The 72,089-nt window shown below is 37.1% G+C and overlaps 3 protein-coding genes across 6 annotated transcripts; 2 read left to right on the plus strand and 1 right to left on the minus strand.

The window, feature by feature from the left end:
- Positions 1-19,174: 19,174 nt before the first annotated feature.
- On the plus strand, positions 19,175-34,045 carry LOC128862738 (uncharacterized). Its single transcript, XM_054101434.1, has 3 exons — positions 19,175-19,477; positions 19,558-19,763; positions 32,000-34,045. Exons 1-3 carry the CDS (start codon positions 19,392-19,394, stop codon positions 33,745-33,747), a joined length of 2,040 nt encoding a protein of 679 aa, XP_053957409.1. The 5' UTR covers positions 19,175-19,391; the 3' UTR covers positions 33,748-34,045.
- LOC128862737 (uncharacterized) lies at positions 24,218-45,421 on the minus strand. 3 transcript variants are annotated; one of them, XM_054101433.1, is made up of 3 exons: positions 44,954-45,421; positions 26,590-26,649; positions 24,218-26,520 (listed from the first exon to the last, which is right to left on the minus strand). In XM_054101433.1, exons 2-3 carry the CDS (start codon positions 26,628-26,630, stop codon positions 26,016-26,018), a joined length of 546 nt encoding a protein of 181 aa, XP_053957408.1. In that variant the 5' UTR covers positions 26,631-26,649; positions 44,954-45,421; the 3' UTR covers positions 24,218-26,015. The 3 variants fall into 3 exon arrangements, with proteins under 3 accessions (XP_053957408.1, XP_053957407.1, XP_053957406.1); XM_054101432.1 differs by lacking the exon at positions 44,954-45,421 and adding an exon at positions 39,190-39,653; XM_054101431.1 differs by lacking the exon at positions 44,954-45,421 and adding an exon at positions 33,799-33,891.
- Positions 40,038-41,719, plus strand: LOC128862736 (early boundary activity protein 3). Of its 2 annotated transcripts, XM_054101430.1 has the most exons (4): positions 40,225-40,315; positions 40,410-40,745; positions 40,814-41,128; positions 41,325-41,719. In XM_054101430.1, exons 2-4 carry the CDS (start codon positions 40,443-40,445, stop codon positions 41,532-41,534), a joined length of 828 nt encoding a protein of 275 aa, XP_053957405.1. In that variant the 5' UTR covers positions 40,225-40,315; positions 40,410-40,442; the 3' UTR covers positions 41,535-41,719. The 2 variants fall into 2 exon arrangements, with proteins under 2 accessions (XP_053957404.1, XP_053957405.1); XM_054101429.1 differs by having other exon boundaries at positions 40,038-40,745.
- Positions 45,422-72,089: the final 26,668 nt, after the last annotated feature.

Raw genomic sequence — 72,089 nt, forward strand, 5'->3', positions numbered from 1 at the left:
TTCTGGCTGATCTTCACTCCAAAATCGACAATTCTTATTTACGTACCCATTGAACCAAAAATGAGCTTCGCCGCTGAACACAATTTTTCGATAAAAAAGTGGGTCTCCGGCCAACTTTCTAAGAGCCCATTCACCAAAAATTCTGCGTTGCGGTAGGTCGTTCGGCTTCAATTCTTGCACCAGCTGTATTTTGAAAGGCTTCACACCTAAAACCTTTCGCGAAATTTTCCACGTTGTGGAGTAACAGAGGCCCAATTGCTGCGAACGGCGACGAATCGATAATTGATGGTCATCACTAACACTGGCCGATACAGTTGCGATATTTTCTTCAGTTCGCACTCTACGTAAGCGTGTTGGTGTCCAATAATGTAAATTTGGTTCTAAATTTAGTCACAATAGCTCGAATAGCCGCTTCAGTGCGTCGATTAAACTGACCATAAAATGGTAGAAGCGCGCGCTAAATTTTCTTAACAGAACACGCATTTTAATAATAAAATGCAATGACTTGCAAGCGTTGTTCGTTTGTAAGACAATTCATGGTTAAATTATAGACCGAACTGAAGATGTTTGACAGTAAACAAAACATGTGCGTCAGCTGTTTCAACCAACTGTTTAAAAAAATAATGGATACAAAATCACCCGTTATAATCAGCTCGATCTTTCAAACTTTTCTGTGTTTTAGTCAATTTATGCCGTTTGGTACGAAGGCTATGTATATACACACACATACATTCTCTTACACTTTCACATATGGTATGGCGTTATTGAATGCTCAAGGAAATTCAAATAATTTTCACGCTATTTCAGTTAACATTTGGCATTTTCATGCGCCAACCTACGTACTCACTGAGTCATATTCATTATTGGCTAGCTCTATATGGCCACTCAAATGCTGCTGAGTTCAAAGTTCTTACGCACTTCTGATACACCTGCGTCATCAACGTCAGCAACAACTGGAAATAGCATCTCAAAATCGTTGTCATATCAAAGCCGGCCAAGGGCGTATCCTGGGTTAAGTATAGAGGTCAGTTTGAAATGTACCCCGAAGAAACGACTTCTTCTAGCCAAACTAAAATTTATGCGGACAAGAGAGTAATTCCTGTGGTAAATTTTTTCTTTTATTTGAACTCACAAAATATTTTATTTGGATCTGTTATTTCATTCTTTGTTTACTGGTTATTAGATGTAGGCGTGTCGGTGCACTTCTACACTTGAAAGCTACGATAAAATTCATTCATTGCGTATGTGGGTAATATTGTTTTTGAGTATTCAAGTTTGACTCAGCGCGAAATTTCTGATATCAAATGAATCTCAGATGAATGAACGTTGCATTTTTTAAATGAAAAATTACGTATGGAAAACTTGTTTTTAGAGTTAGGACTGCATTCGTTGGCAATTTAACAAAAATATGGTAAATACAAATTACAGAGTTTATGGAAAATCATTACAGAGATAATGTAAAATTATTTTAGAATTTTAGAAATTGGAGGATCTTAGAAAGTGAAGAAATAAACAAAAAATTATTTAATTTAAAAATTCACATTTTGTTACCTTTGCTCTCTTACTTTTCAACCCTAAAACAGCTTGCGTAAAAAATCAAATATATGGAATTCAACTACGTTAGTGAATTTTGCTCTCCTTCTAATCAAAATCATATCCACGCCCTTGTAGCAGACGTGTCATAGTTGCCTGCTCAGACGAACAGATTTAATACTCTATTTCAGAGTGTATCGCCACGCATACCTTCGGAGCAACGCCCGCCCGGCGGGGAATTGAATTTCATTTAATCAACACAATTCTTTTGAGACATGGCTCATAGCGGTGGACTTTCAGTGCCAGTTGTGGTCGTAAATAAAGTTCGCTGATTGCCAATTGTCAGGCGATGGACAAGGATGATGAGGAAGAAGTAAGTGGCAGAAAGTGGCAAACGGAAGAAAAAGAATGAGGATCTCACTTTTTATGCTTAAAACCAGATTAAAAGTTGATTGAAAACATTTGTACGAGTAAACCCAGAATGAACGTTTAATGTGGATGCATAGCAGAGAGACGAAAGTAAAAAGTCAAGAAATTGCATTACACAGCGATTCCGGCAAATGCGATTGGACTGCAGATGCACTAATTGGAAGTACATAATTATTAATTTTAATGATGCGATGTAATCAGTTGGTTTCATTTACGGCAATGCGGGCAAAGCAAAGGAACTGTAGTCGATTAATATTTATTCAACTTAAGCGCCATTAAATATTGAAACAAAAAAAGCTGTAACAGAAGAATGTAAGAAGTGTATGTATTGATTTGAGAAATCAGTTTTTAAATGCTATATTTTCTTCTTTAAGTAGCTCACAAATGTCTGGTATCTCTGGAATGTAGCATTAACACCGCCAGCCTTGATATCCAACGGATAATCTCTTTCACCAACAGTTGCCATTCGGGCTAAGTATGAAATGGAAATGTAAAGTTTTCTCGATTATCAAAAACCGCGCTGCATCGAATGGACGATGGCAATATACAATTACGGCGACATAGACATAATGCACTAAATAAATTCAGGGAAACGAGCAGCAAACATTTTCAAATTTTTTGCATTTGCAAATATTTGCATCTCATTGAAAAATGTGCGTATGAAAGTTAAAAACCAATTTTTAGCTTTAGGTTTCTAGTTTTGATGAATTTTTACGAAAAACTGAAGCAACCTGTATCACACAATCCTAAGAACTAGCGCAAAAAAAAAAAACAATTTAACTTTTTTTGGTTTCTCTTTGTGTAAGTGAACTCTCTTCGACAAATACACTGATGCGTTACTTGTATATCCAACTTTTAATTTGTTTTTTGTAGACTTTAATGCGACCACTTTTGGCTGAGATAACGAACTTGTAATCGGAAAGGATCATTTTGTCTTCGATCTTATCAACCAGTGATCGCACAGAATGTTGAAGAGTGCTTCCACAAACTGAAAAGTATGCCCTCTAAGAAGTAACCGTCGTTTTTCCGAACCTCTGAAGGCATAGCTGTATATCTTTATCGCGGCAGCCTTTTGCTCCTTTGGTCTCACGGTAGCAAAGCTAAGCCGGTAATTCAGCCGAAAGCCCAGCTTCTTAACGTCCTCAATGAAATTCTCACCTATACCCTGTTGAGCTTGAGTCCAGTGTACCCGGTACCGCTGCTCAAAAACGCTATGGTCTTTAAGCAGCAATTGCAAAGTCTGCAGACTTTTCCGCTATTCCTGGGATCTATATCGTTACTTTGTGGGTGCCCGGTATATCAGTCCTCTTCTTGGTGTCTAGCTGCAGACTTTTTTGCTTGTAAGCCATTTCTTTGCGAGTCACCTCGTTCATAATAGCTTCCTGGAGTACAGTGAAGTTTTCCGATGCTAGCATCTCGTCGGGATAGTTTCCACACAGCACTCCCAAACGATTGCTTTTAAGGGCATCCGAGTAGCGGGGATGCTACCCACAATTATCTTGCAGAGCCGCCAGTGCGGGGCTACTATGTCGTTCCTTAGGCCATGCTGTAGAAGGCGGTGGATTTGCCCATTGAACCATGGAGCTGGGTGCATGCGGTTATCTGCCTGCTTCTCCTTTTTGTGGCGGGTGTGGGTTTAGCTGTGGGCTTCCCGCTCTTCTTCTGGCTGACCCTTCTTCCAGCCGGCTCTTTATTGCTGGCGGGAGGTGAATCTGTGTAATCGATGACTAGCCTAAAAAGTTTCAGACGCTGTGCTCTTCGGCGACGTATGGCTCTTGCCTGGTTGTGACGTCGATAACGATTTCGATCTGTAGCGCGAACCGCTCGATTGGTGACTAGTCCGACCGCTGATAGCAGTGGTTACTCTTCGAGGGTTACCTCATTCTTCTTTTTTCGTCATCCATGTCTGTGAAAACTAGATGATTTCCACTGTATGTTTTTAGTGATCCGAATCTCATTCACTAAATTATCTCTTGAAATATGCTAATTTATTCTCGAATTTTTTTTTTGTAACTTTTTCCAAATCAAGAGGACACCTCAAACTTCAATTGAGCTGAATGCCCAGTAGCTAAAATGAGTTGTTTTTGAGTAATGAATTTTTGAGTAAAAAACCTGTTTCGCACTTTTTGTTTTTTGCAAAATAAAAAACTTTTTTGCAATTGTTTCTACATGAAGTCGCTCGTGCAATGACAAGGATTTTGAACCCAAAATCATTAAAATCGGTTAATTTTTGACTAAGTTATGAACAATTAAAAAAAAAATTTCTAATATAGATGATTTCCATTTCAATTCAACCGGGCTATTCGGGTCATGTTCTTCGATTTCGTTGTAACTCGAATATGTTACTCTCTGGTCAAAATAATGAAACACGTATTTTTGTGTTCGCCCGAAAAAATTTTTTTTCAAGATTTATCGGCAATTTTGTTTTTCGGCACAAAATGGATTTTTTTTAATTATATAAGAACAATTTTTTTTAAATGCTCATAACGGAGTCAAAAATCAACCGATTTTAATTATTCTGGGTTCAAAATGATCGTCACGAGCGACTTCATGTAGAAATAATTGCAAAAAAGTAGTGGAACATTTTTTATTTTGAAAAAAGGAACATCAGCCGTAAACGTTTTAGGTGGTCTTCCCTTAGCTAACATTTTAGCTATCCATTTACTTGGTATCTGTATCTCTCTGTACTTTTGTAAAGGCTTGTAGACTTACTTCCTGTAGTAACCATTTATTGTTGTTCACTTAGCCGAAATGGTGTCCACACTCACCGACGTAAACGTAGGTTCCGTGTCAGCTGACACAATCAATCTAACGAGAGCCCCATGTAAATCAAAAATCACCACCGTTCCTTTACGACGGTGTTGTTTTTGTTTTTCTGTTTTGTGCTTTTTTTTATGAGGAGGACTTTAACCCGAACTAAACCTCCCACCGTCAAAGTACCGATCCCGCCGATACTACCGGTATTTCGTCGTCATTGAGCATTGCACTCAACATCAGTTACTGTCCTGATGCAAAACGTCAGAAGCTGCATCTGCCTATTACTACCCACTGTTAAGTCATTTATGAAGAGAGCCGCCCCTGTCAGATCTATATGCCCTCCTCCTACCATGTCCCTGTTCGTTACCATATAAAAGTTAGTTTCTAATAGCGGTATCGTCAGTTTACCTTCATTTCCATCTCTGGATAAGTGTGCTGATTTACGTTCTTACGAGTATTTGGCGTTCGCTCATCCGCCTTGCCTGCTCGCTATGTCAGAGTTGCTGCATTATTTTTTTTTTTTTTTTTTTTTTTTTTTTTTTTTTTTTTTTTTACCCTTACGAGGGTGTCATCTATCGTGTACGTGTGTAATGGTTGCAATTCTTTTTTTGCATACATACTTTTATACACATCCGCGTTATCAGTTACAATTTTTCATTGTATAACAAACCAAAGCCAAAAACCAACAAATGCAAATAGTTTATTTATATATAATTAACATTATTCAACATTGTTTTTAAGTTATTTTAATAAAAACTAAGATATTTTCAAGTTTACTTTGTAACGAATTTCAAAATGCACTGTCTGGCAACACCGTGAGAGAGCAATCAGCTGACACGTTTTTACGGAACATTCAAAAATTTCGACGAGCACATGATTTGCTCAATTTTGTGTATCTCTCGGGAAACAGACAGGGACTGCGATATCGTCGGTAAGTGTTTGCTAGGTATGACTTGGATAGAAAACGTGTGAAGCATCGTTTGAAATGAATAGACATAAGCCACATTGGCAGTTCATATTATATTTCTATTAGTTTTTCCTACTACGTGCTACCGCTATCGCAGCTAGTCTAATTTGTGGTAATATTTACCTGGTAATAATTTACGTAATTATTAGGTTTATGTATTATTGACAGTTGGCTGAATCTGTTTAATAGTTACTTCACGCCTTTTAATATAATTATGTACTTTCTTGATTACATTTCATTCGTATGTATTCACTCAAAACATTGCAATCTCAGCTTTTTGTAAGTAGGATATTTTCATTTGGTAAGGTTTTGAGAAATATTATTATGTTTGCCAATTATTCTTTCGCATTATCAATGGAAGTAAAATTGTTCCCTCAGACAAACGGGGAATAAGTAAATTCATGCGATAGCGTAAATGAATTCATACACTTGTTTGCCAACGAGACCACTGCTGCATATTAATAAATGTTCAACACACACACACATAAAGCTTTCATAGTTTGCATAATTACGTGTATTTAGCTTAGACATGCTTTCGTTGTCAGACACAGGCGCAAGATTCAGTTCCTGTGCAATGTTGGTATTGTCACTGTTAAGTGGAAAGTATGTAGTACGACATTATAAGAAATTAAGCCATAGATATGCGTCCCGCCGTAAACAAGTTTGAATAGCAAAAACGCATTGATTACTAAAAGAAATATGTGTTATTGATGTTGAACGCGAGGCTCCATTGTAGCTTTTATTAGTACTAATACACGAACCATGGGTATGTCAGAAGCGTATCTGTGGTCTAGATGCTATGTCGTGGAGACAAATAAGGCGTTTTTCAATAGGTGCGCTTCAACTTTTTTCCGATAGGGAGGGCGAACGACGCAATATTTTTTATTTTTCACTTGTCATTTGTAAACTTCATTAGTATACATTTCATCATGGAACGCTACACACTTGAGCAACGATTGCAAATTGTGCAAGTTCTTTATGAAAATAATCGTTCTGTTGCTGCTACTTTAAGAGCATTACGGCCATTTTACGGTCCATTTAACAAGCCATCCCGTTCGACAATCGACCGTCTAGTGAAAAAATTTGTATCTACGTTTTTGCTACATAATGTTCCGGTGCCAGTGAGAGCAAGAAGTGCACGAAGTGTTGAAAATATTGCTGCCGCCAGGGCTTCAGTTCTCAACAATTGGGCCTTTCTGTGTCGTCATTGTGGCGAATTTTGCGAAAAGATCTTGGCCTACATCCGTACAAGATCAAGCTGACACAAGAACTGAAGCCGTTTGACCATTTGAAGCGACGTCGATTCGTAAATTGGGCTGAAGATCAACTCGAAAATGATCCAGATTTTTTCCAAAAAATCATCTTCAGTGATGAAGCTCACTTTTGGCTCAATGGCTTTGTCAACAAGCAAAATATGCGTTAATGGGCAGAAAGCAATCCACGCGTGATTCATGAGGCACCGTTGCATCCCGAAAAAATCACTGTTTGGTGCGGTTTACATGCCGCGGCGTAATTGGCCCATATTTTTTCGTTGACGAGAACGATCGCCACGTTACTGAGAATGGAAATCGATGCCGCGACATGATAAACGATTATTTTTGGCCGCAATTGAATGGTATGGACTTAGACGACATGTGGTTTCAACAGGACGGGGCCACAAGCCACACAGCACACGCTACAATTGATTTGTTGAAGAGTAAGTTCGATGAGCGCATTATTTCCAGAAATGGACCGGTCGAATGGCTGCCGCGCTCGTGTGATTTGACGCCTCTAGACTATTTTCTTTGGGGTTATGTGAAGTCATTGGTCTACAGTAACAAGCCGGCGACGATTTGTGAGCTCAGAGCCAATATTGAACGCGAAATTGCTGGAATATCGGCCGATTTATGCAAAAGAGTGGACTTCGTAAAACGTGCACGCGGTGGTCATGCAAAAGAAATCGAATTTCAGTCAAGCCGTTTGTGTTTTATTCAAAAAAAAAAGTTGAAGCGCTCTTACTGAAAAACGCTATGAAGGGAATGTGCGATCGCGAGCATGTATTATCATAACGAGGTTGATCGAATACACGATGTTTTGTTGTTGCAAAAATAAAGTACTTGAAGAGTGGCAACAGTGTCGAAGCTATGTGAGTTTCGGCCTACCTACCCTACGACTCTTTACAGCCACCTCATTCGAGGGAGCTAAGAGAAGTGGTCAAGTACGCAGAATGCAATAATCTGGGGCTAATAGTGGGCTGTGATGCAAATTCACAGAACATTGTGTGGGGAAGCAGCAAACGCAAGAACAGAGGTGTCAAGCTACTGGATTTTATCCTGTCATCTGATTTGGTCATTCAAAACACTGCTAACAAACCAACTTTTGTAACCAAAAGGAGACAAGAGGTGATTGATTTAACACTTACCAATAGGTCAGTAGGAAATCAAATCAACCAATGGCGAGTTTTGGAAGAGGACTCTCTTTCTGATCATCGTCTTATCGAATTCCGACTGGGAATTGATACAATATCAATACTTTCCGGTAGGAAAGAACTCAAATCAATAAAAGTGATTGAAAATGCTATTAATAGATTAGAAGGTACTCTAATCAATTGCTTTGAGGAACTGTGCCCAAGGAGACAGGGGAAAGCGGTTCCTTGGTGGAACCCTGAACTGTCGAAGCTTCGTGTACGGTCTAGAAAACTTCTTAATAAGGCCTTAAAGACCCAAACAGAAGAGGACTGGTCTAATCATCGACTTACACAGAGAGAATATAAGAAAAAAGTATGAAAAGCCAAACTTGAATCCTATAGAAATTTTTGCAGTAACATCGAAGAATTGAAGGAAACAGCGAGACTTTGTAAGATCCTTCATTTAGACTGCTCAGTAAGGCTGGATTCCATTCGAAAACCTGATGGTTCATACAGCATTTCCAAATTGGAAACGTTTAATGCTCTACTCGAAACCCATTTTCCGGGTAGTAGAACTCTTTCTGGAGTAGAGAGTGGCATAAACAAGAGCGGTACCAACGGTGGAACATCTGGGTACAGCTGGCATATTGCTGGTAAGATAGTGATAAAAGAATCGATAAGGTCTTCCTTGTCTTCCTTTGAGAACTTTAGGTCCCCTGGACCAGCAATTCTTAAGAAAGGAGGAGAGAGGCTGATTGAGGTCCTGAAAAGGATCTTCACAGTCTGTCTTGCATTTGGTATTATATCATCCCGATGGCGATGCGTAAGAATAGTATTTATTCCGAAACCAGGAAAAGATGACTATTCCCTAGCAAAAAGTTTTTGCCTAATCAGCTTGACATCGTTCGTGTTGAAAAGTCTAGAAGGAGTGGTGGAGCAACATATTCGAGTGGGGGTATCGCCGAGAAGTCCACTTAGTAGAAATCAACACGCTTACCAGAGTGGTAAATCATGAGAATCAGCCTTACACGATCTTGTTAGCAAGATTGAAGCCGGGCTAGAAGCTGACGAATACACAATGGGCGTGTTCGTGGACATTGAGGGGGCTTTTGATAATGCCACTTTCGGCTCGATATGTTCTTCTACCAAACGACACGGAGTTAATCAAACCATGGTAAAATGGATATATTTCATGCTCTCTGAGAGGCTGTTAACCGCTGGTGAGAACACTGACGAACTAATCACCGTCAGGGCCAAGCAAGGATGTCCCCAAGGGGGTGTTCTTTCTCCGCTGCTGTGGTGCTTGGTCGGAGACTCTCTACTAACGGAGATGCAGGAACTCGGTTTTCATGTCCAAGCATATTCAGGCGATGTATGTGCGCTAATATGGGATAAATCCCTAAGGAGGCCTTGATTGAGCTTGAAAGAGCAGAGGATTCTGGACAAAATCGATGACTCGTCCATGAGACAAGGTCTTTCCATTAATCCGAACAAAACAACCATAGTCTTGTTTACGAGAAAACGGAAATTGAATGGACTCAGTCTTCCAACACTGAAAGGTGTGACACTTGGTCTTTCCGATGAAGTTAAATATCTAGGAGTAATCTTGGATAAGAAGCTGACTTGGGAGACACACGTTTCACTGAAGGTGAATCGCGCATTAAGGATTTTTCAGCAGTGCCGCAGAGCCTTTGGTAAAACCTGGGGTCTGAAACCTGCTGTGGTCCTACGGATATACACAGCTCTTATCAGACCAATCATTCTTTACGCCTCCGGGAATAATACAGGCTTCAAAGAAATGTGCGTTTATGCATCAGGGGTGCCATGAGTACAACCTCTGGTGATATCCCAAATGCTATGTTTGATTTGCTCCCCCTGAATCTTAAGATACAACAGGACCAATAAAAGCAATGTGTATACTCCTAAATATGGTTTCTGGCACGAACACGAAATTTCGGTACACAGAGAAATCTTTAAGACTGTTTTTGGCACCTAAAGATGACCTGATACCCACAGTTTCATTTGGAAGGAAATTTGATGTCAGATTTCCATTGCGTGAACAATGGAGCAGTCCAGAATGCATTCAGGGAGGTTAAACGGATATTTTCTTTTCCAATGGGTCCAAGAAAGAAAAAGGGTCTGGAACCGGATGGTACTTAAACGATAGTAATAAGTATCACTATGCTATGGGGGGAATGGCAACTGTTTTCCAAACAGAAGTTTTTGCCATCCTAAAAGTAGCCGAATGGATAATCGAGAGGAGATGGAGCGGGAAACAGATTGGAGTCTTCAGTGACAGTCAGGCTGCATTGAAGGCCTTGGAGAACGCGAAGCAAACCTCAAAGATTGTTCAAGAATATAAGAAGAAGCTTAATTCTGTCACAAGACAAAACAGGCTTGTACTTATACGGGTTCCGGGACACTCCGGTGTTGAAGGAAGCGAAATTGCCGACGAGTTGGCCAACCGTGGAATCATGAATTGGGTCAGCTATCTACATAAAGAGCGATGGAACGCTGTAGAACTGCAAAGTGTTTTGTGACAAATCCGAACAGGAAACTGTCAAACTTTCTACTAAAAGACGTTCGGTTGATGGTTGGTATTATTACAAGACACAACCCATGGGGTCAGCATATGACCTCGAATGGAATCATTGAGGGCCCAATTTGCCTGTCATGTTTGGAGGAGGCGGATAGCACTGATCACTTTCTCTGTGAGTTCCTGCCTTTGCTAGAGCACGGCAATTATTCTTAGTTGTTTTTGTGTCCAAATGCATAAGAGGTGTGGAAATTAAGTTTTGAGAATTCATCAGACAAATGAACGCAATACCGGTTTTACGAGTTTACTGGTTACAGGTTACAAGGAAAAGCGGGAGGATCTTTTTGAATGGATTTTATACTCGTATATACAATATGAAGTCCAAAATAAAAAAGACTGAGCTAGAATAGAAACGACAAGAGCTTTGTTTTGATAGCATGATGTCGGTAAAAGCCTTTTGGATGGTCTCTACGGACGCAAAATGTTTTCCTTTCATAGCCAAATGCAATTTTCCGAATAGGTAGAATTCACAGGGAGTCATATCAGGGGAATACTGTGAGTGATTGATGGCTAAAATGCGATTTGTAGTTAAAAATCAGTCACAAGAGTGAATCGATGAGCTGGTGCATTATCATGCATTAAGCGCCAGCTTCCTCCTTTGCGTTATTCAGGGCGAATTCGACGAATGTGATGCACAAAACTCTTCAAAACGCCAAGAAAGAAAATTGCATTAATGCTTTGGCCCGTTGGCACGAACTCCTTGTGGATAATTTCTTTGGAATCGTAAAAACAAGTGAGCATTGACTTAATTTTTGACTTCTCCAAACGCGATTTTTCGATTTCCGCAGTAACCCATTTGGCCACGGGGCCGCGAATGAATTTTGATTAAAAATATTTGCTTGATACTCCAGACTGTTTCTCTAATAAGTTATTTTGTTTTGTAAAAACAAACAAGTGGCAACCTCTTTCTGAGACCAGTGTTTTACACAAACCATCTAGGACCCATATGAATTCCAAATTACATACTATGTAGTAAACCCGGGCACGCTTCGCCGCGGCTTAATATATTTTGAGATAAAATATCATATTTCGCTTCGTGCAGCTACTACTTATATACCTTCTACTCAAATATGAACGAGACGTTATCAATAAAACGGTCCGCGGATGACATATGGCAAAAATAGTTTTTTTTGTTTTTTGTTAGGACTGTTATAAACTTACATGGCAAATTTCAGCATGATATGTCACATAGTTTGTTTTCTGTGCTACTGTAAACAAGTCAAGCTCGAGTGTGTTCTTTGAATTTAACGCTGAAAATTCAAGTTGAACAAAGAATTTGTTTGAAATTTTGTTATTCCAACAAAATTTCGGCTTCAGACGCCTTAAAAATGTTGCAGACGGCCTATGGGGACTCTGCTCTATCGCGTGCGCGTGTTTTCCAGTGGTACAAATCGTTCAAAGAGGGCCATACATCAACCCAAAAAACCACGCCAAAGTCGCTCAAAAATTAAGGTTATGCTGACTATTTTTTTCGATTACGAAGGTGTGGTGCACTCGGAGTTCCTTCCGCAAGGCCAATCGGTTAACGCTGAATATTATTTAGACGTTTTAAAGTGTTTGCGCGAAAACATTCGTCTTAAAAGGAAGGAATTGTGGGACAACAAGTCATGGTTCTTGCATCACGATAATGCACCAGCTCACACATCACGTCTTGTTCGCGATTATTTGAACAAAAATAATGTTAATATCGTTCCGCAAGCACCGTATTCGCCTGATATGGCTCCATGTGACCTTTTTCTGTTTCCCAAGCTCAAGTTGCCGCTCCGTGGAAAACATTTTGAGACAATTGAAGTCATAAAAGAGAACTCGAAGAACACACTCGAGCTTGACTTGTTTACAGAAAACAAACTATGTTACATATCATGCTGAAATTTGCCATGTAAGCTTATAACAGTCCTATCAAAAACCAAAAAATTTATTTTTGCCATATCTCATCCGCGGACCATTTTATTGATAACGTCTCGTTCATATTTGAGCAGAAGTTAAGTATGTACATAAGTATGTTGCAAACTCTGCAGTTTTATGCCGCACCAAATAAATATAAATTTTCATGGCAGTAATATACTCGAAGATTTGCCATTGTTTGACGAGGACTAACCGCTATTAAAAAACATAATATATTTCTACCATGGGATCAATCGAATGATATTCATATCCAACTCACTTCCCTACGACATCCGCCAAGGTATTATACCAAGTACAAATCCACCTTCTTTTTTAATTCCACCACTGTTCACATGTAAGCGTGTAAGCACCCAAAGATAAGGACGATTCAAAGTGAAATTTGATTTAATTAGCTAATATTTGTTTTTCGATTCCTTGTGTTTCCTCATTCAGCTTCAATCGCACGTATCAAGCCATATTAATACGGCAAACGATGAAATGAACTTCTTTGTTAACCACAAGACACTTTGTGGCCATTGTGGTGTGGTTTCTATATGAAAGCACTACACAGCTTTGTACTCGTACTTACAGATATGTATGTATGCAAGTTTTTGAATATACTTATTTTTATTTCGTATACATACACGTATATACAGTGTGCTAAATTACCATTGGGCTTCTTGACAAATTTTGACAATTTATTTGTAAGAAACAATTGTCTGATTTATTGATGCTTTCCATTTCAATTCAACCGGACTATTCGGGACATGTTCTTCGATTTCGATGTAAATCGAACGAACCGATTTTAATAATTATGTGTTCAAAATGATCGTAACTACTTACACGAGCGACTTAATGTAGAAACAATTGCAAAAAGTAGTTGAAATTTTTTTATTTTTCAAAAAACAAAAAGTGCGAAACAGGTTTTTTACTCAAAAATTCATTCCTCAAACACAACTCAAAAATACACTTTTTGAAAAATTTTCGAATTTTTTTTTTTACAAAATAAGAAATGTTCAACTACTGTTTTGCTATTGTTTCTACATGAAGTCGCTCGTGCAAGTAATTACGATCTTTTTGAATCCAGAATCATTAAAATCGGTTAATTTTTGACTAAGTTATGAGCATTTAAACAAAAAATGTTCTTATATAATTAAAAAAAATCGATTTTGAGGCGAAATTGCCGATAAATCTTGAAAAAAAATTTTTTCGGCCGAACCAAAAAATACGTGTCTCATTATTTTGACCAGAGAGCAACATATTTGAGTTAAATCGAAATCGAAGAACATGTCCCGAATAGCCCGGTTGAATTGAAATGGAAAGCTTCTATTATTATTTTTTTATTCTCCTACAAAACCCATATAAATCCTATTATCAAACTTTATGTAAATTAAAAAAAAAATCAACAAAGTTTCCTTAAAATTCGAAGCCTTATAATAATAATTTTTAATCATATTCTTAGGGTGCGACCAGATAGAGCGCTGAAAGCCGAGCCGAGATTGTCAGTGCGATAAAGATTGTCAGTGCGATAAAACTGATTACATACAAGTCAATACAAATAAGCTTGTGTATAACACAGTGAGCGCCGACATGAGCAGAGAGCAAAGCCGATGAGTGCGAGAAAACAGTTTCAAAGCGTTTTGCTCGCTTTTTTGGATTGTTGATGTTTTCCAAACTCTTTTGTGTTAATAATTGCATTAATCACACTAGGAGAAGCAAAATACTCGTCATCAGATGAATCCATTACCGTGTACAGCAATTTTATAAACACAAATGAACAACAAAATTAAATGACATAAGAGCAAAACACATGGAATAAACAGAATTTCAGCGCTGATTCTCGCATTCACTGTGTTATATACAAATTTTCTTCTCGCATGAAAATAAGCGTCAATAAGCTCGGCTCGGCTCCGCTCGGCATCAGCGTTCACTCTGGTCGCACCCTTAGTTGGAGTTTTATAGCCTTCGATTTCTTTCAATTCGAAAACTTCAATTTCGTTATAAGATTCACATTAGTTTTAGAATTTTTGTTTTTAGTTGGGGTTCTTGTGGATTTTCCCCATATAAAGAATCACTTGGAAGGAAACACTCAATGCCGGAGCTGTTGAAACTTTCACCTTATGATATTAGAAATGAATGAGCTATAAAACTGTGTACTCCAAATTTTCTTACGAACTCTGATTCAAAATTTTGTAGTTTGGATGGAAATTTGTTCAATTACTTTAAATTTACACAAAGTTTGAAAATTGGATTTATGTGGTTTTTGTAGTGGAATGAATTATATTTTGATAAAAAAATTATTGAAATTAAATAAGCAGCTAATAAATTTTCGTAACTGGTCCATAATATTTAAAGCTTGCACCGTCCTGTTGAAACCAAATGTCGTCCATGTCATCCTCTTCAATTTTTGGAAACAACTCATTGAGCATGTCGCGGTAACGCTCACCATTTACTGTAACCGCGGCTCCTCGCTCATTTGCCGGACCAAAAACAGCACCAAACAGTGACTCGTTGTGGATGCATTTGCTTTTCTACATTAACGTGTGGATTGAGCCCCAAATCCGACAATTTTGCTTACTGGTGTAGCCACCGATGTGAAAATCAGAAAAGAAGAAGAAGACTCACCACTTTGGAAATAGGTTTTCAATATTTCCCAATTTTGTTCAAGCGTATAGCGTCCCGTTTCGTAAATGTCAAACCTCTAAGAAAATTATGAACACATTTGACATGCCATTTGTGTTACCAGTCTCCAAAAAATAGGTGGTTCACAAAGCAAACGCTATATGGCCCATCCTGTAATTGCTAGAAGGGAATCGAAAAGTGTGAATTCTGCAGCGGTATTGAATCTCTGAAAAGGGTCCCAACTGTAAAGCCGGGGTCACTTAGGAAATCTGATGGCTCCTTCACGGAGCGGCAAAGTGAGACAATCAACTTGCTGATAGTAGAATCTCACTTTACAAGTAATCAGATAAGCGTTAGCCGGCAAAAGTCCTTATTGATAGAGGCGCTTATCAGAGCTGTTACACCTCCTCGGCATGACTCGTACGATCTATGGTGAATCGATTGCCATCAAATATAGCCAGCGGCTTCAAGTCGCCCACACCAGATGGCATATATTCTGTCATGCTGAAAAAAGGCGCAGTGTCCGTGACAGCAGCCTTGAAGAAAATCTTCTCTACATGCCTGGCACTGGCCTATATACTACGCTCTTGAAGAATGGTGAGGGTCACCTTCATCCCAAAGGTTGTTAGAGATGACTACACCAGTCCCAAAAGCTTTAGACCCATCAGTATGACTTCTTTCATGCTGAAAAGTCTGGAAGGACTGGTGGAATTGTGCATACGCCAGAAGTCGCTGAAGAATCACTCTCTGTATCCATTTCAGCATGTCTTTCAAAGTGGAAAATCCTGCGAGTCGGCATTGCCAAACCTTGTTGCTAGGGTAGAGCTGGCCATTGACAGGAGGGACTACGCTACGGGTATCTTCTTAGACATAGACGCACTGTGTCCATCTGTTGCGTCAGAGCTTTTCCGATTACTTCAAGCCCGGCATTAGATGCTCTGATTAGTCTACCACCACTTGATGTTTGCATCCAAGGAGAGGCCTGAGGGCCATCTGCAGGCTGAAACACAATGGGAATTGGTACGACCGCTGTCCGCAATTGAACAATAGAGTAGGCATGGACTTCGATCCAACGATCCTCGCCATGCCCCTTAACTCCATGCCATCCACAGTTGACTTGACTGGAGATACAGTGTGATGCTGCCAGACGCTCAACTGTGGTCAACCTCAGAAAATGAGCCCGGCAATCACTGTTTTCGCATTTTTACAGATAGTTCCATAACCGAGCACGGCTCCGGCTCCGCAGCTGCAGCTGCGCTGATGGCCTTCGACAGCCCCCCAACCATTTCAAGGGTAGTCGAGTCTTGTAAATCCAGGCTGAACTATGTCGGTAGACATAATAGCCTGATGCTAACATGCGTACCGGGACACGTGGGTATCGCGGGTAACGAGATCTCTGACCCTTTAGCCAGAATGGGATCTGAGGCCAACTTGCTTGGCCTGGAGCCCGTTCTACCACTCTGTTCTGCAGCCATCAAAGCCACGGTTTGCAAACGGGTTATTCTAACCCACAAGCAAACTTGGCAGGCTAAGAGAGGTTGCAGGTGGACAAAACTGATGTTACCTGTCATGCCCGACCGACTGTCGTAGTTCCTCCTGTCACTAAGCAGAGTCACAGTGCACTCTACCCAGCAAGTGGAGAGATGAGACGGCGGACAACTTTCTGTGCGTCTGCCCCGCCTTCGCTCGAATCAGGCTTGAGGTCTTTGCCACTGATGTGTTAAGAAGCGACCACCTTGGCTCCTTTGCACTACAAGATCTACTCAGAGTTCTTCGGAGTCCGAGTGCAGTACAATGGACTTAATGGCGCTGAGTGCTGTACTTGATAGTCTGTCCAAAAAAAAAAAAAAACTTAACAAAACTGTACTCCATAAATAAAATTTTAACGAAAATCTTACGATTCCTTATATTTTTAAGGGACAAAATTATTCACAATAAGTATGAATTTTAAATTTTAACTGATTTAATTTATCTAACAAATTCTAACAAATCAACATTTGCTTTCGCGTTGTTAATACATCATGGGTGGGAAGAAAAATAATTTTGTATATGCATAATGAGGGCAAATCATGTGCAGAAATGGATCAGACGGTGAATCGAAGGCTTTCTACTATTTTTTGTATCGTAATAAACCGTTATAAAGGGGAAACAAATCTTAAGAGCCGAACTCATACTGAAAGATCTTGCAAATTGACCCACATAAGAAAAACAAGAATCCAAAAATCACATCAGCGCAAGTGGTAGCAAAAGTTCTTGAAGAGATTAATAAAAAAGTTCATCAGAAAAAAAAAAACAGTTCGCAGGGCCTGTTTACGTGCCGGGTATAGCTCGCGAATGGCTCAAAGGAAACCTGTTTGGATAATTTTGTCCGTGTGTGTATGTACAGGCAAACTTATATATTTAGAAATAATTTATTCATCTCACAAGAAATAATTCATTTGCGCATGCAAAATGCCGACGACAAATAAGCATGAAAGAAAAATGTACAGGCTCTGTTGTTCTTTTATTTTGCCTAACACCAAATCAAGGCCTTTTACATTTCAATGCGAACTCTATATGTCATTTTGTTGACTACGTTCAGCTATGCTAACTCTCGTACTTTAACTTTTCCCCAGTCGTGTTGGAATAATGCAAGTTTCTTAGCCGCGTTTTATTGGCATTTGACATTTAAACTTCTCATTCGTTCCTTAGGTTTTTCTATGTATCAACGTTCTCTGGTATTGCTGCCATATATTCGTACGTCGTTTTCCGATTTCCTGTAACTGTCCATTACTAGCAGCAAATTGCGCAATTTAATTAACTATTGTTTCTGTTGCCTTTTCTTCGTATCGTTAATAATATTTGAAGAAACCAAAAAAATTAAAATATTCTACCAAATCAATTTTTATGAAGCAAACCTTTTCAATTTTGCAGCAAATCTGCCATAAGTGAACGGGTAGATTAATTTTTGGAAGTTATTGCTAATCACTGCATATGTGGACGTGCTTTTAGCCAACCCGATATGATTTATATTTTTCTGACTTTTCAAAACAGTTGGCAATTACCCGTTATTTTTAGCTGATATATTTTCAATGCAAAACAAAACAGTTAAATTTTAACTCTTAATATTCCGGTCAAATTAAAATTTCTGATTGTACGCCTCGTCCTTTTTTATTTTTGATTGGCAAAATATAAACCAAATTTTAGCTTTTATTTTTGTTCCGTCAATCTTTAACTTTTTTTTGACTAAAAATATATTAGTGAAATATAAGCATTATTTACAGAGTCTTTTCAAAAAAGGAATATTGTTCGCCTTCGGTGCAATACATTTGCTTTGTTGTTTTGTTTTAAGCTTAGAAACACCCCGCTTTATTGTTGCTTAATTGGCACCTAAACCTCTTTTAGGTGTTTGGCCAGCTCTTCCCTCTATTTGTGGTGTGCGTCTTGCTGTTTTCCACAATTGGAAGGACCTTCAGTTTTAGCCCGCTTAATATTTTTGTTACTTAATAATAAAATAAGAATACATTGCAGTTGTAATCATGAAACACAAAGGTACAAAGACATTTTTGAGATTGAACTCTTTTCACTTGAGGCAACGACAATATGAATACGCAACTGAAACGAAGTTGAAACTAAAACATAAATTCAGTAACTCGAGTTACGCTATCTCGCTTGAATGCGGTAATTAAGTGCGTTTTTTCACAAAAGATCCATTGCTTGGAATTTGCTTGATGTAGGCTGGAAAGGATGGCTTTCATACATTTCTCACTGTTAGTCCAATTCAATCATACTCAAGAGTTGAAGAGTTGATTTGTTCATACACCATCAATCGTTCACGAAGCTCTATAAATTGCAAACTAAATATCCAGCCCCTCTGGCAACATTTGCGACAACAACACTCAAATATTAAAAACAAACAGAAAAACAAAATTTTCGATTTTCAGATATTTGTGTACATAATAAATTTTTCAATCAGTCAAATAGTTGAAAAGAAAGTGTATAAAATTTGTAATTAATTGTTGATTTGTTATAAAAAAAATTTGACAAAAATAGACATCTGCAGAGTTTTTACGAAATAATAAAAAAAGTGTTTTGAAAGGATAATTTAAAAGTATATTTTTTACCAAATTCTTATGGTACCAAACTCGCAATGTTATTTGGGAAGCTGATCTACAGCAATAATAAATTAAGAGAGCAACAACAAAGAAAGCTTTGTAAGTCAAAAGCACAAATATATTATGACCACAGTATACAATGGACAACAACAATTGGAGTTGATGCGTGCCATAGCCTTGAAGGCCCTCATGAGCTCCGGCGGTGATAAGTAAAACCTGACGTTTATTATTTATAAGAAGAAATAAAACAAAATTACTATTCGTTGTTATTCTCTTCCACCTCTTGTAGTTGTTTTTGCTCCGTGCAGAAACCTACTAAATTTATTGTTACCCTAAAGCCGGTGGCCAAGGTACCTAATACGGATCCTTTTATAAGGTTGCAACAAAAACCAAGCAGCTGTACATGCAACAATGAAAACCCTCGAAAGAAACCTACCACAGACCAAATTCAAATGCGCAACAATAATGAAGCTATAAAAGGCAAAACGCTACTGAGTAAGTACATAAATTTATTGTTATTACTTAGTTAGCTTGTTACAAACTCATCCTGAAAGGGAAGGTGCCTGGTGGGCTTAGAAAAATTATCCGAAATTCGAAGAATAAAATAAGTAACGACGCAATGAATTTTGTCAGGACCGAACTTTAAATACCCGCGCACGTTTTAGCTAAATTTAATTGGAGTGAACTGTTAGTTTTTGGAATCTAACGAACTCATAGACATTGAGAGTTGTAGCGGACGTGGTTTTTATCAGATAACAATAATACTTATGTCGGATATAAATCAGTTGGCGGGGAGCAATACGTGTACCAAGTTTTCGCGAGTCGTTAATGAGATGTACGCATTAACGCAAAATTATTCTTGTTTTGTGCTCTAATTTAAATATATAACCTTTTCCTCGAGTTTTTCCTCCGAGCACACGAATGGGCATGTCTAAATCGACTCCTCTCTTGATTCTTATTACTTAGGTGGCGCTACAACTGTATGGCAGTTTTGGCCGAATCGAAAATAGCGCGCCAGCTATTTCTGTCCTCCGCTCGCTGGTGCCAGTTAGAAATCCCGAGCGTTGACAAGTCCTGCAGCACTTGATTCTTCTAATGAAGATTTGGTCTTTCCCTTCCTCGCCTTCCTGTTTGGGGTATCGTTTCGTAAATTCGCCTTGTAAGAGCGTGTTCGTTTATACGAGTAACATGTCCTAGGAGCGTAGCCGCTACATTTTACACACTTAACTATGTTCATGTCCAGCTCGCTGTTCTACCATACACGATACTCCTCCCCAACGGAGAGAGGACCAAAGATCTGACAGAGAATTTTTCTCTCGGAATTTTCAAAAACTTTCTCATCTACTGTTGACATCGTCCATGCGCTATATAGCAGGACGGGAATGATGAGCGACGATAAAAGTGTCAATTTGGTCTTTCGAAAGAGAGCTCCACTTCTCAATTGCCTGCTGAGCTCAAAGTAAGACCTTCCTTTTTAACTTGAGCATTTTTTTATTTCATATATGTATGCATATGACTATATCTATTTTGATTCCTTTATTTTTATTATTATTATAAATGGCTATTTATGTACTGCGACCGGAAAAGATGTATTATATTGTGCATTCATGTAGCCCACTCAAACAGTTCAAGGCTATTAATAAATATATTAACAAATATGTTCATATTAAAGGGGTCTCAGCCAATTCTATTTCTGATGCTGTCAATCTTTTTGCTAAATTTTTTTCTTCGAATTTTATTTCGGGAAATACTGATTTTGACTTTGCTCATAATCTTTATCCTGTTTATTTTAGATACTTCCATCAACTTTGGAAAACTAAATTTGAAAATTGACTAGCGAGAATGTCATTGTTGGCATAAATCAGTCATCCACTAATACCAATGTTGATGGCCTATCGGTTATTCTAATTAAAAGTTGTCCTGCTTTGATTACACTTTTACCGCACATTTTCAACAGGTCACTTTCTGATGGAGTCTTCAGCGACGACTGGAACTCAACTTTAATTACTCCTATCCTTAAAAGCGGCAATAAAAATATAATAATATTGAAAATTATGGGCTGATTTCCAAGCTATCTACAGTTTCGAAAGTATTTAACTATATAGTCAAAGACAAAATATTATCTGCTGTTGAACATTTGTTATGTCCGAATCAATATGGATTTGTTCCGGGCAGATCTATGTTAACGAGTTTAGCTGACCTTACGGATGATTGTTTGGGTACATTTGAATCTATACCGATTTTTCTAACGCTTTTGCCAGGTTAACTCGCCCAATATTAAAGCTAAGCCTGGGGGCTTCGCCCTTCCCTCGCAATTTCTTAAGTGGTCAATTTTCTATTTTAATAATAGGCACTGTGTGGTTCGACTTGATAAGGTATCGCCTTATTATTTTGTTGCGTTCATAAGAATACGCGGTATTTGTTTGGAAACCATTTCATGCAGTCCATATTAATAGATTGGAGTCTGTTCAGAGATCTTTTGTGCCCTTTGCTTTCCGCTCGATGAAATTCATTAATCCCATTCCATCCTATCGTTCTCGTTGCTTATTAATAACTCTAATGTTCTTAGAGTCCAGGCGTATTCTGTCTTTGATATTTGTCCGACCTCAATAGATTGTCCGCATCTGCTCAATAAAATCAGTTTTAATGTTTCTTCTCGTATTTGCCGTTGTAATGAGTAGCTTTTTGTTGGTATGCTAAAACTGTTTATGGAATGAATACTCCTTTTAGAAGGACTTTAGCTCAATTTAAAGCTTATTCTTCTTCCTTAGACTTTGATTTCTCTACTCTAAGTTTACCTTTAAGAAGTTACTTATAAGGCTTTTCTCGTTAGGTCTTTGTTTGTATCTATCTTTCTACCATAATTATCTGCCAGCGTTGTGGTTGTTGTTTTAACAGTAATGGTAGCCCTGTCAGTGTAGGGCATATCACCGGTCGTCTTCGTCTAGCTCATCTAGGGATAGGCCCAGGAAACATGCTGTTTCGACAGGTTGGGTCCAGAGGAAGAGGGGTGTTAGATGAGTCGGTTTTAGGGGGCATGTGAAGAGGTGATTATGTAGGAGTTTAACCTGCTACAGTAGCCAGAACGTAGTTGTGCCAGTGTTACACGAGTCTCACGGGGAAGCTGGAGCTCTTCGTCTGCAATAGGTGGTGGTTGGACTCCGATTACGGCATTCACAGGACGGGAGTTCATGAAGGTGGTGACGGTCTCCCGGTGGATGTCGTTTATTGACCGTCTAAATACTGTCCGGTCCAGTAGGTTGCGGTCAGTTTTGTCCTGGATTTGGTCAGCGTAGTCTAAAAGGTGTCTCCTGTTGTGCCTGGGAGGCGGCTCAGGCTCAAGCAGGTGTCTGCATGGGTGAAACCTGCGGTAACATCCAAGCAGGAACTGCTTGCTGAGAGCTTGTTATGCTCCACTACTGGGAGTGTCTGCCAGCGTCTTATTTGTTGTTTAAATAAGAAGTAAAAAAAGCTGTTATAGGCTTAATTTCTACCAGGAGGCTTGGATTTATAGCCCCGTTAGTGTAAAGTCATTACGTTTTATGTAATTTTCGCATGCCCGTTTCGGCGCTTCAGTACTCGCTTGGGCGTCATTGTTTTTTCTCTCTCGTAGAAAGGTTGTAGAAGCTGTTATTTACCCCACAGAAAGATTCAGGACCTATTAAGAAAGTGTTTGTACCTTTCTTCGCTAAAGTTATCGCCATTTCATTCCCTTCGTGCCTCTCATGTCCCGGTACCCACATCAGAGTATCGAGAATTTTAAAAGATTCCCACATCAACCTTAAGGGGTTATATACCTTGTGGTCCGGTGAAATTAGCGAAAGTTGGGTTTTTTTTAAAGATATGTAGCAATAATTTTATTGTATAAAAGTTTTTATTATTGGATATTACAATGTTTAAAGAAAAAAAAAAGGCTTTGTTTGTGTAAAAATATTTAAAAATGGCGGAGTTATGGCGTTTTCCCCCAAGACCCTTTTTTTGGAAGAGGCTTGCGGTGGACGCGATTCAAGTCCACCAAGTCAACTGAAATCAAAAAATCGAAAAGATTTCATTAGTACAGGGTTATATCTTCTTAGTGAACGATCAATATATTAAATATTTTGATTTTTGTGAAAATAGGAACATGTTTTTAAAAAACTCCACTTCTACAGTCCTAAAATTGGCATTAAAAAATTCATATCTGCAAAATAAAAATTTATACATAAAAAGTTGATCGTTCACTAAGAGGCGACATCAATTACGAACAATTTAAAAAAAAAATTATAAAAATCGGTTGAATACTTTTTTTGCAATCGCGTCCACCGCAAAAGCATTTTTGGAAAAACACGTTTTTGAGATAATCGCGTTTAAAGTTTCAAGCGCCGCATGAGGCCGTACGCTCAGGACGTGACGACGCACAATTTAAAACGCTGTAACTTTCGATCTATTGCTCAGATCTCTATGAAATTTTTGGAAAATGTTCTCAAGGGATTGTACTTTACGATAAAGAAATAAAATTTATTTTGATTTTTTTTGAAAAACACAAGGTATATAACCCCTTAATTGGAATGAGAAGCTATCTAGCGATTTTAGAGCTGCTTAACTGTCAGATAGAATGTTGATATTGGCACCACGCGTGCCTCTACGAAGACATTTTCTAGTACAAAGATCCAAGGCGTGGACCTCCTCCTGAAAAATTCTGAGTGATCACTGAAATTCTTGAAAAACTCTAGTTTCAGTCCAGTGTCGAATGAGTCCAGTGACCGTTTCTAAAGCCACGGTGGGGCAAGTTCGCATTGTTTCCGTTACACTCAGACAGGTATGCCTGTTAAGTGTCATCTGAGTCTTAATTTGATCTACTTTTGGACAACATACCATACTTCATACTTTTACGTACGTTCAACCATTATGTGAACAAAATTCGCATACCAGTGTACAAGTACGGGCGAATATAAATATATAAATACGTCTTATACTATATAAAAATAAGTACATAATTTATTTAGTGTTTTAGTGTTACATTTATGTTATCTAAGTAGTGTACGCACATTTAAATGTTTAGTATAAAATCTGAAAATTATTTAATTTCATAGTTAAATATATATTCGACTCCAATCTTTAAAATATTATTTGAAAATATGAGCCACAAAATATACTACAAGTTTCTATGATGCTATGCTTACATGGTGATATTCCATTGCTTAGTAAATGTGTTTCTATACGGTGACATACTTTTAAGCTGTACTTTCCGTAACTGTTTTAAATAAAATATTATGAATAGTTGACACAAGTAACATAAATTCCCTAAGATAAATACAAAAAACTCTGAAACAAATTTTGTTTTTATTTTTAGCTGATGCTTGAGCAATGGCGATTTTTCTATACATCTTTCGCACTACTATAATTTCAGATAAGCCTTAGCTACAACAACATAAACTACTATTAACTTGGCAATTTTGTACATACATTTTTTATGCATTTATCGTTTGTCTGTAAGGTTAGTTTTTTCAACTAAGCTCTAAATGCGTTGTAGCGCATTTTGTGAAGCTGATAAGTACATTTTCGTTCCCTCAAAAGTTTGCTAGACACCCGGGCCGATATATCTGATGATTAATTAACTAATTAATATGTCTGTCAAACTTAGTAATTGTAATTAAGCTGAAGTCAAGTGAAGTAAAATTAATTAATGTAAAGTAAATAAACCAAATCAGGTTTTGAAAATAGCGGACTCTTAGCAAATTTATCTTTGTCAGGCTGTAACGAAAACGAAATAATTAAAAGACACTTTAAAGTTAGGAACAGTTCAACGGCTCGGTTGGTAAAGCTCACTTTATTGGTTCTTACCCCATCTTACCCATAAGTTGAGTGGCTCTAAAATTTCTTTTAGTATAAAACAATCTAACAATATACCATTGCAAGCGCCCCCTTTCCATTTGTTACTCGTACTCGAAACGTCGTCCCACGATGTCGTAATTCACTTGATTTACATGTACAGACTGCATTCATACATAGTCATATCTCACGTGACGCTATACCCTTGACAATGGCTGTAACTTGTGCGAGGTGTTCGGCATACAAGGGATCCAATTGTGATTTTCATGTTTCATTCATCAATACTCTCACAAACTGGTGACGGTTTGCCAGAGAATATGTGAATACCAAAAATTTTTTGTCAGACCGCAGAGAAAAACCAATGGTCTGTTTATTGTGGTAAGTTCGCTCTCATCCCGATCTGTTTCATTTAATTCGCTCTTCTTTAAACTGGTTCCATGCAGACCAAACTCACACCACTATGCCATTTTGCACGATCAGATTGTTTCTAAATATATATCTGACATACTTCTCTAAAGATATTTGGTTGTAACGCTTTAATCTCTGCTCGAATTCATGAAATATACACATTATTCATTCAGTTTTATTTTAGTTTTTGGATATCGTCTCCAGTAACGAAAGTGTCCTGGAAATAGACATTTGAATTCTCGTAACTTCGGTGTAGTGTTAGCTGCACTTGCAGTGGACTGTGTGCTTTCTTTACGGAAATATTATTCAGTGGTCATCGTGTTCGTTATCATCACCTAAGCGTTTAGATGAAAAGTCTGCAGAGCGTTTGGAAATGAGGAAAATGTATTCTGTACTGGGTAATACATTGTCATCCAGGTTATAATTTTTTCGCAGCTAGTTGAGATCGATGGTTGTTGTAACACTGTAATTTTTTAAGTCAAGCAATTTGATGGAATGCATGCCGAACTTAAATTTGAGTCTTCCTCCTTATTCCTCGTCTATGGGTGTTAGTAAATGCTCTAAAATTTCCGCCTTACGATATCTTTTTTTAAGCCCCGGCATAACTAAGTCGATGTCGCACTCTATTATACCGCCATCAGGCAATAATAAATTTACTGTATTTGGTTCTGTGACAGCTGATTGGATCGGAAGAGATCTCAAAAGTGATATTCTTTTCATCTCCGCTTCTTCAACGTGTCCAAGGCGTTCGAGTATCCCTATCTCGTTTGCAATTAGACTAATTGCCGGTAATTTTATCTCTGTCGGCGTAACATCCTTGGCTTTCCGTGCGGCTTTATCTTGCCTGATCTGTGCTATATAATTATTTATCTCCGCCATAGCATCTTTCATTTTTCTTTTAATAATCTTAAATTTCAGAACTTCAGTCTCGCACTCAATTTCGCTTTTCACCATTAATATCTCTTCAATTTGTTTAACTAACTTTAATATTACATATTCTCGTATCTGCTCCCAATATCCGAGCGTTTGCAGCCTGTTTACACAATAAATATCATTATTTAGTATGAAATCAATTTATGGGACTATTTAACCATTTATTTACCATATTAAGCAGCGCACGGGCCTTCTCGCCTTTGGTCGCATCCCCTAGAATGGAGCTTCACTGAAAAGGATAAAAGTATATGTAATTTAATGCAATAAAAATTATTTATTTATTAAAATAAAATAAAATAAATAGAAGTAAATAACTGATTTTCGCAAAGTTAGGTTAAAAACGCCTAGATTTGAAATCAACTGTGCGCATGAAACAATTAATAGAAAAGGTTTTTTCTAAAAGCGGTCACTGCTTGGCAGGCAATAGTAAACCTCCGAGTACGTTCTGCCACGAAAATGCTCCCTTTAAAAACCATCTGCCGTTCGGAGCCGCCTTAAGACTGCAGGTCCCTCGATTTGTGGAACAACATCAAAACACGCGACACAAAAAGGAGGACTAACCTCACGACCAAAAGCTCCAACTCTTCGATCACATAAATATCACATTATGTAACGCCAACGGGCTGTCTAAACACGTACTCGAGATTAAAGCACTGGTCAATATCCAGAATATCGATATTCTCTTAATACACTGTGAAACAAATTCAGGTTAGCAAAAATTAGGTCCATTCTGAGAGTGGCGAGTGAAAATAGAGGCGAAATTAAAGGACCCGTATCGCGCCGTTTGTTTATGTTAGTTCGAATTTTTTTTTAATCGGCCTTCGAAGTTTGCAGTCAAATGCCGATTTTCAGTATATTGTTTATATGGGTTTTCGGCTACAACTCGTCGACTAATTGATATTTTTTCAATCTGTAAAAGCCAAATTATTGCTAGAGACCTGTACAACAATTACAATTTTTGAAAAAATTAATTTCGAACATTTTTGTGGTACTTATGAAGCAAAATGTTGGAAAAATAATTTTTTTTTTCATGTTTTTTGAAAATATTTTCCACAAAACTAAGTGTTTTTTACTTTTTTTGTGGTCTATAATATGCTTCTCAGTTTCTTTATTGAATTTCATTTGAAAAAAAAATTGTCTTAGTCGATAATTTGCGCTTTAGGCATACAGTCATAATACAAAACTTTCGTTTTTTGAGCTTAATATTAATTTATTTCTCATTTTTTATTTACCAATTTTGTTCAGTGTTGGTTTTGAAGAAACATAGAAAAAGAAAATATAAAAATATGGAAAAAAATATAATTTTGAAATGTTAATAATGAAAAGTTTTAAGTAGAAAAATAAAATAAATTAAATTAATAATTTGGCCAGCTGCCGTTTAGCAGGCGGCTTTGGATCAACATCACTGCTCTCTCTAATGTCTTGGTCATCGTCATCATCATCAGAGAGATCGATTATTTCGTCCAACAGATATTCTGGATTTTCATCTGTGTCTTCCCCTTCTTCCTCTGTTTCCTCGTCTTCCTCTTCTTCAAAGGTGTTTTTATACCACCAACAAATTTCAGCGAGTATCGCATCTGGAGATTTCTTTCCTCTGTACCTGAAACGAAAATAGTTTTCAATCGTTAACATGTTTAAATTGTGCGCTCTGACCAAGATATTAGAAAAATCTAGGAATTCAAAATATGCACACTCTATAGTTACCTTATTTCAAATGGAAGCGCAGTTTGGTGATGACGTTCGCCTTGCTCATCAGATTCAGTTGGCAACTGTTGAGCGAGTTTTTCAAGATGCTGATGCAAGAGATGAATTTTGTATGACATATTAACCCCAATTTCAGCGAAAGCTGCCAACATGTTTGCAACAGATTGCCTGTAGTTTTCTTCGCGTTCTTTACCCCAAAGTCCTTTGATGACTGCTTTCAATGCGAGCCATGCATTTAATTGTCGGTCTGTCAGAACTTGCTCAAAATCTTGACGACGAATAGCAAATTTTATCACGACCGAGCGAAAATTAAAAGACATCAGCTTCGGCTGAGTTTCGAGTCTTAACTGAATCTTTATTTTTGAAATTAGTTCGCATGCAGATTGTTAAATTTTTTAGTTCTCATGCTGTTGTAATTTGAAAGTTTCCACTCTTGAAATAACAAGTTGTAAATAATAAGGTCTACAAGTCGCAAAACGTGCTTAAATGTCGCTATGCCAGTAGATTATGATCATGGCAAGGGCAAGTAGTAAACAATTCGCCGAAATACCTGTACCGGACTATTTGGAGCCCCTCTCCTGTCGGTATGAATATTGTGTGGGTCATAGTATGGGAAATGGAATTTTGTTTTTTTTCAGTTGTCTGCCGACTTTTGCTAAGAGCACTGCGTGCTTCTTTTCTAATACATTATAACTGTTATTTAATCAATAAATATTACATTTAATTAAACTGTTGTTTTATTCATTGAGATTTCAACACAAATGTTTACAAATATTATTTTAATAGCTATTGATTGTTCCTGGAAATTCCCTTTCTTAATTGTATTCTGGGAGTTTCCTTTTCCTTAATTATTTTTGGAACATGCTTTCTTCTCGGAAAATCCCTTTTTTAATCCATACTTAGCATTTCCTTTTCTTTAATTGTTTTTGGAATGTTCCTAATTCTTGAAACTTCCCTTTTTAATTACTTCTACCGAAATCGATATTTATTTAATGGTTTTGGGGATTTTTAATTACTATGTGTTTACCAGGAATTTTGGGTTTTTTTACATTAGTTTTATGTAATGAATGTGTGTATATCGCACAAATTTTCGACTGATACTATATATTTTTTCCATGATATTTATGTGATGGATTGAAAACTATATTTTAGATAAGAAAAAAAGCGAAAAACAATGAGTTGCTTGCCAGATATTAAGAAATAATAAGGAAAACGTTAATTTTTCGAACATTTTGTGACTTTCGTCTAAGTAGCTGCCAAAGTATTTAATCCCGTAATTTTCTTTTCAAATTACATTTATTTAAGAAACTGAGAAGCATATTATAGACCACACAAAATGCAAAAAAGACTTAGTTTTGTTGAAAATATTTTCAAAAAACATAAAAAAAAAATAATTTTTCCAACATTTTGCTTCATAAGTACCACAAAAATTTTCGAAATTAATTTTTTCAAAAATTGTAATTGTTGTACAGGTCTCTAGCTATAATTTGGGTTTTACAGATTGAAAAAATATCAATTAGTCGACGAGTTATAGCCAAAAAACCATATAAACAATTTACTGAAAATCGGCATTAGACTGCAAACTTCGAAGGCCGATTAAAAAAAAATTCGAACTAACATAAACAAACGGCGCGATACGGGTCTTCTAATTTCGCCGCTATTTTCACCCGTCACTCTCAGAATGGACCTAATTTTTGCTAACCTGAATTTGTTCCATAGTGATATCGGAGACCCATTTCACAGAGGAGAGCTATTAATCCCAAATTATAAACTCTCTCTCTATCATACCGACAAAAAAGCACACGCTGGATCAGCTATTCTAGTTAAAATACCACTAAACACAATTTAATTAACTCCTGCTGCACGGAAGCTATCCAAGCCACTAATAATACTATTGAAGACTGGAAAGCCTCAATTATAATCTCAGCAATATATATTACGCCCAAGCATGCAGTTAGATCAGAAAAGTACGAAAAGTTTTTCTCAAACCTATGAAGCAGATTTCTCACTGGAGATGACTTTAGCGCAAAACAAACGTACTGGGGCTCCCGCCTTACAATCCCTACAGGCCGGTAACTTTATGCAGCTGTTAACATATTAAATTTAATTCCCATATCATAGGGTTCCCCCAACGTATTGGCCATCGGATTTGAGAAAAACTCCTGACTTGATAAATTTTTGCGTCGTAAAAGGCATCGCACCTGGTGACAGCAAGTGCAGCAGCTGCTTCGAGCTCTACTCTGATCTTTTTCCCGTAAAGATTGAGCTTGTTACCTCTATAATAACAAAACTGACTGGAATCACTTTCGATATCTAGTATCTTCAATGATACATTTTTCCCAGTATTAAAAGGAAAAACGGATTGCAAGAAAAAAGTGGCAGCAAACTAGACATCTGGCAGATACAAAAAACTTAAATACACTCACAAGACAACTTAAAGAAGCTCATGTTAATGAACGTCTTAACGCTACGGCAGTTTCTGAGTTTTCTGAGAAGGCTGCTAGAAATATAAAACACCTATACTCCAGCTACCTGCCCTTCGAATGGAAAATAATGAATGAGAGCTGCGACATTTGCCTGGAACATAAAAAGAATACTTACCCCACACTCAATAGCCTCTTCACCCGGTACCCTAGAAGACGGTTATTCTGTACTAACTCAAACCTAAATTCTCTTAATTTGAAGTGAAATCTGCCATTAAAAATCTGAACACAAATAAATCTCCCGAATACGATCTTATTACAGCCAAAGAACTCAAAGAGCTCAAAGAAATAGGAGTTACTCTGTATATATTGTATTTATTTAATGCAGTTATACGAACTGGAAATTTTCCCGCTCAATGGAAAGTGATTGAAATTAAAATGATCTTCAAACCTGGCAAAAAACCAGCTTGCTACCGGTCACTTCCAAACTTATGTAATGTCTTATTCTTAAAATATTGTTTCCGAACATCGAAGAACGAAAAATAGCACTATACAATAAGTAAATCGAGTTGTTGAATCCATTCACAATGCATTCGAACAAAAAAAATACTGTTCGGCAGCGTTCCTCGACATTGCCCAAGCTTTCGACAGGGTATGGCACGACGGTTTGCTCTACAAAATTAAACCAACCCTTTGTATAAACTTCCACCTACTTATAAAGTCTTATCTCAATAACCGCATCTTCTTCGTCAAGGCAGGAGATCATCCCTCCGAGCTCTGCGAAAGTTTAGCGGGCATTCCCCACGGAAGCGTAATGGAACCAATATTGTACCTACTCTACACATATGACTTACCCGAAACTGATGTAGTAACTATAAGCACATTTGCTGATGATACTGCTTTACTGGAGAAAATTAAGCCGACTGAAGCAGCTGAAATTTTTAACAAGGCGGTAATATGGGCTGGTTATGAAGACGTTGTTCAAAATTATATGAGTGTGCTAGGACGGTTAAGGGAAAAAGCTGTGCTTCAAGTTTTAGAAAAACAGAAGATACACAAAAAAAAAAAAACAGATGACTGATTTGTTTTTAAATAAAACCATCATATGACTTAATTTTCAATTAATATGTAACGAAAACAGGAATAAAATGTGAATTTAAATGTGAAAAAATATACTTATGTACTTAGTCTCTTTTGGGCATTTCAAAACGTGAACACTTTTGTTAACGTGAACTGCTTTGGTTTGAATTAGTTCACGTTATCGATCGTGCGCTGTATACATACTATATTTACCGTTTTTTACTGTTATTCTATTTTGTTGATTTTTATAAATTACTTCAAAAACTTTGAGAGCAGAAAACATCACTTCACTTTTTATTTTTTTTTTATCTAAACCGAGCGCAAAAATATTTTTAAAATCGTTGACATTTTCTTTTCTTATTTCTGTTTTAGACGCCTTTCGTGTATTAACTAATTCCAAATTCATCTCAATCGATCCGAAATATGATTACGGCAACAATGCTATTCTCTCCCCATCTCACGAAAAGATTCGTCTCACTGGTGGCGGGTGGAATACTTCACAAACTAAAAAAAATCATTCTAAAGCTCTCATAGACCAAAGTAGGTCTCTGAAACAGAGAGAAGAAAAGGTGAAGCAGGAGAAAAACGCAAAAGAGGTTAGTTCTAAAGAAAGTCTAAGGTCAGCAGTGTGTCAAAATGAGCGAATTTATCGTATACTGCAGCACAGTTGTTTTGAGAAAAATTCATCCAAAACGCCTCTAAAATGTCGCATTGTTTGCCTAGGAGAAAGCAAAAGTATAGAAAACAAAAAAGAACCAAAGAAAGAACATAAAAAGGCTTCTAAAAAACCGTTAAAAAATCGTGAGCAATTAAAAAGAGAGTTGGAAAGTGACCCAGAAGAGATGGCGCTACAGCCGCCACCACTAATTCCCCCAGTCGCAAGACCACCACCAATACGCCAGGAAAAAGCGGTTGGTACAAGTGATGAATCTGGTACAGCTGCACAGCAACAAATCACATTTGATGTGTTGCAAAGGGACCCGCTAAAGTATTTTGCCGAAACGTGCCCTGGTGTAAAGCAAACGGAAGGAGAAAAAATAGAGAAGTCACCATGCCCTCTAGACATGGTTCCATTTCCTGGCATTCGGAAACCAGAAACTATCGAGAAAGCTCCACCACCCGCTGCGCCGCCGGAACTAGCAGGCCAGTTGCAACCTGAACTTTCTCATCAAATAGCGAAGGAGGAGCGATTGCCTTGCCACGAAAAAGAGGTTCACAAATCGCACGAACCGGTCACACCACGAAAGCCGCCAGATATATCTAACGAAATTATTGTACAACAGTGTCATCGCATTCAGAATTTGGAGTTACAGGTAAACGAATTGAGGCGCGAACTCGGCAGGATGAAGACAGAAATCATACCACCTGACGATATGTTACGCTGTACTGCGCTTACATCGAAATTACGCGAGCTTACGGCTTTGCTCGCTGATCTAAAGAATCATCATGCAGAAGCGATAGCTACAGTGATTATGCCACGAAAGCAATTACCACAAAGTACGGAATGTAAAGCACTAACTCAAACACCGGCAATCCCACAAATGAAAGTGGAGACTGTACAAACCTACTTCCCTGCTGACCACAAAGATCAACACTCACAAACAAATGCCAGCTTTGGTTGCCATCCCTTCGTTGACACACAAAGTTCCCCACCCTCAAACGCATCTGCGACTCCTAAAAACACGTCTAGCGAGCCGGCAAGTAGCCACTCTAGCTCGATAGCTAGTTCTAGTCTACCCTGTCGACATGGCATAGGTGAGATGCAACTGGCAGAGTCGCCCAGTTTTTGCCCACACTGTCAGCGATGCGAACATCCACCATGCGTCTACGTCCAGCGGAATCTACATGACGAAATCATGCGGCTTTTACATTATCACAGATCTTGCGATGCATTGTTGTCAGTGCTGCTTCAACCGAATAATTTATATCATATAAATATTTCGGTAATCGGAACTGGTGAGCCCTTAGGTTGCATTTATGCCTCGGAGCATGCCATTAATGAGGCCGTCGCAACAGAGGTCTTCAGTAGATTCCTAACGTTTTTTATAGTGGATGCGCACATTTCGGTACAGCAAAAGGACAAAATTCTAGCTCATACCTTCGAATTCTTCAAGAACTAATCAAGAAATTTATACTTGAAAACTCATATCATGTATTGAATTTGGACTTACGGTTAGTGAGATTTCCGTCGTGGTTAGTAGTTTGTAAAATGTGGAGCCTCTTTGTTGGTTTTGTTTTAGTAAAGGTAAAATGATTCGGTAGCCTTTTATTTATTTTTATTTTTTACTATTATAAAGCACAAACACACGTCACTTATCGAACTGTTGTAACCACACAATTAGCACTTAACAGTTAGCTGTGCGCTATTGCCTAATTTGTAAAATCTGTGAGTAATAAAATTTTCCAATACAAATACAATTTATTAAGGTACTGCTTTGGAATATTTGATATTAATAACCCCTAGAGAGATTCGAGAAACTTTGAAAAGTGTCGACAAAGCAGAGCGTCCAGCAGTTAACATTTTTTCGCATGTTGCGAGATATTATACTTTGAGTTAATTGGAAATTGAGTAAATTTGAAAGGTGTCTCACTAATTGTTATGCAGCAGCAAAATAAAGGCTGAGCTACTGAAACTTTCAACTACTCTCATCGAGTTATAAGAACCATTCGAGTTAGTAATATTGGCTGTATTAACTTAGACACTTGCTTGTAATAGAAGGCCTACGAACATATATAGGTACATGCGTATGTACATGTATGTATTCTTCAGGGTGCCTCACAAAAATCTTGAGTTTTCCACTAGTGCCATAAAATGTATATATATATATCTTAGGACTTCTGCCGCAATATTTTAGAAAAATATAAAGTTTTGCGTAAACTGGACTGATTTGAAAATAGCTCCAAGAACCGAGTTTACCTTAAATAAAATTTGTCTAAAAAAATGTCCAAAAAGTTAACTCAACTAATACAAAAGTTCAGGCATTGAGTAAGTGGTAATTATATACATATATGTATAAATATAATTGACGCTTACATCCGTTTTGGGTGTTGGCCGAGTTCCTCCTTCTATTTGTGTTGTGCTTGATGTTGTTCCACAAATGGAGGAACCTCAAGTTTTAAGCCGACTCCGAACGGTAAATAGTTTTTTATAAGCGCCCGTTTCACGGCATAAACACACTCGGAGGTTTGCCATTGCCTGTCGGGGAGCGACTGCTATAAGAAAAATTTTGGTGTTTCATGCACCGAGATTTGAACCTATACTTCTCCAAATGGTAGTCACGCATCAGCCCATTCGGCTACGGCGCATACCATACTCATATACATCACGAAATTAAATAATCTGTAAGCTGTAAGTTCAATCATAAGAACTTTTTGGAAGTAAACAAATTTTTTTTTATGTAAATTGGCATTTTGTGCACCTTTGCTCTTACACCGGTTTGAAATTTGCAGTTTATAGTCGGAGACTACAAACTGAAAAATTTATAAAAAAAATTGTTTAGACAAACTCAGCTGCTATGTCTTCTTCTACTATTTTTTGCAAGTGGTGGATAATTTTCCGCTCGTTAACTTCATTCTCGTTCGGGAGAGAATATTCACTTGTGTTTTTCATTTGGATTGATGGCTAATTTTGTTATCGAATACAAGTAACGCGACATGAAACTCCCACATACTCGTATTTCAGCTGATCGAGTTTTTCCATGATCCCGTAGACAGGCCAAGTTTATAAAGCCGAATTATGCAAGGACGAACAGGTGGTACGCGAAAAATTCAGTCTATCCACAACATGTTCTTACAGAATATATTAAATATTTTTTTGCAATAATAAGACTGCACAAATCAGCTAATTTAATTTAAGATAATCACAAAAGACGACTTTGACAGTGAAAAATCGAGAACGCTAAAATTAGAGATTGAGTTTAATTCATCGATAGCTCCGGAAAAGGGATCACCCTGAGTGTAATTTGTTTTATCATTGTCCCTATAAAATGTATAGGAAAACCAGAAGATGTTTGGATAATATAAAAATTAATATGTTCCAGAAGGTCAAGCAAGCAACAAAATACGAAGGGCCGGCCTTCAAAGTTTTAAGACTAATAAGTATAAGCGATCACTCTGGGAAGGGAACGGGCATAAAGAGCAAACCGAATGCGTTCAATCCTGTCTTTCTTAAATTGGCGGAACGCACGCGAAATACAGGCAGCCTACTTCAAATCGGAGCGGATTTATATAAAAGAAATTATTAAAGACGATATTTAAAATTTAAAATAATGTTAATGGTAATTAAATAGAAAGTAAGAACTCTAAAAAGATTCTAAATGAATGATTTCTAGTACGTTATACGAAACTGAGCCTTTGATTTCATCTGATCTATAGAAAAATGCTGTGCATGATGAAAGAAAACTATGCCGAACTACGACCAAGTTCAAGGTGCTTACACCCTTTATTAGGTGTTTGGGCAACTTCTTCGGGAATGTTCTACATCTGCAAGTGCTACCAGCACATAGGTGTATCGCTAAGCGCTATGCACTTACATATAGCTATGTGTTCAAAGGTTCTTTCAAAGGTGACGCCTAGATCTCAGCAGTAAATATCTCCTAGGCGGTACTTTTTTTGTATGCCGTCTTTGAGGTACAATTTTACACAAACTTACAAAATTATTGAAACTGATTATGAAAATGGTCGACCTATAAAAACAACATAACGCATAATTTCTGATTGTTTGTTGTAACATGGCCCTCACGTTAAACAAAAAGAGAAGCAAATGCATCCACAACGAGTCACTGTTTGGTGCGGTTTTTGGTCTGGCGGCATCATCGGGCCATTTTTTTCGAAAATAAGCGAGGAGCCGCGGTTACAGTAAATGGCGAAGGTTACCGTGACATGCTCAACGAGTTGTTGCCAAAAATTGAAGAGGATGACATGGACGACATTTGGTTTCAACAGGACGGTGCAACTTGTCACACTGCCAAAGTTGCACTCGAACTTTTGGCTACCGCTTTTGAAAACCGAATAATCAGCCGAAATTCCGATATCAATTGGCTGCCTCGGAGCTGTGATTTAAGCCCGCTGGACTATTTTTTGTGGGGAGCTGTTAAGGACAAATGCTATGCGAACCATCCAGAGACGATTGATGTTTTAAGACACGAAATCGAAGTTGCCATTCATGAAATTGGAGCCCAAACAATCGAAAATGTGCTTAAAAATTGGGTTGATCGAATGGCCTACTGTAAGCCAGTCGTGGCAGTCATTTGAACGATATTATTTTTCATTCATAAATGACAATGTACAAACTTCAAAATAAAAAAAGGTTTGAAAAAATATTGATTGGTTGTTTTTTTTTATAGCCGATTCAAAAAGAAAATTTTACATGACCCACCCTATACTTCCAACACAAATAACATAGAAAGTGTAGAAGATTCAGACGAAGAACAGATCTTAAATTCCGAACTCAGCTTGCCGGAAGTTCACTGCTATTAGCAAAGTTTAAAAAGAGGTAGAAATACCTTAACTAGTTGCGGCTTTAGATAGATGCCAGTTAAGCATTAGAGACTCCGTTTACGTTAATGTGGTAGAAGCGGTGATTTCCCTGAGTAGCGATGATTTCCCTATTAACAAATCCTCGATTCAGTGAATCCGTCGAATCCGTTATGAACCTAGAAAACCAAGTGCTGAAGTAATAAAAGCCGACTTCACAGGATGGAAAACTATTACCCGGGTTGGAAGTAAGCAGCTCGAAAGAGGAAAATTTGCCAGTTATTGCTTCGTTTGGCGATAGGAAAGAGCTTCTTGCAGTGCTAAACTAGAGTCCCAACAGCTCTCTTTGACTGGAGCCTTAACCATAAAGTACAAATAATGTGCTGCGACACAACTGCTTCCAATACTGGCCGTTTCAACTGAGTTTGTGCTATTTTGGAGCAAACTTTAGGGAGAATTGCTGGTTTTCGCCTGTCGTCATTATGTTTATGAATTGGTCCTAAAAACTGTCTTTTAAACCAAGATTGGGCAAGTAACTAGTAGCCCAGATAGTCGGATGTTCAAAAAATCAGGGAAAATTGGAAAAATATCGATTCTAGTAACACAGAACCATCTCTTAATTTCATAAAAGTACGTGTCGTCGAGCCAGTATTTTATAAGACAGAATTCGACAAAGGTTTTGTAAGAGATGATTACCGCGAATTCGTCGAACTACGCGTTATATTTTTGGGAGGATACACAGAGTAAAATTCAAAACTAAGGTCCTCGGTGCTATGCGCCAGGCATGTGGGATGGCGAGAGCGATCTATTCTTGGAAAATATCTTCACTTCAGTCACAATGCAGAATGGCTGCGAAGGGCAAAAAAGCTCTATAAGATGTTTGCTTATTTATCGTAATGTTGTAAGTTAAAGCATGGCTCGAATGCACTGTAGCGATCAAAGCATCTAACCAAGATTTGGGCTTCCTGAAGATATCGAAAGAGTACGAAAAAGTAAATGCAACAATTTCTAAAGCTTCTATAAGCAAGTTCAGTCATCACTTACGGTATTTATGTGAAGATACAGTCATTCTATCACTATTTGATGATGAAGTTTAAAACCAAACTAAAAAGAAAATTAGTGCCAACTTAACAGGGACAAAACCTCATGTTAGCAAACGTTATGACCCGTCGAAGGAAGAACTGACTCAAAATGGAAATTGGATCATTTCGTATCGCAGAAGAGCAAACAATTTCTATTACGACTGCAGATCGACGATTGTTTTCTAAAGGAAGATATATCTCCTTGGGATAATAATGCTGATTTTGTGGAAGCTGAAAGAAAAATAAGTCATTTGAGAGTAATTTAATGCAAAATTTTAACGGCCCTATCACTGAAGAAGAACACGAACAGTTCTTGGTGCGCTGTGTCCAGGATCATAGAAAATGAATCTGGACTGTAAAAAAACTGTTCTAAAAAGAAAGTGCCCTGACTGATTGTTATTACCGTATGTTTTTAATTAAATATTAATGTTCATTTCATTTAATTTTTACTTTCATTCACGTAATTTATTGCATTTATAGTGGTTTTATACCAGACCGAAATATCAGGACCAAACACGATTTTTACTAAACTTTGATGCTCGGTCGACACTGGTTGCAATTATGCTAAAAAGGTGAAATTCTACATTTGAGCATCTTATGGCAGTATTATAAAAGTAGGTACAATTAATTTTTGGACTGGAATGAAAGTATTTCGAAATTAGAAAAAAACATTTTTTGGCATATAAGGGACACCCCCTATGAATATGTATGTATCATAGATCAACCTTTTGAAATTTGGAAAAGCGTGTAAAATTTTGTGTCGAAGCAGAAGGCGAATTTATTGATTTCTATTTATTTCACAAAATTTTGTCTAATTTGTAAAAAGTTCGGTTTGTTTGAAATGGAAGATATATGAACATACATATGCATATTTTAGATTCCGGTCCAAAAATTAATTGTGCCTTCTTTGTGAATACCGTTTCTGGAAAGCCGTACTTTAATTTTAATGATTTTAACTCTGACTTTTTTATCTATTAATTCGAGAGAAAAACAGCAATATTTTACCTTTTATGATCAAATTCGGAGGATGCGGAGTGAGTGTTTCGTGACAACTTCCTTTGTGCAGTAAAAACCACTTAACACTTACAAATTATTTGTTTATATCATTTGGAAAAGTTTAATTTAACCGAAAAACTTTCATACGAAGTATTTCTAAATTCTACAGTTTGACTTAAAAGATAAATAGCATTTTTATGAAATACTCTGTTTTACTGCGGTATACAAATACGGTAATGCTAATAAATAAATGTTTCATTAATACAGCCTTGAAAAAACTGTTCTTAAAAAATGGATATATTTCGTAATGATGCACATTAACTTTCAAAAGTGTTGCTTTTTATTGAGCGTAACCAGTTGGGCACTGCATTTGATCACTTTATTAATATCTAATTATATTTAAACAATAAAAATTGTAGTTTTTCTATATTACTAAATGCGTGAAATATTCCTTTTTTGTGGTTTCTTTTGTGTTTGTAAGTTAGGCGTTGCTTATTTCTCTTCTGTAGAGCAAAAAACACGAATAGAAGTACTGCGAAAAATGTGAATGTGATAAACAGATTTGATGCTTGTTGTTGTTTTATTCTCTTTAGTTCGCCCGCCTATCAGCAGAGTGAGAAATACAACAAGGAACTAAGGAACAACAACATAAGTAGTTTTATTACTTCAGGGGAAAAATGAGAAATGTAAGAAAATAGAGGAACATTCGAAGTGCCAAATCCGTTGTTGTTTCTCCCGTTACCTTATATTCGCTCATCTCTGTATGTTGGAAAAACGACGTCTACGGTAAATCCGTCAGCGAGCGGTAAAGTGTATTATTAACTGCGATGCTACTCCTACTTAGTATAAAAGCAGTGACCGGCATGTGGCAGTTTTTAATACAAGAGTGACAGTTGAAACACCAACCGAATCAGCCAAACTACGCTAAGGAACCAAGCTAAGACAATAAGCTTGCACGTGCCAATCTTGTAAAATCTACCATCAATCGCCATCCATTACCTCTCATGGAAAACGAAAGCAACCAAGAAGATAACGCAGCTGTAATATCAAAATCTGCATCCACATTCACTGGTCCCTGTAGCCTTTCGTGGTTGTTGATTAGGAACGATCACGTTGCGGCGGCCAAACATGGCAGGTACACTATAATACACGCTATGCAAGTAACAAGTCATGCTCCAAACGATATTTATGTCGGCACAATTGTAAATTTTAATATTCGTGATGATAAGGTTACGGGTGAAGTATTATCAGGAGCGGATGAAATGCATCTGGTCAACGACGATATGAAGGAATGGGTAGAGATGGATCGAGCAAGTAATTATTTACTAGTGCAATACCGACCAGCACCAGATCATTTGGTGCACAGAATTTTGAGCCAAGGCGATGTGACTCCGGTGACGTTGGGAGAGTCGAAAATAAGCAACAAGGATGTTTTTGTTAGGGATGGCACGAAAATGTGTCAGGCCCTTGTGTTGACGAAGAACTTCAGCTTGGACGCAATAGAGAATGAATTATGTAAACTAAAAACAAAAGCAAACGAAGCGATACGTACCAGCTTTATACATGTATAAGCTCATCAATTAAGACAGAATTGAACGATAACATACTAACACTAATATTATTTTTCTTACAGAACACCCCCCTTGAAGACGCCACGAAGGATCCAGATGACAATCTGTGGGTTCTTCTACAGTATAGCTATACTCTATCTGACTGTATTTATACCATTGTGAGATACTCTGATACCGAAAATCCACCCTCTAACATGTACCCAAGCGTGCAGACGTATCTGAATTTGAATTTAACGATGATTCAAGCAATGATTTTGCACAAATCACAAAATCCTTTGGACTTGATGAAGGCAATGAATATGCTAGCGAATTCCTGCCAGATATCGATTTATCCACAATCTCGGGATTTAGACTTCCGCAATGCAGATCTGGTCAAAGTATGTAGTGAATAGATTAGTATTTAGACATAGGTGGTGTGATAGAGAGACATAATTTTATTTATAATTATTTGTAGAAACCAAGTGCCCATAAGTGCAAGAACCTTGAAGTTAATTGAGAATGTCCGCCGTATTTAATGTTTTCCCAAAATGATACCAATTACTTTTATTACTTTCTTAATCTGTCCATTTTTAGTACGAGCACCCCAACTTACATCCACGCCCAACATACACTTTTGGTAAGGTCTCCAAATCGGACATAGCCAAGTGTGGCATGGTAAAGAAATTAATAGAAAAAGAAGCCATTGTGATTTACGAACTACTAGAAAGAATGGAGACAACCGAAGAAGAAATGGATCGTGTGTTGAGGCAACTAACCCGATTGCGGCATCGTGTTGGAATCTAATTAAATATACTCGTACATGTTTTTGTAGTTGTTATATATATGTTAGTATGTATTAGTTTGAAACGACGAGCTGTTACTTGAAAAGTGATGTGAACTCATTTGTCTAGTGATGTATGTATGTTCTTATTTATTAAGACTAATTGAATTATAATTTTAATAAACTAAAATTTTTTAAATTCATTTAATTTTCATGTTGTTATTTTACGATGCTGGTCAATTCATCTCGAACTATGAGTATCGGAAGTTGTTCGCGGATGGCGCAAAGTTAGTTGTCAGGTTCAGTTTCTAACGAACTAAATGCTTTCAATACTTTTGCTTTGGATACAAACTAGAGAACAAGAAAAAGAAATCATACTGTTTGTTTTTTTTTAAATTCAAAAATGTATATGAAAGAGTGCAACAAATTATGCATTCGCCAAAACTGCACTTCTTATCAGAAAAAGAGTATTCGAAAACGCCAAAGTCAAAATTGCAAATTCCACTGCTGCTACTATTCAATGTGCCTATGTAAGACGCATTAACAATATAGGAAACTGATATTTTGAAATACCATACTTTTTATTGGGTTGGCAACTAAGTATTTCCGGTTTTTTTTAGAAAATTAAAGAAAATTTTTTCATGGAACTAAATAACTTTATTCTGTACTGTATTGCCCATTTTGATCAATGACCTTTTGCCACCTTTAAGGCAGCATCATAATCCCCCTTTCATAAAACTTCTGGTTTTTATTAGCAAAAAACTGAATCAGGTAAGATTTGACATCATCATCATTATTGAAATTTTTACCATTCAAGAAGTTTTGTAAAGATCGAAACAAAAAGTAATCAGATCGTGCAAAGACATGACCATATGGTAGATGTGGCAAAACATCCCAACCAAGCTCCAATAGTTTTTGCCGAGTGGCCAAAGATGTGTGTGGCCTTATATCTGTCAATTCGGGTCACTTTTCTTCAACCGCATTGTTTAATTTCGTTAGTTGTTCAATGTAGACATCGTTGATGAATTGATCGTTTGGTGCGGTGGTAAGAGTTCGAAGTAGACAATTCCTTTGTAATCCCACCAAACTGATAACAAAACCTTTTTTTTTTTGATGAGTATCAATTTTTAAAGTTGTTTGAGTTGGTTCACCTGGCCTGTTCTACAATCTTTTCCGCTTTCATCGCCAGTTATCAGTCGTTTTAAAAATGGATCATTCTTGAGCAAATCGCAGCTGTTAATGCGTTGCGTTAAATGCGTTTCTTTTAGTTCGTGAGGAACCCATGTATCGAGTTTTTCAACACAGCCAAGTTGTTTTAAGTGATTTTCAATGCATGTATGTGGTACATGAAGATTCTCTGCAACCTCACGTGTTGTACTGTGACGATCCGAATCGATTATTGCTTTGATTAGGGCATCATCAACTTCAACTGGACGACCAGAGCGTTTTTCATCTTTGAGTGAAAAAACACGAGAATGAAATTTGGCAAATCTAATTTGGCACTACCGTTCTATTAAGGTTTCGTCACCATGAACAGCACGTAATTTTTTATGTGCTTGCGAAGCGGTTTTCCCTTCACGGAAATAAAATATGACGAAAATGTTCCTTTTGATTTTCCATTTTTCAACGAACGCCAAACGAAAACTACGCAACCGATCAAAAAACTCTTTTTACTGATTGATAGCTGAATTAACAAAATGTTTTTTACATTTGTACTACGTCTGCAGAGCTAAAAATTGAACTGGATTCATCTATGAGTGAAATCCACAATTATATAAATACTTAGTTGACAACCCAATATTTTATTATTACCAACGTGGCAGCGCCGTTTGTAATTTCTACAAATTATGAAAGTTCAGAAATGCCTGTATCTATCGAAAAAAAAAAAAAATTTAAACAGCCGTTTGTTTTTTAATATAGAAAACTTTAAACAAATAATGTAATTTAATGAAAAAAATAATTTAATTAAAATAAAAATATTTAAAAATAAAAGTAAATAAATAGTCAAAACTAATGCTACTATTCTTAAACTCAATAAAACTTCATTCAAATAAAACTTTTTGTAATTAATTATATAAAACTGAAAGTAGCACATATTCATAAAAATAGTTTTATGCTGTGAATAAGAACCCATATATCCCAAGAAATACAAAATGTGGTTGACAGTAGTGGATGTTTGTAGGTAAGCTGGTACTTACTTGGGTATCAAATTACCTAACGATTTCGGGTTTTTGTGCCCCAAGCTGTGACCCGATCCAAAAAATTTTAACATACACTTGCTCAAACTTTAATCTAAAAATCGAATTTTAAAATTCTTAGTGCACAGGAATTAAAGAATCTCAGTTTGAAATTAACATGTTTGTGTAAGTTTGGGAAATAAGTTTATTAATAGCATTTTATCATGCGGCCAGTTAATTAATTTAATATGTATCCGTGGCGTTTTTGGTCAAAGTAACTCCACATTTAGAGTTTACACCAATTCCAAATGGCTGCTCAGAAATCTGTAGTGTGTGAGTTAGTGGGGAGATGGAAGAGTTTTTCTATAACGTGGCAGAACAGACATTTTTTAAGTTAGAATTCCATAAAATATTAATTGATATATGTGCTGAGAAAAGCATGGTTGATTTATTTGAAGAACAAAAATCTTAAAGGTCTTAATTTCATGAACTATGATTTTAATAATTGATAATTAATAAACTAAATAATTAATACATTTTTTATTTTGATTCTTTTTTTAAGTTTTGTATATATATAAATGCACCGAACTTACACTCCAGTAGGAACCCGAAAATTCTTGTGATGTAGTGAAGCCCTGCAAATGAAAACTGAGACTGTACAAACCTACTTCCCTGCTGATCACAAAGCTAAACACTCACAAATAAGTGCCAGCTTTGGTTGCCGTCCCTTCGTTGACACACAAAGTTCCCCACCCTCAAACGCATCTGCGACTCCTAAAAACACGTCTAGCGAGCCGGCAAGTAGCCACTCTAGCTCGATAGCTAGTTCTAGTCTACCCTGTCGACATGGCATAGGTGAGATGCAACTGGCAGAGTCGCCCAGTTTTTGCCCACACTGTCAGCGATGCGAACCTCCACGTTGCGTTGAGCGGAATCTACATGGCGAAATCATGCGGCTTTTACATTATCACAGATCTTGCGATGCATTGTTGTCAGTGCTGCTTCAACCGAATAATTTATATCATATAAATATTTCGGTAATCGGAACTGGTGAGCCCTTAGGTTGCATTTATGCCTCGGAGCATGCCATTAATGAGGCCGTCGCAACAGAGGTCTTCAGTAGATTCCTAACGTTTTTTATAGTGGATGCGCACATTTCGGTACAGCAAAAGGACAAAATTCTAGCTCATACCTTCGAATTCTTCAAGAACTAATCAAGAAATTTATACTTGAAAACTCATATCATGTATTGAATTTGGACTTACGGTTAGTGAGATTTCCGTCGTGGTTAGTAGCTTGTAAAATGTGGAGCCTCTTTGTTGGTTTTGTTTTAGTAAAGGTAAAATGATTCCGTAGCCTTTTATTTATTTTTATTTTTTACTATTATAAAGCACAAAAAACACGTCACTTATCGAACTGTTGTAACCACACAATTAGCACTTAACAGTTAGATGTGCACTATTGCCTAATTTGTAAAATCTGTGAGTAATAAAATTTTCCAATACAAATACAATTTATTAAGGTACTGCTTTGGAATATTTGATATTAATAACCCCTAGAGAGATTTGAGAAACTTTGAAAAGTGTCGACAAAGCAGAGCGTCCAGCAGTTAACATTTTTTCGCATGTTGCGAGAGAATTTGAGTTAATTGGAAATTGAGTAGATTTGAAAGGTGTCTCACTAATTGCTATTACAGCAGCAAAATAAAGCCTCGCAAATTTTTAGTATTCTTATACATAACGGACAAATATATATAAGGTATTTCCATGGCACCGTACCAGGAATGATAGATTTCACGATTGAACCTTCCGAATGCGCTCTGGCGTCAACGCTGTGAGTATCCAAACAAGAGGAAGAGAAATTGCTTATTGTTGAAGAGGGGAGGAAGCAAATGTCATAGAAACTGTCAAATACAGAAATGTGACGCAATCTTGTATTCTACTATTCTTGAAAAACACATTATTTATTCCGGCTTAAAGGATACAAATTTATTTATGTATTCAAAACAATGTTATATATAAACTTTTTCTTTCAACGTTTCCTAAAATCTGAACAGTAATTACAACTCCGTTTTCAATAGATTTAGAAATTGCTTAACATAAAAAAAAATACAGTAACAACTTTAACTATAAAAGTAGTATGTAAAATCTTTTGAAGAGAATGTCCATCTGTTTAAAATAAAATTTGTTGTGTTTTGTGAAATTACTTAGTTTCTTTTCTATTCCATTTGAAACCAGGTAAAATATAATAGTACTTAGTCTTGCCATAAGTTCGGTTGCAAGTTAATTCCGTTATAGATATGAAATTATAACACACTTTTTGAAATATTGAATTTCGAAAAAATTTCAATTTTTTTTCTTTTCTGCTAAATAAAAAATGTTCAACTATATTACTTTTTTGCAATTGTTTCTACATTAAGTCGCTCGTGTAGGTAATGACGATCATTTTTGAACCCAGGATTATTAAAATCGGTTCATTTTTGACTAAGTTATGGGCATTTAAAAAAAAAATGTTCTTATATAATTAAAAAAAAAATCGATTTTGAGCCGAAAAACAAAATTGCCGATAACTCTTGAAAACAATTTTTTCAGGCGAACAAAAAAATACGTGTCTCATTATTTTGACCAGAGAGCAACATATTTGAGTAACATCGAAATCAAAGAACATGACCCGAATAGCCCGGTTGAATTGAAATGGAAAGCATCTACAATCACTTTTCAATTTTAAACGCGAGTAAGAAGAAGATTGGAATGACAACAGTATGGTGTTGCCGGATGCCTGCAAATGAAAACAAAAATATGAACAGAAATTAAGTATTTGAGCTTAGTGTTAATGATAAGGATGGGGGTTATTCTGCCTCCTTACTACATACACGCATCTGACGTTTTAATTTTGGGGTCAATGGTTTTAACACGGAAAGGAGTTCTACGCAAAAATACTGTGGATTGCGTAGGCGGAGTTGGACTGATGAGGAGTTCTACACAAAAATACTGTGAATTGCGTAGCAGGACTTGGACTGATTCGGGTTATTTTTTTTTTAAGGAAACGATTTTTTTAATAAAGACAACTACGACCACCTTATTTATTTTGCAGATAGTTGAATTTTTGTGGAAAAAATCTGTTTATAAAAAGCATGAGGACCCATTTGTAAAACTAATCGAAGCAATACAATACACTTATAAACCGTAATTTTTGGCTTTTAATTACTTTATTATTTTTTGTGATACGCTTAATATCATTGTTTTTAAGTTTAAATGAGTTGTATGTTTTTTTTTTCAAAAATATTTCTCAATTTTAAATTACAGCAAAAAATACTGCAGTTTTACAATGAACCTTACACTGAACATCCCCGCATACGAACTTCGTTTTTATTTCAGGTGTATGGCAACACCAACTTTTCGCTAAATTACAGAATTTTAACATTAAATTACTTAAAAACTATAAGACTCCGGCAGGTGCGGTTTTCAGTTTTAAGATGGGGATACACCCCTCTATCCCCCCCTTTTAACCGTTTTTTGTCAAAGCGATAGACATTATACTAAATATTTCCCCTAAAATCACCTTCGACAGACTCTTCAAGACGAACATACCGTCAAGAAGAGAATGACAGACACCAAGGTCATGGAGAAGGAGTGAATTAAGTTCCTATAACCTAGACGATAAGGTTGGCTATGGAGTATTTTTGAAGGGGTCAGGACGTGAACTATCTATTCGACTACTAGACAACTGCAGCGTTTATCAGATAGAAGTTATGGTTGTCAAAGAAATGGCTACATGTCTAAATACGCAGGCCGTAACAAAAACTACAATAAATATATTCTCGAATAGCCAGGCGGCCATTTAATCAATGAATGCGGCTATACTAAGATCAACGGTTGCAAAGGAATGAAGGGCAACCCTAAATGTCATTAGTGTCACATTCAAGGTCAACCTTATTTGGGACTCGGGGCACAGAGATATTAAGGGAAATTTTAAAGCCGTTGAGCCAACCAGGAAAGGTAGCCAACGGGTAAATATAGGTACTTATTTGTTCAAATTTCTTACGGAACGCAAAATGGTTCCACGAAAAAAAATAAATTAGGCTCCAGTGTCGCACAGTGCTATCACAACAGTCCTGTAAGGTCTAAGTGAGTCGGTCGTACAGACCGACTAACTGAAAAGTCGTGCTGGGTGACCATCTGCTATTAGACGACAATGATGATTTCCAAGTTCATACTAAAGTTCCTAATCGAAGTAGGACTAAAAGGTATCATCTAAGTAATGGAAAGCGGCACAATTGGTTTGACGGTTGCAGTGTTCTATCCCCAGTCCAGTACTGGTAATAATAATAAACCAGACACAGCCGCTGGGAGGCGTAACCGGGTAAAGCTGATTTCATATAAATCGTCTTGTCGAAGATCACTGCTGGAACTTTTTTATTATTATTTTTAATATTTTCCTCAGTACAATGCGAATTTATTGAACTTCACATCAACTACCTTAATGTGAGTAAATGTATTGGAAACTGCTACTTGTTTTAATGTTTAAATATTTTTGCTTTGGGCTACTGAATTTGAAATGGTGATCACTTAAATTAATAATAATTTAAATGAAATATTACTTACAGCAACAATCCCTCTAAAAAATACCGAGTAAGGAGCTAGACAGTTTGATAAATGCAATCGGAAAAGCCCTTGAGCGAAATCCACTGGGTACGTACAACAACAAATAATGGAAAAGTTTTTCTAACAGCAGCCACAGCTCGGCAGACAACTTATGTAAGCGTGTATGTCCGACATGAAAACGCTTTCCATTAAAACTAATAACTATTTCTATAGCTTTAGAAAATGCTGAACTCTTATCATGAATAATATTAAAAAGGAAAATTGCTTCACGCAAAAGATTTGAATAAAGCGCTAATTTACAGGATATGAGTTGTGGATGTTATAGAGTGGAAGGTATAAGGACTATCTTCATTCAAATTGGCTTATAGGAGATCCGCCGGAGCAATTTTTAATACGTTGTTATGCATTGTTGTTGTATGGGTTCGCCACCAAGGCAAAGGTTAGCGCCCCATTGTTAGTTCATCCACCTAATAGCCAGTTAGTATGGAGGCGAATACGTTTCGTGACTTTAAGAAGCAGAATAATAAAACTTCGGGGATTTTTTCGAACAGTGGAGGATTGCTTGCTTACATATGTATGTATGTATAATTTTAAATTGAAACGAAGAATGTCTATCTCTACTAAATTTAACGCAAAGCATATACATATATGTACACATATGCACAATTTACCTCAAAAAACATGCATTTATTAACAATTCGGAATTCTGTATATGCTCGCATTGTTTGGGTAATCTTGAATGTTCAGAATTTGGCAGCATTTCCTTTATACGTATACATACATACACATGTACATGCGGTGCTGTACTCCTTTTATTGTTAGTGGATATGGGTAAACACAGACGAAAGCAAAATCATCGAAATTTGAAAGTCTCTGCAGAATGCACCGAAAACGCCCAACCTCAATTAGAATGGCCCGTAGGCGGACAAGTGGCCGCGTTGTTTTGCAATACAGCCAGCGAAGAAGACAATGCAACGAAATGCAACAATGTCAACAAGATTAGAAAATAACAGCTAAATGAGCGAATGAACTGCTATGAAAGGGAAGAGAAAGGGGCGGAACAGCAGTTTCAGTTACATCTAACGGGCAAAAGATAGTAACGCACATTTGCTGCGAATTTTTAATTGTCTGGTGGCGAACGGAGGTCATTACTCGGCAAGAGTGCGCTAGCGGCCCCGTAGGTACTAAAGGGTGTTTTTTTTAGAGGTTAGGTTTTCAAGATGAAATAAAACGTATATAATTTAATGTTATGGCCAAGAATTTAGCTTTATTATAAAGATAAGGGTTTGCCATTATGTTTTAAAAATGATTTCGGGCAAGTGGCCGCCGCGGCTGGCTCGAATAAAGTCCAGCCGAGAGGCCCGATTTTCGACCACTTTTTGCAGCAATGGGGGCCGTATGTCAGCAATAACGCGCCGAATATTCTCTTCCAAGACGTCAATCGTCCCGGGCTTATCTGCGTAGACAAGCGACTTCACATAGCCCCACAAGAAATAGTCCACCGGTGTTATATCGCACGATCTTGGAGGCCACGCCACAGGTCCACGGCGCGAGATAATGCGCTCACCAAAAGTTTCCTTCAATAAATCGATTGTTACGTTGGCTGTATGGCATGTAGCGCCGTCTTGTTGGAACCAAAGGTCGTCCACATCAACATCGTCCAATTCAGGCACGAAAAAGTCATTAATCATGGCTCTATAGCGCTCTCCATTGACTGTAACATTATGGCCGGCTTCATTTTTAAAGAAATATGGACCAATGATTCCCTCTGCCCATAAAGCACACCAAACAGTGACTTTTTGAGGATGTAACGGCGTCTCAGCAATGGCTTGTGGATTATGTTCACTTCAAATGCGACAATTTTGCTTATTGACATACCCATTCAACCAAAAGTGAGCTTCATCGCTGAACAAAATTTTCTTCGATGCGTCGCGCGAACCGAACCATTATTTTCGTAATAAATTTGCACGATTTGCAAACGTTGTTAAGGTGTTAAGTCTATTCATTATGAAATGGCAAACCAAACTGAGCATAAATCAAGTGACACCTGTCAAAAAGACCATCTACGAAAAAAGTAGTGCCAACTTGAAAACCTAACCTCTAAAAAAACACCCTTTACATACAGTGAATCAAAAAAGTATTGGCACAATCGAAAAATCTAAGATCTCAGTGCTATAACTTTTCTTCTAATAAAAGTATAAAAAAATAGAAAACGGTATTTTGTAAATGTATTTATTTATTACGTATCTGAAGAAGAAAAAAAAATTTATTTCGACTTAGGTTTACAAGCTCAACCTTGCCAGGCAAAATAAGGCATAAATTCACATCAAAAAAGTATTGGCACAGGTAGCGTAATCAGCTTGCTCCATTGCAGCTGTACCGCCCTAATACTTTGTGTGCCCTCTTTTAGACTGAACAACGACCTGCAAACGACTCTTTCTACTATTTACCAGATTTGAAGTTTCGGAAGGTGTTATTTTATTCCATTCAGCAATTGTTGCCTCTTTTAGAGAATCCTTTGGCGTTATGTAGTGAGATAGTATCTTCCGTTCCAGAAGATGCCACACATACACAGTAGGATATAAGCCCTGTGATGGGGGGGGGGGGGGGGGGGGGTGTTTTAAGCTGTTTGCAACAGTATATCAACCATTCCTGCACAAGATAAGTCAAATGTTTTGGGTCGTTATCTTATTTAAATTGTCCTTGATATTGTCCCACTAAGGTCCAGTTTTTCGACATTTGGACTTAAATTTTCTTTAAGAATGTCCCGATACACATGCTTATCCATTATCTCATCTATGAACACGAGCTTTCCGACACCAGATGCCGCGAAACACCCCAAAACCATCAAATTTCCTCCACTGTGTTTAACTGTTTTGAGCAGGTTGTTCTCTTGAAGCTCTTTATTCGGCTTTCGCCAAATCTTTTGTGCTCCATCTGACCCAAATAAATTGAATTTTGATTCATCACTAAATATTGGTGTTCCAAAAAGCGTTGGGCTTATTTAAACGCTGTTTAGCAAATTCTAGCCTCTTTTTCTTATTTACCTTCGAAATGAAGGGATTGCGTCGAGGAACTCGGCCATGATACCCAGCCTTATATAGGGTATTCCGAACAGTTTGGGGGTTGAAATTGATTTCAAATGAATTTTGCAGGGTCTCGCACAATTTGACAGCCGAAGTTTTTGGATTTTGTGCCACCGTGGACACCACAATTCGCTCCTTTCGTTTGGCTAATTTTTTTGAGCAGCCAGATCTGCTCTCCGGAGCTGTTTTGTCAATATTGCAATAATACATAACGATGTTTCGAACGCTGGACCATGATTTAAGGACAAGCTTGCGAATTTCGCGATAGGATTTTTTTTCTAAATCCAGTTTTATCATTAATTGACGTAGTTCTAGGGAAATTTTGGCACCACGGCCCATTTTGGTCTATGTCCGTTGAAATTGCGATCAAAAGTAATTGCGACCGTATCCATTTTCTAAAACGTACAAATAAGTAAGAAGCGAGAGTGAAAATAACGGGATTAGCATAAGCTAACATAAAGAATGTGTCAATACTTTTTTGATGTGAATTTGTGTTTTATTTTACCTTTCAAGGTTGAGCTTGTGAACCTATGTCGATATTAATTGTTTTTGTTCAAATACCTAAGAAATAAATCTATGCATTTAGAAAATACCGGTTTCTATTTTTTATACTTTCATTACATTTCAACTTTGATTTTTCGAGTGTGGCAATGGTTTTTGGACTCACTGTATATACCTAAGCATTTAAGTAGGGATATGTACTTAAAACTACACGTGCGACGATACACACAACGTATAGCCCATTGTTGCTTTGGTAACTACATATGCACCAGAGCATATGCAACGGATAACAAATATGGATGTTCGCATTTAGCTTGGAGTTTCTCAGTTCAGAAGAATTCGTGCTAACCCAGTCAGCGGAAATTCCCGAATTTTCATAGTTTTGGGGTGCATCTTGATGCTGTTTCACAAATGGAGGGACCTACAGTTTCAAGCCGACTCCGAACGGCAGATATTTTTTTATGGAGCTTTTGCAAGGCAGAAATACACTCGGAGGATTGCCATTGCGTGTCGAGGGGCGACCGCTATCAGAAAAAACGTTTCCTTCATTTTTGGCCTTTCACCGAGATTCGAACCTACGTTCCCTCTGAATTCCGAATGGCAGTCACGAACCAACCGATTCGGCTACGGCGGCCGAAATGGTATACCGAAGTAAAAACGCAATATCAGAAGATCATTGATTTCTTTCTAACAAAGCAGAACTCATCCTTGCGTAAAGCTGGAGCAGCTTTAAGGAAAAGTGGCCTTAATGTATCCAAAGCCACAATTCGAGGCGGTTCACTTGCACAGAAATCAACACAAAGTATGACTCGACAACATGAAGCCCTTATAGCTAACTTTAGATTTTATGGAATATATTGCTAATAATAAATATTATAAGACCTTACAATGCAGTCTGTTGAAATTGGTGAAATAGCTTCCAAGTTATTGCGGTCACGCTCTCATTAGATAAACTGTACATACAAAAATTTGCTTGTCGAACAGAAATATGTAGAGTGAAACTGCATAATTCGTAGATGAAGTTGAAATACAAATAAAATCGTTTAAATTTTTTTCTGTAAAGTAATACATTAGTGTCGGAGAACGTTGAAAACAGAGAAATTGCAACTCATGTATTAAAGTCGCGAAGGAAATTCACCATGGAAAAATCTAATTATAATCTAATTTATCAATCGAGATTTTAACAATCGGTTGAGATTCGGTTCGCTTAGTGGATCGGTTGACGATTTTCATTTCATGTTTCTAATAGCGACCACCCCTCGACCGGCAGTGGCAAAACCTCCGACTGTATTTCTGACATGAAAAAACTCCTCGTAAAAAACATCTGCTGTTCTTAAAACTGCGGCGCAAAACTGTTGCCCCTTCTATTTGTGGAAGAACATCAAGGCACGCACCTCACATGCACACCCAAATATTATGACAAAAAAGTATCTTCTTCTTTATATGCAATTCGTTAACGAATTTAAGCGATCATGCATATAATATTGTATAAAATATTAAATTCTATGCATACAAATGAAATGAATACAATAGATTAAAAATATGCTTACAAAAGACGTAGAAATAAATATTTATATTTTACAATTTAAAAAAAAATGCCACTTTTTCGGGCTAACTCCAAAAGATGATCTATATTTTGGACCCCGATCCACTGAAGTATATTTCGCAACCAGGATAATTGTTTTCATCTTATGCGGCGTCTGCCTTCAATATTTCCTCTCAGTAAAAGTTGCAGGATATTATACTTTTGATTTCGGGATACATAAAGTAGGTAGGTTGTTTCTCTGCGTTTAATGCACCGCAGAACTCTCTATCGCTATTTACTCTTCGAAATGCTTGAGAGCTGGAGACTTGGTGGATCATGTAATTTTAAGTAGTCTTCTTACTATTCACATCGCGAATGCTTCTATGCGATTCATATCAGAAACTTTCATCGTTCAAGTTTCTATGCCATACAACAAAACTGACAAAACATATTTTTAGACTCAAATTAAAATCGTGGTTTCTCAGAAAACTGCTGTGTTCGTTAAAAGCAGCTCTAGCCATTTCTAAAAGGCATTTAATTTCCATTGAGTCATTGCATTCATCATTAATAAAGCGGCCGAGGTACTTAAATTTATTAACCCGCTCAATCACCATGCCATAACTTGCCATTGTGAGATTTTTGTAGACATTTAACCGACTGATAGGCATGAATTTTGTCTTATTGACATTGATTTTTAAGCCATATATTTGGCTTTGTTTTGTCCGTCTCGTTGGAGTCCATCCATACTGTCCGATATTTAAGTTGTGCCAGCGGCATATCTCATGTTGTTTATAAATATGCCATTATGTTTAAAATCGTCTTCAGTGTTTTCTAAGGAGTTTTCTAAGGCTTCTGATTTGATGTTAAATAGAAGGGAGAAAGACTGCATCCTTATCGTACACCATTCGTTTTTGCACCGTCAATGTGTGCAGTGAGGTTCCAATATAAGTTTTGTATCACTTGTATATCCTTTTCCTCAAAATTTAATGACCACACAATATTGAAAACCTTTTCATGATGTATATTATCAAATGACATTTCGTAATCAACAAAAAGTATACTTCGAAAAAGTATACTGAAAAATTTTCACTTCAGAAAATTTTCCTTAAACATTTACACACCACAGGTTAACAGCAAGTTAGTGAAACTAACAGGGTTAGCGCTTAAATGAAATGTATGCTTATATCGATGGCTCCGATCTACTTAATCTCAACTGGTCAATGGCCATATCTTCATTTCAATGCGGTGCGATAAATTTGACTCGATGAACTACTTAATGGAGAGTTTACGAACTCAGCCAAGCTCAATTATTTCACCATATCTTAACACAGTCATACAAACTAATCTAACTTTTGACGTACATTACATTGTTTTAACTCCTCGAATGCCCTTTTACTGCATCAAAAAATTCTTTTTATTAATTTTGATCTTTGCTCTTTTAGATAACTAATCTATGCATAAGTGATTGGTTCCACAAGATCTTACTCCAAACGTATTCTCTCGAATATTGAGAAGGCTCAGTAAGGCTACGTCAACACCTAGGTTAGGTCAGGTTTAAGCGGTTGTCCTGTGGGACAAGCTCAGGCTCATAGCCCACTGTGATGCCGCGTGGGGAGCTTGTCCCTATATCTCCTAAAACCAGTGTATGCTCTTCAAAAATTTTAGAATATCTCTGATTTCTGCAGAACTGAGATCTTCCAAATTCTTTAAAAAATTGTTTATTCAGAATAGTAAGCCTGCGTCTTGATAGAGCCGGACAGTGGCACAGTAGGTGCGAGACTGTCTCTTCCTCGTCCTTATCTAGACAACTTCTACAGAAGTCATGTGTTTGCACACCCATCCTTTGGGCGTGTCTACCTATTATGCACTGCCCCATTATGACTGCGATCAGTGTGCTAAGACTCTGTTTATTTTGGCTTAGCAGAGATTCTGTGCGTTTAGCATTTAGAGGCGGCTACAGTTGACGGGTAATTTTGCAGGTGGCTTCATTACGCCATTTTTCGTTTGCTTTCCTTACAATTTCTTCAAGGATGAGTAGCTTACATGTTTGTAAGGGTATCCCTATGCCATCGTCTATGTATTCATCAGCCAATTTGGTGCCGAGTCTACAGTTAACCCCAATATCGCAATGGCCAGGAACCTATGTTACCTTTAGGTGAAATGACTCAGCCATCTCGATAAGAGATGTGCGGCATTTCATGGCTACCTTGGAGGTTGTCGACTGTTTTGTGAGGGATTTTATCGCCGCTTGGCTATCAGTGAAAATGTAGATATCATTTCCGGATATCGCATCACACTCTATCAGTGTCTCGGCTTTCATTATTGCCATCAGTGCAGCCTGAAAGACACTACAGTAATCGGGGAGCCGAAAACTGAGGGAGATCCCCCCAGATATTCGGAGTATACACCTCTACCCACCCTGTCCTCGAGCTTTGAGCCATCTGTGTATACATGGATGGACTCGCCCTGTCTTAAATCCTACTCTACCCGTTCCTACTCTTCGCTTGAGGGTAGGCAAGTATACGCGGGAATGTATAGTCCACTAGTCCGGGAGCCCCAATGTGCCAGCCAGGATTTTACCGTGACCATAATCCGTGTTTGACCACTTGTTTAGAGTGTTCAGCCATATTGCCTGCAGATCTACCGGAAGGAGGTTTAATGTCGCATATAATGCTTTCGATGGTGTGGTTGACATCGCTCCGGTTATCAGAACAGATGCTAGTCTTTGAACTTTGTCATGTTTTTTAATGTTCACAGCCTTTTCATAGGCATTCCACCATATTACAATACCATAGTGTAGAATTGGCCTAACCACTGCTGTGTAGAGCCAATGTATCATTCTGGGTTCCAATCCCCATTTCTTCCCAATGAGCCTTCCGCAGGAGTACATTGCGGTCATAGCTTTCCGTGCTCTGTCTGCGACTGTGAGCCCCCAATTTAGCTTCCTATCTAGTATGAGTCCTAGATACTTTGCCCTTTCTATTACTCTAAGTGGTTTCCCTCCTAGGAATATTTGTTGAAGAGTAGGTGTTTTGTGTTTCCTACTAAAAAGTATCAGATCCATTTTTTTCAGATTTACTTCTAGTCCTCGACTTTTACCCCAAAGTGATAATCTGTTGAGAGATCTTTGTTGGAGATCACATAATGTTGGAAGGTGTTTCCCCGAGATTGCTATTTCAATATCATCGGCATATGATACTATTTTACCTCCCACTTTTTCAAGTTCTTGTAGAAGATTATTGACAGCTAGGTTCCACAGAAGTGGAGAAATTACCCCACCTTGGGGTATACCCCTGATCGGAAATTTCTTAATGGATGTGTCACCCAAATTATCGTTCGCGCAGCATTCGTTCTATAAACAAGACTGGTTCACTGTTTACTCCCATTTCCGTTAGCGAAGTGGTAATTGCTTCCGGATATATGTTATTGAAGGCACATTAATGTCTAGAAAGGCAGCGAGGGTATTTTCTTTATAGTGAAGTGATTTTTCAACTGTGTGAACTTGCGCATGGAGCGCTGTTTCCACTATTTGCCTTTACTGTATGCATATTGGGAAGGTGATTGTTAGTCGCTAATCTCTCCTCTGATATGCACATCTAGCATCCGCTCTAAGGATTTTAGCAAAAAGGATGATAGGCTAATTGGTCTGAAGTCCTTCGGATTAGTATGTGTGGTTTTCCCTCCTTTGGGAATGAATACCACTTTTACTTCTGCCCATTTCTTGGGGATATAATTAAATCGTATCGCTGCCTCAAAAATTAAGGCGAGTGTAGGTGCAATCATATCTTTTGTATGTTGCAAATGAGCGGTCCCGGTGATTTGTAAGGTTTGAAGCTGCCAATGACAAATTTTATGTTATCCTTCGTTAAAAAATCTATTGGTAGATTCTCGTTGTGAACTATAGGGTGAGTTCTACTTTCTTCGTTGCAGAGACAACCTGGAAAGTTTGTCTGCATTTGTAATTCTAGTGTTTCTTCACTGTACTGATTCTGCTGCGAAGATGAGGAGTCTATAGAACATCTCATTATCGAATGTCCGGGGTTGACGCATAGAAGGAAAAGGTTTTTAAACAAGTTCATGCTTACAGATGAAGACCTTCAATCACTCCCTCAGAAGGAGCTGGTACAATTCATAAGCATACTTAACAGTCAATAGACAGCATAGGGTGCACAATAGATCAATATGGTCGCAGTGCTAAAGGGCCACACCTTAACCCTTTACAACCATTAACCATTAACCATTTCTTCACTGCTTGTTGTCTAGTCGCCATTCTCGTTTATCAGGTGGCTAACTCCATTATAGTTTGCAACAAAGGGTCTTGTGGACATTCATAGTAGCTGAGATGGAGTTGAAGTAAGTATTCTAATATCGATCTGTTTTTTTTAAGCGCTTACTTCTGCATTGATTGCCGTCAGTAGTGTGATTGGTGCTGTTGGTTCCTGTTGTGGTGCACTTTGGGGTACTTGTGACTTTTTAACGACATACACTTCCCTTCCGCATTTGAAGCATACGCATTTCAAGTCAGTGTCGCTTGTACAGTTTCTTGATATGTGCCTAAAGTCAAGAAACTTAAAACCGTGGGTTGGAGTCTCACGCGGATGAGACATATTAACCAGCCAATACCAATTTTGCCTTTCTCTAGTAAATCTCTGACCATTTACCATAGTAGTGATACAGTTGCAGTCTGTGTGTGTCTGCAGCCGCCGTATGCTTTTCGTATAGATCTGATGTTAGAGAGTTGTACTTCACAATAGAGAAGTTGGGAGTTTAGTGCTAGGCGGTCCTTTTGCCATATCTGTCTCAATTGTATCAAAAATTTTAAACATTGACTTTTACGTAAGCAACTTGACTACCGCTCTCCCTGAAAAAGCCTGTTCCACCTCTGTTTGTAGTTTCGCCGTGTTTTCGACAGATTACTTAGCTAGATCACTGTTCGCGGCTTCCCTGATTCCTTCGATTATCGTGTCTTCCCTTTCAACCAGTCCTCATTTCTTATTGCCGCCAACATGTCTACATAAGAACATTCGCCCGTACTTACAGTGAGCGTGTGCTTACTTTTTGAGCGCTGCCGGTTGCTTATTGTTGTGCACGATCCTTCTGCTACTTTAACTCCTTGTTACCTTGGTTTTCTCTTCTACGACGCGGACTATAGTTTTTGATAGATAATAACTCACCCGAGGTTTAGACACGCATCTGCTTTGAAGTTTGCTGTGCCATCTGCCTCAGGGACGGAGTCGTCTCCGGGTGTTTAAACTTTCTTAACTCTTAAACTTTCCATGTTTGTTTGCTTATTCGATATCTTTCGCTGCCTGATCGCAAGAATTTAGAATCGCTTTCACAAAATCTCTCAAGTTTTCATTACTGAGGCTTTAATACGTTCAATGGTCTTTCTTAAGTCATTTATTAGCCTGCGAATACAGCAAAGGCATTTTTCTCTTTATCATCATCGACGTCAATTGGATGAGGGCAGGAGATACTTACTATAGATCAGGCGCTGTAGTTGAAGGAGCGCAGCGAAGAGGGGATTTCTTTAATCGCGGTCGGAGCGCAAAGGTACGTAGAATGTTCTCTTCAACTATTTCGAAACTAACAGCTGGCGGTGATTTTTTCAATTTCGTTCGAAGCTTGGGATCCATTACTGCGTTTGCTTTAGTACACCCGAAGTATCCTCCTTCATTCGTGATGCTGGTATGAACATATACCCGTGTCGATTGATGAATGGCTGAATAATAAACTGTGGATCGCTTCGCACGCAAAATGTTTAAATTTGTTCAAACGATCCTTATCTTTTTTAAATCATATATTTTTTCATATATATCCCACTGTCGCACTCATCATTGACATAAATCGCGGGTAAAAAACCAGGGGGTTTTAAAACCAGGAGTTATCTTTAGCACATTCAGTCCGAATTTATTTAAGAATCTACAACTTGTTTGCTGGGTTACGGTTCTGTGTTTACACGACATGCGGCTTAAAATTCATCCATAAATTCACATGTTCCGACTTTTCTGCCACATCATTCAAATCAATCGATGCGTAAGCACCCAATTCTATGAGCCAATTTTCAAATTTTCAGATCTAACCGCTTGCAATTCACCCGACACCCCGACACTGTTGGCCGTTTTGGGTCCGTTAGCTGATTCAAGTTAAGTAATTGGTTGCATCGTCATCCTTGTTGTTTGTTGTTGCATTTCAATTTTATGCAGCCCTAAACATTTTGTGCGGCTATTCACTAATGAGCTGATACGCCAGAAGTGAGCTGCTTTAGTTAAATGAATTACATTTGGAAAACAAGAATCGACGGTTGATGAGGTTTTTTCCTTGGAGTAGGAAAAATGTGTTCATAAAGCTCTGTACATCTTTAATTATGCAAGTTTACTTATAATTTTTGGTGTATTTCATTACATGGAATATAATTATAAACGGGTATATTACACAGTTCAGGCTGCTAGCAACAAAGGATATCTATCAGTACAGAAAGAGTCGAGTAGAATGTGTGACATATTGACGAGGCAGTACAAACTACGAGCATATCCGAAGATGAGAGGCGCTTCCTGCTGAAAAAAATGCAATAAGAAGAGACTTATATGAAAAACACCAACTGATCTTTTGTAATTTAATGATAAGAATTATATTTATTTATGTACTTATCTAAATTATCACAGTAAATATTTTAATAGCGAATGACATATTTCTAAATGATCCTGAAGAGCAATGTCCTTGCAGTATTACTTAACTTTCCAAATACTTGTAACAAATATTACTTATTGTTATATATACAGCTGTAATATTTTTTTAAAGCAATAAAGAAATAATTCTTAAAAAGCACCCTATATATACAATATAATATTTCCGCTGAGTGAAGTATGAATTTACTAAATTTATTGACTCCGTGTCTTATTTTTTATGCCTTCACAAAGACATTAAGACCCTAGAAAAGGGGATAGTGCTGTTTTATTTCTCTTTCATTGCGATAGAGAAACGCATATGTGTGTATAATTTTAACTCCATTATGCTCTCTAAATCTAAGTAATTTATCAACGCATTAAGGCTTCGAAAGTAGTTTGATTGGCATGATTCGTTCCACATATTAGCAAATATTTATAATAACCTGAATAAAAAATTTGGGTCTTAAATAAATTCCACGGAAAATATTTCCAATTCGTGGTCCACTTTGTACGAAACAACTCATTCACACGTTAAGCCAACGTCAGCTGAAGTTTATCATGAATCTACTTACGAGTACCTATGTGTGAGTATGAGTGTACTCATACACATACATGTACTGATGAATTGTGAATGAAATGTAAATAACTGAGTTTCAAGAAAAGAATAAAATCCGCTCAAGAACACACGTCAACGTCATCACCAGCTTTTGTTTGCCGGTGTAATTTTCCGACTGCCACTGAATACTATATGTTACAGGGCCATGTTCCTCTTAATGCCGCTGCTGCTGCCATGTTGTAGGCGATTTTGAGCGCCATGTGCGCAAATGCTAACGAAAATCCGTGTACATGTAAATATTGGTAGAATACAGTTTCGTATGAATGTGCGTCTGTTCAGTTGCGAAAATACTTTATTATTATTTTTCAGTCGTTTCTCAGCAAACGCACTTCTTCATGCAATCGCCCACAAATACAGTGTCGTCGAGGTGAATACAGAATATTAAGTTTTTAAATAAAAAGAAAATATATAAAACTTGATCGTAACAACTGATAAAAATAATTGCATTTTCATGCATACTTTGACGCATTTTTCATTCTTAAATGAAAACTGTCCCAGTCGAGACCTAAAGCGCTTAAAAAAAAAATAAATAAATAATTGGCGCGTACACCCTTTTTGGGTGTTTGGCCGAGCTCCTCCTCCAATTTGTGTTGTGCGTCTTGATGTTGTTCCACAAATGGAGAGACCTACAGTTTCAAGCCGACTCCGAACGGCAGATATTTTTTTTATGAGGAGCTTTTTGATGGCAGAAATACACTCGGAGGTTTGCCATTGCCTACCGTGGGGCGACCGCTATTAGAAAAATGTTTTTATTAATTTTGTTTTCACCGAGATTCGAACCAACGATCTCTCTGTGAATTCCGAATGGTAATCACTCACCAACCCATTAGGCTACGGCGGACGCTTACATGCGCCTATATTATTTCTTATATTTATTTCATAAATTATTACTTTTTTTGTTCATTTTGGTCATTAGATGATGAAGGTTTTTGGAGAGCTCTTTTGAGGTTTTGCATTAATTTTTACTTCAACTGCGCTCCACATGTAATAATCAAAGTGGGAGAGCAGATTGATGTGGAGCCAAGCATGAGCTTCAATGTTTTCTGCACTTACCCCGACAGACCTGTATACAACGCGCGCTGTGCCCACTATTTCCATTCCACATCAATCTTTACACTAACGGCTGCGCCCGGCCACATTCTGCGCTACTCATTGGCAACTCAGTCTGTTGCAGAGTTAACGATCGGCTGCCATTGCTGCTGCTGTTGTTTATTAAACATAAAAGCATCCAACTTTTTTCTTTGCTTTACAAAAATTGCGTGATCTATTTGTTGGCCACCCTGTCCCCTCTTGGTCTGAATGCATTTACACATTTTATTTATTTTTATGCAGCACCGAGTTTTTCAGTCTCTGTATGATTTTTTTTTTTTATTTTATTTTTTATTTTTGTTGGCGCAAATGGTAGCGGTACTACGCTGTAGAAAATCCGTCCACTCTCTGCCATGAATTGCTGTGGAGTTGTGCGGTTATTATTTGGTTTCCCCATTTTCATTTTTTATTTTTTCTTTGAGTTGATCGTCAATCAACCACTCAATGTTCAACCACTGACTGCGGATAATGCCATGACCAAACGTTTGTGGGTGAAAAGGCGCATATTAACTACTGTATTGCGGCTGAACGCAATTAAATCGAAATCCGTTGGTTAAGCGTTAAGCGCAAAAAAAAAGTGGTTAAAAAATTACAAAGTAAAATAAATAAAACCCACAGAAATAAATAAAGTATTAAGGAAAAATAAATCGCGAAACCTACAAAAATAAGTTAAGAGTCGCTGTACTACGATTTCACCTCATTCGCATACACACATTCATATATACATACATATGTATACGTGGATGCTCTTCACCTCACACGTTTTTTTACCGAATGTTCAGCAGCACCACTAGCCAAACACGCCTTACCGTGACCACTGCAAACCAACATTTGCGGATCCTTGTACTCCTTTAACCGCTCACACATGCATACATATACACATACACACATACATACAAATGCAGCCCATACCCATGCGTACAACTATTTACATCAGCTTAACGCGGGCCACTGACTGCAGTGATTGGGTCATTTATTGTTTGCTGCGATTCACTGACGGATTTTGGGTTTTGCACTGCCCCCTGTAGCCTCGTGCTTTTGCGCCCTTGTTGCCTTCAACCTTATACATTGCCCTCTCAATTTCCTCTTCCCCTTCGCCTCATTCATTGTAAAAACATATTCGTTGTGCGGGAATGACATTTTCAGATTTCAATCCCCAATCGAAATTAACTTTTATACTTGCGCTGCATTGCATATTCAGAGCGCCGGTGCTGACCGGTGCTGCCCTTTGATGTTTTCATGTGTTTTTTTTTAAATTTATTTCACATTTATTTTTGCTATGTTTGTGGGCTGCCATTTAATGCGCGAATTTATTTTTGTAATGTATTTTTAACGTAGCCGTACATTAATTTGCCTACCCCAGCTTGTTTGCGCTAACAATGTGTGGTGCAAAGCCAAACTACTCAGCAAATGTTCTAGTTTACGAACTAGTATTTGACGGAAGAAGTCATCCTAGTTCGAAAGTAACTAGAATTGTGTCATTTGATAATTGACTAATTATCTAAATTCAATAACTTGTATGGTGCGATGAATAGGCTGAGTAGTTTATTAACAGGGGAATATACGTATATGAATTCAAAGACTGACAGTAGACCACCATCGCCATGTTAAAAATACCAGTTGCTAGCATTAAAAAGAAATAGAAGGTGAACTGCTTCACCTGCAAAGAAAACTAAAGTAATTCAGAACTAATACTTTTGACTGCATGAATGCTGTTTTATGTGCAGGTATGTATGTGTTTGCATGGCAGACAAATTTTGTTACGGTTATATGGTATTTGCAACCGTCCGCAGGAATTGATGTTCAACACGATGCGCCAAGTGAACGGCTAACAGCAAGCTGATGCAGTGACAGTGTTCTCAAGGTGGGTTCTAACATTAAAAGCTATCAAAAATATTATAACTATTATTATGTGTATATTTATTAATTTTTTTAAATTTATTTTATAGAGGAGTAATATTTATAGTTTTTTATTATTTATCAACGTCCACGACCCTTTCACCTTTAAAGGAAGAGTGGGAAGGGGTTGATGTAAGACAGGGCGAGTCCATCCATGCATATAAGATATCTACAGTTTCTCTGATATTCAGGCGGCGATAAAATCCCTTACAAAACAGTTGACAACATCCAAGGTAGCCATGAAATGCCGCACATCTCTTAACGAGATGGCTAAGTCATCTCACCTAAAGGTCACAATTTCGATATTGAACTTGGGGATTTTCACTTATTATTTTAGACACTTGTTAACTGAATGTGATCACTTTTTTATATTTATTTAATACAATATTTCTGGTTTTGTGCAATTTTATTATTACCATTTTTACTATAACTCCAAGCAGTATAATAAAAAAAAGAACGAGTAATATAACGAGCAAGTCCAATTAATTTAAGAATTATGATTCTTCTGCTATTTATGGTACTTCTCCCTTTGCTAGACTATGTTACAGAAAAAAACAAAAAACGTTGTTCTGACATGTAACTAACAAGTCCAGGTAGGAAACTCTTCATGATGACTTCATTACCTGGAAAGTCGCTATCTTAAATGTGCACCTCCTGGTTAAGCTTCTAGAAGAGTAGGAATTACTTCGGAAGGAGGTTGAGAGAGTTCTAAAGTTTTAATACCTCTTCACTGCATATTCACTTACTTTTATGGCCAAAGCTTAGTTTGTTGCGCATTTATTTACAAGCCCCTACCCATTTTTCCTGTAACTACAGTAGCGCTGTAAATTTGTCTTTATTTATAACTGTATCTTACATCTATTCTACGTAATGTAAGCTCCAGAGAAGCAGTAGCTAATTTTTTCTTAAATGAAAATTATTTTTCCAGCGTTAAAATAGTGGAATTTAAAAAAAAAAAGTTGGTGCCATAAAAAACACAAATCACGATCTCTGTCAGGTAGCTCACATGACAAACAAAATGGAAAAGTGGAACTACAGTGGTCAGAAGCACATTCTACTAGGTGCATGGAAGTGACTAGAGTATATGACAATACTTGGCATATGACAATAAAATTGGACTCAAGACTAACCTTCTGGGCCCAAATAAAACACGCAGCAGAGAAAGTCGCTAAGATGGCATCCCTACTCAGTTGACTGTTGGCAAATATAGAGGGTCCAACCCATAGAAAACGGGAAATAACGTGGCTACCACGCTCTCCGTTCCCTTATACGGAGTTGAACTGTGGGCAATTGCGTTGCAGGTAAATCAAAGATGCAAGCTCTTAGCATCGGTACAACGAACGGCAGCCCGAGAGTTGTGTTCGCCCGCCGCACAGTATCGGAGCCAGCTGTTCAAGTAATAAGCGGTTCAATACCGATAGAACTACATACCAGCTTTTGAAAGGAAAAGCTATGGACATTAAGGCAAGAGGGAATGGAAGAAAGAGAGCAAACCCGCAGCGCGCGAAATTAGGAATGAAACGCTAAGGCTTTGGCAGGACCGCTAGTTTAACGAAACGCAGACGATACAAATGGACGGCTAGGCTTATAAAAGTCGTCGCCAGATGGAACAGCAAGGACTTCGGCGAAGTCAATTTTTATACAACCCAAATGCTTTCGGGGCACGGGTATTTACGGACATATCTATTCAAAATCGAGAAAAGCGAACACCCCACATGCATACATAGGGATGCCGCGAAAAATGACGCTGAACACACATTTTTCCAATGCATGCGTTGAGAACAGGAAAGTCGCTGAATAATGCAGTCAGTCACATAACCACTGAAAATGTAATGGGCAAGACTAAGCACGTGGGAGATCATCAGTGAGTTCGCGGAAAAATTTCTCCGGATGAATTGTTTAGTCTCCGGTATGTACGGACGACGGCAGCTTTGATATTGCGTTAGGCATTTTAAACCCGCACAAAAAAAAAGTAGTATTGGAACTCTCTCATACCTGACTGTAATGACAGATGTAAACACACAAGTTAACTCTGTGCAGTCCATGTACCATTTTTTTCTAAAGCCTATCCTTAATTATTTTAATTTTTTTTATCTAAAATCAGTTATGCGGTTTACAATTTGAAATTGAGATGCAAAAATTATAAATTATGAATTTCAAAATGTAAAGAATGGCCATTTAGGTGGCAGTGCAGAGTAGAGAAATGACGAAATCACTTCTAGTTTGTTCAATGAACCTTGGTGGAAGTGTCGTAATAAACTGTGCTGGGCTCGCATGGCGCTTTCTCTTGCTTCTCAGAAAAAAAGAAGAAAAGCTTTTAAATTTTTAGCGCACTTAAAAATTTTAAAATTTTCTAAAACAAATTTGTTGCAAAATTAAAGCCAAAGCAATTGCAAGAGTACACAAAATACACATTTATTTTATTTCTGAGTAAATTTGGTAAAGAAATATTGGCAAAGTTTTTGAGAACAAATTTTTATTATTGTTTGTTAAAACCAAATTGGATAAGGCAGAGTTGGCGAAGCCTAAAAAAACCAAATTTGATTAAATATAGAAGTTAAATAGAATACTATAATACTTCTTATCTTTAACAATATTTTCAAATAACTTAGATACTGACGAGAGTTTCGAGATTGGTCTGTAATTACAGGTGTAATTTTTTTAGCACTATTAGAAGATGGAGTAAACACTGTAATTTTTCATTCATCGTTAAAGATATCAGAGGCTAACGATTTATTGCAAATTGACTTAAGGGGCAGAGCAAGAGAAGAAGAACTGAAAGACCATCAGCCTCAGATTTTGTGGAGGGTTTTAAGTTTCTTCTCAACATCTTCCGATGACAGATTCACACAACCTTAGCTGAGATATCATCTAAAGCACTAACCCAGTTTGAATCAGGTTCATCATTAACACAATTTTCCTTAAAAAAATCAGCAAACAGGCTTACCAATTCACAAGCGGTGGTAGCTGATTTATCATTCAGACAAACCGCAGTTGTAGCACCAGGGTTGGACTTCCTAGGTTTGTTGTATTGTCAAACATATTTAGGATTAGGTTTAATATTGTTTTCAACACTAGAAACACAAAAAAAAAAAAACTTCTTTAAACCATTAAATTTTTGCAAATAATGTTTACACAGTGCAAAAAGGTTCTGTTTATTATTTATTTTAAACTTCTTAAAGAATTCGTTACGCTTATCCTTAATCCTTTTAAGCTCGCTTGTGAATCAATGAAGCTGGTATTGCCTTTTTTTAAAGGGCAAATCACAATCACTTTAGACTGAAAAATAGAAAAATATTGGTGAACGTCAGAACGAACTTACATCGTATCTACAGAAAAACACAGCTCTAACATTTGAAAAAATTTCACTTAAAACAGTTTGACACTGCCTTTATGTTTTAACAGAATGCACCAGCGTTATTGCTTCGATTTTGCAAATTCCGTGCTGCTGTTGAATGTTAAGAAAGCAGCGCCGACTTAGCCAATTTTTTATTATTTTTGGAGTACTGTTTTGATTACTAAAGCGTTAAAGAGTGACACCTTTGCTGGCAACTTAAGTTAGTGCTAATGGGCACTAACAAGCGCCAAGGGGGGTGTATGCTTCGTATTTGCATATTTTTGCTGTGCTTTGGGACGTTCCGATACAAGTAAATGTGAATATAAATACGCTCGTTGTGATTTCAGTGAAACTATCGTCGATACTTGTCGATTCGATAATTTTTGCAAAAACCAAGTATAAATATTTCACTTAATTGTACAAGAGAAATATGTAAATTTTACATGTTACGAAAATGTTGCATTAGAAGACAACTATTCCAAAATTTATATATTTAATATAGTAAAATTTAATGATTTACTTATGTTTTTTTACTCCCAATGCGATCAGTTTTCATGCAGGAACTCATAAAATATATATAATAGTATACGAACCCAAATACGCTAGCGCCCCAGTATTGAAAGTGCTCGGTGGTAACAAATTCAGAGGATGTACTTCTTTGCGCTGAAATGACCAATTGGAGAATAACTTACCTTTACTTGATGCTTCTAGTTAGCACTAATTAACGGAAGAAACCTTTGCATTTCTTTGAACTCAGGCATAATTGCTTAGACGTGTAAAGAAAAAGGACTTAATTTCAGTACAAACATTTTTTAGGGATCCCCAGAAATAATTTCACTTAATTAAATTCTCACAGGCTCAATTTTCAATGCCAATAGTTGACTGAAATATCTAGAATATATTGTAGTACATTTTTAGCGACTTTGATTGTCGGGGTAACAGCATAAAACATTCAGCGATTATTTTTAGGATGCGATTCTTTCTGTAGAACAGATAGTCGTGCGAAGGGAGCTGATTTTCTCTAGTGGCGAATCCAAATGTCATGGAAAAAAAGCGATTTATTCTGTATTCTATCCAAATATATTTTTTATTTTTGTGTTGTTTATATATTTTTTTAATTTTCATTCTAACTACACTTCTCACAAAAATTAAGCGAACAATATAATTTCCTAAATTTCTTAATGATTTTTGAGAAGCTGTATTTTGAGGAAAAATGGTCGCACGGAGTTCCAATAAAAAGCAATTTGAAACCTTAAATTTCTAGTTTTAACACCTTTGAGCAACAAATTTTTTATTTAACGGTTATTTTGTAATCGTCAGTTAAATGTCAACACAAAAATTTTCGAAAGTCTTTCCTCTTTTTGATTGCACGGGCTTGGCAAAACTAGCCATACAGTCAACTAGCTTGTTTATTCAGCTTCAATTTGCTTTTTTTGAATTCTCGCTGCGATCATTTCTCTCTGAGATATCCGCGTTTTACGAAAAAATACCATTTTATCTTTGATCATTGATATCTCAGCAACTAATAAGCCCACAATAAATGGGACAATGGTTTTGGAAAATATAGTAAATTTCCTATAAGATCCTAATTAAATTTTTGAGAAAAAAATTTTTTTTTACCCTTAACGTTGGTTTGAAATGAACGCAAAAAAACGCCTTTTTACGGTTTTTCAGAAAATCTATCACTCACTTACAAATATTAATGTGAGTGCTCGTGTTTCCAGGGATTTTTACAGTTTAATATTCCATTAATAACTATGTAAATTTTTAAATCGATCCATCAAGCCGTTTTTCCGGACCGATTCATCAAAATTTTACAAAAGAATTAAAGGAACAACTGCATTGTTTTTAAACATTGGCAAAACATTATTACATAAAATTGTATAGTATCTTATTAATAAAAATAAAGTTTCAAATAGTCTTTTTTCGCAAAAAGCGGATATCTCAGAGAGAAATGATCGCAGCGTGAATTCAAAAAAAGCAAATTGAAGCTAAATAATCAAGCTAGTTGACTGTATGGCTAGTTGGAAAACTTTTGCCAAGCCCGTGCAATCAAACAAAAGGAAAATATTTCGTCATTTAACTGTCGTATATAAAATAACCGTTAAATAAAAAAAATTGTTGCTCAAAGATCTTGAAACTAAGAGTTTAAAGCTTCAAATTGCGTTTTGTCGGAACTCCGTGCGACAATTTTTCACCCAGATACAGCTTCTCAAAAATCACTAAGAAATTTAGGAAATTTTATTGTTCCTTTAATTTTTGTGAGAAGTGTAGTTAATATAAGTAACTAACGAAAAGTTTGTTTAGGGGTTTGCGTTATAAAAATGAGTTATGATGCTCTGCACACTCTTTGTAGAGTAGTTGGCTGCTTAACATGGTGAGAGCGCTTCTTCATGTATAATGTGGCATATTTTGGGATTACCGCATCAAAGTCATATGTCTTACCTATATGTAATAGTATTGTGTATGTTGACAATATCCCAAAATTGTGGATAGGTACAAGTTCCCTTACCTTTATGGGTAAGGTAAAAAATTTGGGGTTTATTCTTAACACAAAACTTACCTGTGCTGACTATATAAATAGGGTTGTGGGGAACATTTATGCTACATAGCGTAAGCTGAGAGTCTCTGCAACATTCACGCCAGAGAAAACGAGGGGCAAATTGCTCTCCAGCTAATTATGCCTCTCATTACCTACTCTGAGGTGGTATACAGCAAACTCGACTCCACATCTTGCCATAAACTTAATGTGGCATTTAATAACGCCACGCGGTATGTATATGGGATTGGTAGATATTACCATATCTCTGCCTCACGATCAAGGTTACTGGGCTGTTGCCTTAATAGATATTTGTTTGCTAGGAATTGCATATTTTTGTGCAAACTTATATTATTCAGGTCTCCTCCCTATTTGACAGAGAAGTTGATGCCAGTAAGGTCTCGCAGACACAACAAATTCATCGTTCCAAGATTTAATTACCTAGCATCATCTAACTTATTTTTCATCAATGCTGTTAAAGTGTGGAACTCATTACCCGACACTGTGAAGGCTGGACTTAACAGATTTAACTGCAGGGCACAAGTCTATAATTACTTTAAAAGTGTTTGATTGCATTAAATTAGGGCATTAAATTTCTCTCTACATTCTCTAATTACTACTTTTGTTTTTTCTTTTCTAAATCCTTATTTTCTTTCTCTATTGCGTCTTTTCTTCTTATTATTATAGTTAAGTTAAATATATTCGATTGATTTGTAATTGAACTGATGTAAAATTTAGATTAAGAAACTTGTATGTTAAAAATATTCCAGTTGTTTATAATATTGTTGAAGTACTATTAAAATACCTTAGTCTTACTATGTACTATTATTTATATAAACAAATAAATAAAATAAATAAATAAAAAAAACTGGCTTAACACGTTGGCTGCCACGTATCACCGGTGACCACAAAAAAAACCTACCCCAGGTGCCAAGCAAAAAAAGTCATGTTCCCGTTTGAATTTTAACGAGATATAATTTTTAATGTAACTTTTTTTGTAACTTTTGTGTTTGCAAGGTATTGCTGGTGCTTGAGCAACCCCATAGTTGGATTCCATACGTCCATATGGGTTTAAGTATCTGAGTTATTGTATGTGGATAAAGCAGATCGCTTACCCGTAAGCCAGGTCATGCTTTGGTCATTTTCGTTTTCCTATATTTAAATATAGGCAAATATCTATATCTAAATATAAACAAATTCCATATATTCATTGATCGCAAAACACTGTACATACCTGCCTATTTGTTTTGTCAGCACTTTTGTTGCAGCCACATAAAATGTTGGCTAATTTGTTGCAAACACAGCGCTATGTCGAAGAGAGAAAAAACCAAATCAATATTTTACATTTATACAAATAATTTATTTCAGTTTGTTTCCGTTTCGCAATATAATAGTTAGATGGTCGCTTTTCAGCTGAATATACGATATCATTTATTTTAATGTACATACATAAGTATATTTTAATGTTCTAGGTATGTATGTATGTATGTATGTGAGTTAATTATGCGTTTAGATTTTGGTCTGCTGCACACAATTTTAGGTTTTTCTGTTTTTGTTTTTGTTTATGATTAATGCATGCTCATGTGTGTGTGTTTGCGTTTTATTAGTTTTGTTACGTCACATATACACACATACAAATGTAATTGGTATTCCAAACAAATTTTTAGCTGAAAATGCAAATTGGTATTTAGCTTTGGCTGTTAACGGCATACTTTGTTGCATTTCTATTTTGTATTTAAAATTTTGCATTCTTTGTCTTTTGCGCAGTTCAATTCATGGCTATTAGTGAGTGTGCATGTATGTAGGTGTATGTGTGTTAATAGCGAATCGTTATTATTATGTTTGTTCGAAGCATTGAAATCACTAGATTAGTACAAATACATATTTATATTTGTCCTATGTAAGTGTATTAGGCTGGTTCTTATTTGGTACTGAAATTTATTTTCCGAAATTTCTACGTGGAACCCTGTAAATTGTTTCTTTTAACGAAAAAAGTATTTAATGAACAAAATTTATTTTAACTCATGGCTGTTGAAACTAAAAGTTCACAATTACTCTAATATAAAAGGAAATTTTCGCGGTATTTTGGTGGTTAAATTGAATAAATTTGAATAAATGATTAGTTGGCTTAATGGCAAAACTGGGTTGGTGTTGTGTTAAAAAAACGTTTTATTTCACTTTTTCGTTTGGTACTTTAACTATACGACACGCAGTGCATCGTAGAATATGCCTATGACACAGTGCGGTCAGCTTTTTTTGCGATCCAGGAAAAATTGCATATGCACGTGAAGCTAGCTCAGTTTTTCATTTTCTTAGTCATTCAATTTTCTAGAAGACTTTAATGTTTTAAAGGGGAATACGTAAGCAGAGGTATCCATTGCTTATACATAAGTAGAAAAATAAAAAACAAATCGAAAAGAACAAGTAAAACTTCATTTTAGGAGAAAATTCAAACACTTGGAGGCTGTCCTTCGCTAGCGGTGAGGCTGAAACGCAATAGAGCGATTTCATGTCAAGTGATGTATTGTTTTGGACTT

Source organism: Anastrepha ludens, chromosome 5 (assembly GCF_028408465.1).
Source record: "Anastrepha ludens isolate Willacy chromosome 5, idAnaLude1.1, whole genome shotgun sequence".
NCBI lineage: Eukaryota > Metazoa > Arthropoda > Insecta > Diptera > Tephritidae > Anastrepha > Anastrepha ludens.

What these genes read in the sequence shown, in the direction of transcription:
- LOC128862737 (XM_054101433.1), bottom strand. Translation starts at nt 26,630, where the DNA reads ATGCGACCAAAGGCGAGAAGGCCCGTGCGCTGCTTAATATG. An exon ending in CCCGTGCGCTGCTTAATATG is followed by an intron (nt 26,521 to 26,589) that starts GTAAATAAATGG and finishes TTGTGTAAACAG; the next exon opens with GCTGCAAACGCTCGGATATT.
- LOC128862736 (XM_054101429.1), top strand. Translation starts at nt 40,185, where the DNA reads ATGGAAAACGAAAGCAACCAAGAAGATAACGCAGCTGTAATATCAAAA. An exon ending in TACGTACCAGCTTTATACAT is followed by an intron (nt 40,746 to 40,813) that starts GTATAAGCTCAT and finishes TTTTTCTTACAG; the next exon opens with AACACCCCCCTTGAAGACGC. An exon ending in GCAATGCAGATCTGGTCAAA is followed by an intron (nt 41,129 to 41,324) that starts GTATGTAGTGAA and finishes GTCCATTTTTAG; the next exon opens with TACGAGCACCCCAACTTACA.
- LOC128862738 (XM_054101434.1), top strand. Translation starts at nt 19,392, where the DNA reads ATGACCACAGTATACAATGGACAACAACAATTGGAGTTGATGCGTGCC. An exon ending in ATGAGCTCCGGCGGTGATAA is followed by an intron (nt 19,478 to 19,557) that starts GTAAAACCTGAC and finishes CACCTCTTGTAG; the next exon opens with TTGTTTTTGCTCCGTGCAGA. An exon ending in AAAAGGCAAAACGCTACTGA is followed by an intron (nt 19,764 to 31,999) that starts GTAAGTACATAA and finishes TTTCTGTTTTAG; the next exon opens with ACGCCTTTCGTGTATTAACT.